Consider the following 72,089-nt stretch of genomic DNA (forward strand, 5'->3'; position numbering starts at 1 on the left):
CCACCACGAATGATAGGAACCGCTTCTATGTGACTTTTACCGATGACTATAGTAGATATGGGTATATCTACTTAATCAAGCAAAAGTCAGAAACATTTGAAAAGTTCAAAGAGTTCAAGAATGAAGTGGAGAATCAATTGGGCAGGAAAATCAAGATGCTTCGATCCGATCGAGGAGGAGAGTACCTAAGTCTTGAATTCCACGAGTATCTCAAGGAGTGTGGAATAGTTTCGCAATTGACGCCTCCTAGGACACCGCAGCTGAATGGTGTGGCAGAAAGGCGTAATCGAACCTTATTGGATATGGTTCGCTCTATGATGAGTCGTGCTTCACTACCTATCTTCTTTTGGGGGTATGCCTTAGAGACTGCCGCCCATATCCTTAACCGAGTCCCTACTAAAAAGGTTGCCAAAACACCTCACGAGATGTGGACAGGGAAAGCTCCCTCGTTGGCACATATCAAGGTTTGGGGTTGCGAGGCTTTCGTAAGACGAGATACTCACGACAAGCTTGAACCTCGAAGTGAGCGATGTGTTTTCATCGGCTACCCGCAGACTTCCTTTGGATATCTCTTCTATAGACCGAAAGATAATGTTATCTTTGTTGCGAGGAGAGGAGTTTTCCGAGAGCGAGAACTCATAAGCCAAGGAGACAGTGGGAGGCAAATCGATCTTGAAGAGATTCAAGAGTCGATAGATGAAGGAACCTCTACCGCTGGCATTCAACCCGAGGAGGAAACTCCGGTTGAACCGATTGACGAATCCTTACCTCTTAGACGTTCCGATAGAGTTAGAGTTCATCCCCAGTTTTATGGTTTTCGTATTACTACCGAAGGGGACACGTATATTAGTGATGGTACACTAGTAAATCTTGATGAACCTAATAGCTATAAGGAAGCCATGGCAGGCCCGGAGTCTGCGAAATGGAAAGAGGCGATGGATAGCGAGATCCAATCCATGTACGATAACCAAGTTTGGAATTTGGTTGATTACGTGCCCGAACGTAAGACCGTAGGGTGCAAATGGATCTTCAAGAAGAAGACTGACGTGGATGGAAACGTACACACATACAAAGTGCGATTGGTTGCGAAGGGCTTTACTCAAACTCCCGGAGTTGACTATGATGAGACCTTCTCACCAGTTGCGAAGATTAAATCTATTAGAGTGATGCTAGCAATTGCCGCATTTCATGATTATGAGATTTGGCAAATGGATGTCAAGACCTCTTTCCTTAACGGAAAGTTGGCTGAGGATGTTTACATGGCTCAGCCAGAGGGGTTTGTGGATCCGAAGCATCCGAATAGAGTGTGTAAGCTTGAGAAGTCAATTTATGGACTTAAGCAAGCGTCTCGCAGATGGAATCTTTGCTTCGATGAGAAAGTCAAAGAGTTTGGATTTGTACGAAGCGAAGACGAATCTTGTGTATATGTCAAAGCCAGTGGGAGTATAGTAAGCTTCCTCGTTCTATATGTCGATGACATATTACTCATAGGAAACGACATCCCGACTCTGCAGGAGGTTAAGTCCTGGCTCGGGAAGTGCTTCGCTATGAAGGACCTCGGAGAGGCTTCTTACATTTTGGGAATAAGGATAGTAAGAGAAAGAAGTAAGAGACTAATTGGACTTAGTCAGAATACTTACTTGGAGAAGGTACTAAAACGTTTTAGTATGGAAAACTCAAAGAAGGGAGAACTACCGATACAAGGAAATGCCAAGTTGAGTAAGACTCAAAGTCCGAGTACCGAAGCTGAGATAGCAGAAATGAGCCGAGTACCATACGCTTCCGCAGTTGGCTCAATCATGTACGCTGTGACTTGTACTCGCCCTGATGTAGCCTTCGCTTTGAGCATGGTTAGCAGATATCAAGGGAACCCTGGCAAAGCACATTGGATTGCGGTGAAGAACATCCTTAAGTACCTTCGGAGGACGAAAGAATGGTTCTTAGTCCTTGGAGGGAGTGATGACTTGAAGGTGCGAGGGTATAGTGACGCCAGCTTTCAAACCGATAGGGACAACTACCGTTCGCAGTCGGGTTGGGTCTTTACCTTAAATGGAGGAGCAGTGACATGGAAAAGTTCCAAGCAAGAAACCGTAGCTGATTCAACGTGCGAATCAGAGTACATCGCAGCGAGCGAAGCGTCGAAGGAGGCAATATGGCTGAAGAACTTCATCGGTGATCTTGGAGTTGTGCCGGCCATAAAGGAGCCCATGGAGATTTTCTGTGATAACGAAGGTGCGGTTGCCTTGACCAAGGAACCAAGGGATCATGGTAGATCTCGACATATCGACAGAAAATATCACTTCATTAGACATCGTGTAGAAGAAGGACAACTCGTAGGGAAGAGGATATCATCAGAAGATAACCCAGCAGATTCGCTTACGAAGGGACTGAGTAGGGTTAAGCACTTACAACATGCTAGGAGTATTGGGCTGAAGGATGATATTAGTATAGATTAGATAGTATTAGAAACGTATAATAGATAAATGTAATTGACATTTGATGATTAAATAAAGAAGTTTTATTTATGAGTAAAGTTACTATCATATGTTAGTTGTTTAACTATTGTTTCACTTTGCATGTTTTGACTTCCAGAATAATTGAGTTTATTAGGAATAATCGAATTATTCAAATGGTCCACAATCGTTCATATGTTGGGAGTAGATATGAATGAAGGTTGTCATGAATTGGTGTGTAGAGTGTCTAAATGGTGTTAGACATAGCAAGGGTTGCTGCAACGTTCATGAGTGCTTATGAACTAGTTTTGAGCATTGGAATAAACCCGCGCTTGCTGGAATCACCTTATGGAATATGATATAAAAGGTGATCGCAAGACGATAATATCATATGGTCTAAAAACCTAGATATATGGTTTATTATTTGTTAATTGATTGTGCATTGATGATGCGAAAATGCATCAGTAACTTGATGTTATAAAACGCATTGTTGTGTATAGTTGTTTAATGAATAAGTAAATGCATATAAGTCGAAGTTTATCTGTAAATTTTATCCTAAGAGGGTAGAAGAGATATCTTGGCCACTCGATGATTTGATTTGACTTATGTGCCGGGCCCGGTCAGAACTGAATTGATGTGTTCGATTAAGTTCTATGTCAAATAAATCGAAGATCGAGAAATCTAAATGCTAGACTAACCATTCCATAGGATTGTCAGCATGATATCTAACAGAGGACTGTACGATCCCTTATCTAAAGGACAAGATTGATTAGATCAGAGTTGACAGCGTCTTTGAGAGCTACGATTGCAAACCGTATTGTACTTGTATAGTTATTAGACTTATCCAAGTGGGAGACTGTTGGAATAGTGTCTAAGGCTATAACTATATTCGGTGGTGCATGGTCCTTTTGGGTTGCCTTCACCATAGCAACTTGAAGGATGATTTTATTAAGAGAGAGTAAATATTATAAGGAATAATATTTAGCTATTTGATTAATATAAGTCATAAGTTAATTGGTATTAATTTGGTGACTTAAAGAGATTAATTAAATAAGAGGGTATAAACTGTCAATTGTTTGATAGTTAGACTTTAGACTATAAATCCATTAGGATGGACTTTGGACGGATTCTAAGAGCTTTAGGATAGCTCAAATCATCCATAGGGTTATCTATGGAATGGATTTGGATAGCCTTAAGAGAAGATTATCCAATTAGGGTTTAGGGTGAAACCCTTAAGGAGTCTAAAGGTATAAATAGGCCCTTGGGATGTGGAATTCGTGTACAACCTTTCAGAACCTAAAGCAAGGAACCTCTGGTCGAATTCCATCCCCTCTCCTCTCTCCTAAATCATCTTGCTTGCTATTGGTGTTTGTAAGCCATTAGAGGAGTGACATTTGTGACTCTAGAAGCTCCAAGACAAACAAGATCAACAAGGGATTCAAAGGTATGATTCTAGATCTGTTTCATCATTGTTATTTAGCCTAATTAGCTATTAGAAGTCTTGGATTCAAAAGCATGTTTATTAGAAAGCCTAGATCCAAGCAATAGGGTTTTGCATGCGCACATAGGAAAGTTCTTATGGCTAAAACCCAACACTACCATGATCCCTCGGTTCCTTGGTCAAGGCAACCGCACCTTCGTTATCAAAGAAAATATCCATGGGCTCCTTTATGGCCGGCACAACTCCAAGATCACCGATGAAGTTCTTCAGCCATATTGCCTCCTTCGACGCTTCGCTCGCTGCGATGTACTCTGATTCGCACGTTGAATCAGCTACGGTTTCTTGCTTGGAACTTTTCCATGTCACTGCTCCTCCATTTAGGGTAAAGACCCAGCCCGACTACGAACGGTAGTTGTCCCTATCGGTCTGAAAGCTTGCGTCACTATACCCTTGCACCTTCAATTCATCAGTCCCTCCAAGGACTAAGAACCATTCTTTCGTCCTCCGAAGGTACTTAAGGATGTTCTTCACCGCAATCCAATGTGCTTTGCCAGGGTCCCCTTGATATCTGCTAACCATGCTCAAAGCGAAGGCTACATCAGGGCGAGTACAAGTCATAGCGTACATGATTGAGCCAACTGCGGAAGCGTATGGTACTCGGCTCATTTCTGCTATCTCAGCTTCGGTACTCGGACTTTGAGTCTTACTCAACTTGGCATTTCCTTGTATCGGTAGTTCTCCCTTCTTTGAGTTTTCCATACTAAAACGTTTTAGTACCTTCTCCAAGTAAGTATTCTGACTAAGTCCAATTAGTCTCTTACTTCTTTCTCTTACTATCCTTATTCCCAAAATGTAAGAAGCCTCTCCGAGGTCCTTCATAGCGAAGCACTTCCCGAGCCAGGACTTAACCTCCTGCAGAGTCGGGATGTCGTTTCCTATGAGTAATATGTCATCGACATATAGAACGAGGAAGCTTACTATACTCCCACTGGCTTTGACATATACACAAGATTCGTCTTCGCTTCGTACAAATCCAAACTCTTTGACTTTCTCATCGAAGCAAAGATTCCATCTGCGAGACGCTTGCTTAAGTCCATAAATTGACTTCTCAAGCTTACACACTCTATTCGGATGCTTCGGATCCACAAACCCCTCTGGCTGAGCCATGTAAACATCCTCAGCCAACTTTCCGTTAAGGAAAGCGGTCTTGACATCCATTTGCCAAATCTCATAATCATGAAATGCGGCAATTGCTAGCATCACTCTAATAGATTTAATCTTCGCAACTGGTGAGAAGGTCTCATCATAGTCAACTCCGGGAGTTTGAGTAAAGCCCTTCGCAACCAATCGCGCTTTATATGTGTGTACGTTCCCATCCACGTCGGTCTTCTTCTTGAAGATCCACTTGCACCCTACGGTCTTACGTTCGGGCACGTAATCAACCAAATTCCAAACTTGGTTATCGTACATGGATTGGATCTCGCTATCCATCGCCTCTTTCCATTTCGCAGACTCCGGGCCTGCCATGGCTTCCTTATAGCTATTAGGTTCATCAAGATTTACTAGTGTACCATCACTAATATACGTGTCCCCTTCGGTAGTGATATGAAAACCATAAAACTGGGGATGAACTCTAACTCTATCGGAACGTCTAAGAGGTAAGGATTCGTCAATTGGTTCAACCGGAGTTTCCTCCTCGGGTTGAATGCCAGCAGTAGAGGTTCCTTCATCTATCGACTCTTGAATCTCTTCAAGTTCGATTTGCCTCCCACTGTCTCCTTGGCTTATGAGTTCTCGCTCTCGGAAAACTCCTCTCCTCGCAACAAAGATAACATTATCTTTCGGTCTATAGAAGAGATATCCAAAGGAAGTTTGCGGGTAGCCGATGAAAATACATCGCTCACTTCGAGGTTCAAGCTTGTCGTGAGTATCTCGTCTTACGAAAGCCTCGCAACCCCAAACCTTGATATGTGCCAACGAGGGAGCTTTCCCTGTCCACATCTCGTGAGGTGTTTTGGCAACCTTCTTAGTAGGGACTCGGTTAAGGATATGGGCGGCAGTCTCTAAGGCATACCCCCAAAAGAAGATAGGTAGTGAAGCACGACTCATCATAGAGTGAACCATATCCAATAAGGTTCGATTACGCCTTTCTGCCACACCATTTAACTGCGGTGTCCTAGGAGGCGTCAATTGCGAAACTATTCCACACTCCTTGAGATAATCGTGGAATTCAAGACTTAGGTACTCTCCTCCTCGATCGGATCGAAGCATCTTGATTTTCCTGCCCAATTGATTCTCCACTTCATTCTTGAACTCTTTGAACTTTTCAAAGGTTTCTGACTTTTGCTTGATTAGATAGATATACCCATATCTACTATAATCATCGGTAAAAGTCACATAGAAGCGGTTCCCATCCTTCGTGGTTGATCTAAAAGGTCCACATACATCGGTATGTATTAGGTCCAATAGTCCCTCACCCCTTTCACAAGTACTCGTGAAGGGTGACTTAGTCATCTTTCCAAGCAAACAAGACTCGCATGTGGCATCTTCCCTAAGGTCGAATGACTCCAACACTCCATCCTTTTGGAGTTGGGCTATGCGTTTCTTGTTGACATGTCCAAGACGACAATGCCACAAGGATGCTTTATCCATACTAGTGGAAGAATCAATATTCAAAACATCATTTCCTAAGTTATCAACAATCATAACAGTTTCATATATTCCATTACATGGTATAGCTTCAAAGTAAAAGACACCATTTAGATAAGCCAAAATAGAACCATTCTCATTATTAAAGGAAAATCTAAATCCTTGTCTATATAAACCATGAAATGAAATGATGTTTCTAGCCATTTCCGGCGAATAGCAACAATTGTTCAAATCTAAAACTAAACTATTCTTAAGCACTAAAGAATACACTCCAATCTTGGTCACAGGCGACGATCTTCTGTTCCCCATGATTAGATTGATCCTTCCTTGCTCCACATCCCTACTTCTTCTTAGTCCCTGCACATTAGAACAAATGTGATATCCACAACCGGTGTCAAGAACCCAAGAAATAGCATGATTAGAATCGTTAGATTTTATTGCATATATACCTGCGAAAGATGGCTTGATCTTTCCTTCCTTGATGGCTTGCAGGTAATCCGGGCAGCTTCTCTTCCAATGTCCTATCTTGTGGCAGTGGTGGCACTCTGCCTCCTTCGGGTTAGAGCAGGGCTTAGAGGGATCAACTTTGGTCCCACTAGAAGAGGAACCATCTCAGGCTTTCACCTTTCGATAGTTATTTGAAGAAGCTTTCCTCTTCTTTCCCTTCCCTTGACCAATAGCCAAGACAGGAGCAGCAGATGGATTGGGAGTTGGTGCAACAGACTTGTCCTTGAAATTGCTCTCAGCAACCCTCAAGAGACCTTGGAGTTTACTTAGAGTGACCTCCTCTTTGTTCATGTGGTAGGTCATCCTAAATTGATTATACATCGGAGGCAAAGAGTGAAGCACCATATCGATCACCAAGTCTTCGCCGAAGTCAACATTTAACTTGCGAAGGCGGTCGACATACCTTTGCATCTTTTGCAAGTGCACGGTAAGAGATTCTCCATGACCCATCTTGGCGGAAATCATGTTAATGAAGATCTCGTAACGCTCTTGTCTCGCGTTTTGGTGGTACCTTTCCAACAAGTCTTGATGCATCTCGTATGGATACATGTCCTCGTAGGACTTTTGGAATTCGGAATTCATGGTGGCGATCATGATGCAATGTACTTTCATTGCATCTCGCTCATGGGTTTCAAAGGCGGTGATTTCGGCAGGAGTAGCAACTTCGGGGTTGATTTTCTCGAGCTTCTCGTCGAGGACATACTCTTTATCCTCATAGCGAGCAATGGTGCGAATGTATCTTATCCATTCGCCAAAGTTCGTTCCATCGAAGGTGACCTTTTGGCAAAGGCTCATCAACGTGAAAGAACTAGCAGCAACGTTGTTTGCGTTTGACATCTATAGAAAGGACAAAGATAGATTAGAACAAGAATCCCTAATTATCACCCAATAAGAAAAATTAGGGCTAGGATCCAACAATAACATTTACATACTAGAAAAGGGATGCCGTAATCTAACATGCAAATAAATTGAAGGTAAGTGAATGACGATTCACTAATTCTCCATCACAAAACTTAAACTATTAGTCCTAAGTGTTTTTGAGAATTCCTAGGTTCGGATGAGATTCATTGAACTATTCAATGGCATGTTTAAATCTCGATATGCCCCTCTTGTTTGTGACTGGGATGCCGAGGATCACAAAGCGGGTGTGAATTACCATGCAAATTCACATGGTGCCTTCATTGTAACGACCACCTATTCGATGTGCCGGTAAACCACACACGCTCCATCGAACTATGATGAACAATGAATCACCCTTTGCCACCTTCGCTTAGAGCCAATTAGTGTGCCGGTAAACCACACACGCTCCACTAACATCTTAGCAAGGTGCAAAGTGTAATTTCATGGGATTGCATCAATTCACTTTTCCTAAAGTAACTAAGATTGGGAAATTTTTAAAAAGAAAGTTTAGTTACTTCGTATTTCTTATTATACTTTTAATGAGAGGATGAGGTTTGCCCTATCCTACCCGTCCGGCTAACGACCCTCCACCAATCAAGCAAGCGGTGGGTGTGAGTGTACACCCATTAAGCGCCATTTTATAAGCCGCAACCTTATACCCACCTTATAGATCGGCTTCGTGAATGAGGCCTAATAGCGGTAAGACTAGCATTTAGTTATACATATATATATTATTCTAGTAATATTATATAAGTATAGGGTTGCATTTTAAACTTTTCAAAATCTAGGGTTTGAAATTTAAGTTGTCTAAATTAAAACTTTTAATCACAAATGTAAATTTCAAAACTTTAGGGTAGGTTTTAAACATTTAAAACATGAAGGATCAAATAACAAATAATTCCAATTAACAATTAATATTCTAATTATCTTTATTTGATTTATCTTGATTTCTTTGAAGATAATTACCAAAATAGTTAATTATTATCATATAAGGAAATTAAATATTTTATTAGATGATAAATATCTTTAATTAGATCAAGATAATAGTCATATTTATCAAAAAATCGGATTTACATTGATCTAATATGATTAAGGTAAGTTTCCATAAGATAATTATGAAAAAATCCCGAATCTGGCCATTCCTGACGCCTGGACTCGCCGAGTGCACAAGGGGACTCGCCGAGTCAGGCCTACTCGACGAGTCTACCTTGGAACTCGACGAGTCAGTGACTCAAAACCCAAAAAATCGAATTTTGCAGGTTTGTTTCAGTTAATTAAGCAACAATTTAAAGAAAACCAATCTAGGCTCTGATACCACTGTTGGGTTTTAGCCATAAGAACTCTCCTATGTGCGCATGCAAAACCCTAATGCTTGGATCTAGGCTTTCTAATAAACATGCTTTTGAATCCAAGACTTCTAATGGGTAATTAGGTTAAATAACAATATTAAAACAGATCTAGAATCATACCTTTGAATCCCTTGTTGATCTTGTTTGTCTTGGAGCTTCTAGAGTCACAATTGTCACTCCTCTAATGGCTTACAAACACCAATAGCAAGCAAGATGATTTAGGAGAGAGGAGAGGGAAGGAATTCGACCAGAGGTTCCTTGCTTAAGGTTGTGTGTCGAACTCCCACATCCATAGGGTCTATTTATACTATCAGACTCCTTAAGGGTTTCACCCTAAACCCTAATTGGATAATCTTCTCTTAAGGCTATCCAAATCCATTCCATAGATAACCCTATGGATGATTTTGAGCTATCCTAAAGCTCTTAGAATCCGTCCAAGGTGTATCCTAATGGATTTATAGTCTAAAGTCTAACTATCAAACAATTGACAGTTTATACCCTCTTATTTAATTAATCTCTTTAAGTCACCAAATTAATACCAATTAATTTATGACTTATATTAATCAAATAGCTAAATATTATTCCTTATAATATTTACTCTCTCTTAACAAATCATCCTTCAAGTTGCTATGGTGAAGGCAACCCAAAAGGACCATGCACCACCGAATATAGTTATAGCCTTAGACACTATTCCAACATCTATGTCTATCATAACCCTAATATATTTAATCTTAGTTACTGGTGAAAGGTCTCATCACAGTCGAACCTTGAAAGTGTGCACCTTTCTGTCACGACCCAAAAAAAATCAGGGGTAAAACTTTCATTTTTAATATAACTAAAACATTGATACAATTTAATTCAAAAAAATCAAATCATAGTCAATCAAATCATTTATAAGAGTTTATCCTAAAATCATTCATTGCGGAAATCATAAGTGTGTGCACCGCAATCAACCCGAGCTCTTCCTTTCCAAAACGATGATACCTGAAAACATAAACAAACCTGTAAGCACGAAGCTTAGTGAGTTTCCCAGAGCATACCATTCACACAAACCACATATCACATATCATGATAGCTATAAAAGCTACACACATATCATATATACTATTAGCTATAAAAGCTACCATATATCACATAAGCCCTGCATACATAAAATCTATAATAGTGTCATGGGCTACCCCTCATGGTCTTTACCTAGGACTGCCATGGGCTCCCCCACATGGTCTTACATCCAATGCCATGAGCTACCCCACATGGTCTTTACCTAGGACTGCTATAGGCTACCCCACATGGTCTTACGTCCAATACCACGGGCTTCCCCCGGGGTCTTCCCTGAAAATACCATATATAACCAAATAGCATATCATGCATCACATAAATATCTACACATAACACGTACATAAACCTGTAAGGATGTCGTGGGCTACCCCAGGGTCTTATACCAGTGTGCCATGGGCTACCCCACATGGTGTTTACCTAGGACTGCCATGGGTTACCCCACATGGTCTTACATCCAATGCCATGGGCTACCCACATGGTCTTACATGCAAGTATCACAACGACAACTAGCATATCACATAATTGCCAGCATACCACCTAGCATAAAGCTAACTATCATATCACACAACATAAGATGGGTCAGCCTTGGTGCCTTAGACCTATTAGTATGGTGAGAAGACTCACCTGCAACTCTCGACTGAAGAAATAAGATCACGCTGCTCCAACCTTCGACACGAACTCTTCCACTGGTCAACACCAAACAACTGAACTCAATAAATACCAATAGTTACCAAAATACCCCTGGAAGTCAACTGGTCAACTCTTGGTCAAAGTCAACCTTCCAAGTCAACCCTACTCGCCGAGTCTGCCTACTGACTTGCCGAGTTCATACACTCAGAGTCCTTCCATTCGCGACTCGACTCGCCGATTCAGCCCCTGACTCGTCGAGTCTACCGATTTCCGAGTCCAATCCTGTCCAACTCACTGAGTCCCCACTCAACTCACTGATCCGAGTCTCAACTTGAAGAGTTTAGGATTTCGGACTTGACTCACCGAGTCCAAGAACAAACTCACCGAGTCCAAGGCATTCTTCAACAGACTCGCCGAGTTGTTCTTCCAACTCGCCGAGTCCACGCATGTGACTCGTCGAGTCACATCAGTTCTTAATCCATTTAGTGGCTTTTCGAGCCATGCAAGGGCTCCAAATCATAGATCCATACTTCCAAAGTCCATTCCCCACGTAAAGTTGCAAACTTTACGTATAACTAAGGAGATCTAGGCTCAAAACACTCTAGGGCTAGGTTTTAAGGCAACCATGCTTCACCTACACCCCCAAGACTGATACTTTATGACTCTCTAGGCTAGAATACACTTAGATCTGAAGTAGCAACTTTAGATATGGGGTCTAACTTGAAACGGTTCAAGAACATGGCATAAGAGTCCCAAATCTCACAATCAAGATTGATTTACATGCAAAAGAGGTAAGGTAACGACTCCTTACCTTGAATTGCTCTGGAAAGGCCCTCAAACTCTGGATCTACTGCAAACCCTTGAATTCCAATGGTCCCTTCCTTCCTTCTTCCTTCAAATCACCCAAAAATGGCAAGAAACCTGAATGAGCAATAATGGGGCTTAGGGTTTCGGTTTTTGGATGAGAGGGGCTATATGGAACCCTAATGGAGAGAATAAGATGCTTAAATAGTGCCCAAAGTCCCGTATTTAGGGTTTCCCTCTTCAGACCGGACTCGCCGAGTCCATGAGGCCGACTCGCCGAGTTGGTCACTTACCCCATCCCCGGATCCCGCTCCGACTCGTCAAGTTCCTCCTCGGACTCGACGAGTTGACCCTTTGACTTAGGGTTTTCTTTCCTTTCTTCGTCTTTCTGATTCTGGGTGTTACACTTTCCATCCATGTCGGTCTTCTTCTTGAAGATCCATTTGCACCCAACTGTCTTACGACCTGATACATTGTCAACCAAATTCCAAACTTGGTTGTCATACATGGACTTGATCTCGCTGTCCATTGCCTCTTTCCACTTGGCAGACCTAGGGTCCGCCATGGCTTTCTTGTAGTTAAAAGGTTCATAAAAAATTATCAGTGTACTATCACTAATAAATGTATCACCATGCATCAACACGTCATCTCTAGGTCTAGTATCGAAGCCAAGTGTAGCTAATGTAGTTGCTGAAACTGCTTGGCTTAGAAATCTCTTTTTTGATCTTTCTTGCCCCCTGACTCACTCCATGATTGTGTTTTTTGATAATGTGAGTGCCATGTACTTAACTTCTAACCCAACTCAGCACCAAAGAACCCAACATATAGAAATAGATTTACATTTTGTTAGGGAACACATTATCATTGGTCAAGTTCGTGTATTGCATGTTCCTTCAAGTCAAACTGAGAGAGGGGGGGGGGGGGTTAATGTATTTATTTGTTTTATATTATAGTGTAGGTACTATACTCTTTGTATAACATAGGGCCCTTTATGTGATTTCTCTATACTCTATATTATTTATACCCGTGAATACAATGCAAATCCTAAGGGGAATATTTCAACACACATTTTAAATTATACGCTTTTTAAGGTATGTTCATTATTTCATGTTGTTTGTTTTAACACGTTGATATTCCTTTGAGATAACATGTGATAAGGAACTTCTTACTTATCAGTTAGAAGCTATTTTTTGATACATGCTATGTCATGCATGCGAAAGATAAGACAGTTTTTTGATAGAATAATGATTAGAGTAAATTACACAAATGGTCCTTATGGTTTGGGGTAATTAGAATGTTTGGTCCCTAACTTATTTTGTTAACTCGAAAGGTCTCTACAGTCTGTTTTTGTTGCGCGTTTGGTACCTGTCTTACCTAAAAAGACTATTTTACCATTGAATTTTTTAATTTATTTAAATAAGGTAAGATAGGTAGGACAAGGTAAACCGGTAAGGTGAGCTGGAAGTGAGGTTGAGGGTCTGTTTAATTAAATAAATTGAAAAAATCAATGGCAAAATAGTCTTTTTAGGTAAAACAGGGACTAAGCACGCAACAAAAACAAACAGTAGGGATCTTTCAAGTAAAAAAATAAATTAGGGACCAAACGTACAAATTACTCAATACCATAGGGACCATTCATGTAATTTACTCTAAAGATTATTGTTAGAATGTGTGATACTTTTTCATTATTTTTGAAAAGATATTAAAACACGAGATAATCTAGATTGATATAATAGTTTGGTAGTTGCTTATCTTATTTCTACTACAATACTTTTACATATGCAATGTTCATCTCATTGGTTGACATTTTTATGGTAATAGATAACTGGACTTCCAAATTTTAGTGTTACTATGTTTCTGATTAACACCTCATTTATATATCATCATCGCTAGATGACAACAACAGGATCATGACAAAATGCTATAATTTACACAATATACACCTTAAATTTTATTAAAATTTTGACCGTTAATTATTTCTTCTATTTTGTAATTGATATGTGAGCGTATGCATGCATGTGTTTGATGTTTTCTAGTGCTTTTGCACCCTGTTTTTGCACTTATGGCATTTTGCTCTAACTTTTATTTTTTGTCATCTGATGTCGATGCATTTCACAAAAATGGAACCCGTCTACTATATGCTTGCGAATGCTTTTCTTAAATATTAAATAATATTAGTAAATATTATGGGTATTCACGGTGCAGTTTGGTGCAGTTTAGAGTCACAACCGCAAACTGTACCGCGAAGATGGTAAACTGAGTTACGTGGTGCGGTTTTATGTGTGCAGTTTGTATGGTGTTGATGCGGTTTATAAATTGTTTAACTTACTCCACATCAACTTAAGTTAAATCATAATAATGGTCAATGACCACATTTTAAAATATACAAGGTAATTAACTGTTTATTCTCTTTCTATAGGTAAAAGATGACGAATTATTTGTAACTAGTGAAGCCCCCCGTGCCAATAGCGCGGGTTTGAATTCATCAACTCGTTGCATGGTGCATAACGTGTACAATTAGCTTGAAGAACATCTTCGTCAATCTGCAAATAACAAACCACTTTATTCTTTTCTACCTTTACTCTTTTACCCATAGTAGCAAATGTAACAAATAAAAGAACAATGATCATATTGGTAATGGAATGTTTATTATAAACATGAAACTAATACTGTTTATTATGAACATGTCATTAAAATTATATAAAAGAATCGATATACATGATCAAACATTTCGTTACAAATTTCTTGGAGGGAGTCATGAACACTACAGAATTTATTGATTTCATGACGAATTTTATTGTATATCCGAGTATGGTCATACTCTATAGCATAGTTGAGAAGGGTGTCATACACGTATTCCTTTTCTAGTCGGTTAACAACCTATAGGTAAAATAAGTTACATATAAATGAAAATATATATACAAATTGTGTATTACTATTACTGGTAAAAAAATTTGAAGTAAAATGCTATGACAGTAAATTGATATTAATGGTAAAAAAAGTAGATTACTTATATAGTGCAAATTGTACTCATTATAGCCATTTTCATTTAAATACAAAGCAATCTTTATTGCTATATTTGATAACAATTTTTTATACTGCAAGATCCAAATAAGACACTTGTAAAAGTACAATGCCAAAATATCAAAATACAATGCATATTACATAGAGAAATAAAAATAAGATGCTATTACCTGGTTCCAACTACATGAAATTATGCATATCATGGTCGAACACCTTTGAAAATGTGTTGGTCAACATCTTCTAAAATAAAAATAAAAATATGTTAGAAAGCACAAAGATAAAAACGAATAAATTGAGAATATATGGATGAAATTCTATGAACTTTTTGAGAAAGAAAGGCATCTTTTAATTGTTTTTGTTTTTTTGCTAATAAGTCGATTAAATAGTAAAATCTATAAAGCCAAATGTAGCTACTTTTGTATAAGAACACATAAAAGTGAGATGCGCTTAACCGATTCTTGAACTTAATCCTTTTAGAAAAAAATGACTTTTGGGTTGTGAGAACAACTGAAAATAATGATGTTTTCATACATTATGCCATTTAAAAAAGTTGCACTCAACTATCTCTACCGATACTATATTACGATCTTGGGATGTACATATTTGGTGGAATACTGTAGGAAGAAATCCACAGTACAACTTAGACGATAAATTCAATTAACAAAGTAAATGACCAAAATGCCCTTTTGAATAACCGAAACTTACATGTGGTCTAAATCTTACGTTTTGTGATCTATTTATGGTATGGTGCCAATGTAAATGTTCCCATTTCAAGAGACCAAACACCACTCCATCGTTGTATCCTTAGAGACAAATATCAATGAATCTGGTGTTGCATACCCCAAACAAAATCTACATATGATAATACAAATTATAGAGGATGCACATATGTGCATCCTCTATATGGTGTAAATATGCAAAAATATTATAAAACTTTTATATGGTGTAAATATGCAAAAATATAATTCTTAATTAGCTATTAAAACAGAACTATTGTAAAATTTGCTTACACACACCTGATGATCATGTAGCAAAAGTTTCATACGCATAGCATGTATAATAACAATGGTAATTACATAAATGCAAAGCTTGTACAATTGTGTCATAAAATAATAATGATATAATTTGACTGATGTGTGGTTGTTTTGTAAATTTTTAAGAAAGACTCGCCATATGATGATGGTTTCCATGTGGGCCGGTAGCAGTTTTATGCCTAAATGCATTTGGATTGCGTTCCAAAGTAATTCAACAACATCTACTACCCCTTGCATCCTCATTTTCAACATTGTTATGACAATTTACGCAGTTGCAATCATGACAATATATTCCGGATGAAAAACATTCACAATATATCCAACGAAATGACATGTAACATAAAATTGGAATTAGAAATATTACCTATGAACAATGGAAAATTATCATATAATAATGTTTTTTCCTATGGAAAGAAGTGTGTGAATAGATATACTGTACTCACAACTTGAAGCATCATGAGTGAAGCTTAGTATGATTAGTGGTTTCCAACCATTATAGCATAGTAACAATTCAATTAACAGGATTCTAAACATGAAAGAGTACATACGTTGCCCTTTGTGATCAATAAAAAAAACGTCCAAATTAGGAACACCAACACCAAAGCTTACCCTCAAATCGAACCGAGGGGAGAACCGAGCTGTATGTTTATTAACAAATTTTATAAAAAAATATCATAGTTTTACATGCTATACCTTACACACTACTACATAATTCTTTCTTTGGTAACACCGGGAGGCAAATCATTCTTGAAATCCCAATATCTGTGAAATCAAAATTGAAGGTAAAAAAGAAATTTGTTGCATAGATTCACAATAAATTGATACCAAATCATATTTACTTTCTATTTTGATAAATTTTGACATATATGAATTGCAATAATGAAACTGATAGTTTTTTGTTACTTTTTCTTTGGCTTGTATGTGGGCAAAAAGGCATCCATATTGGCTTCATTGTTGGCATAGGTCCTTAACAATAATCACACACAACACACACTAGTCATGTATGTATCTGAAAGTAAACTTGTTGGGAGAAAGCTTCTCAATTCAATAAAAAATAGAGATATAGAATAAAGGAAATAAGACACCTTTTTATACTAAACATGCACATGCATATCTCGTGATTTCCTATAAACTTGGTCAAACTTGACCTTTTCTGTTGTGCACATTCTAAAACATGGGTATAATCCCTTTATTTCAGTATGAATCAATCAAACACTCCTAGATCATTAACTGTATGCTTATTAACAAATTTTATAAAAAAAAATATCATAGTTTTGCATGCTATACCTTACACACCACTACATAATTCTTTCTTTGGTAACACCGGGAGGCAAATCATTCTTGAAATCCCAATATCTGTGAAATCAAAATTGAAGGTAAAAAAGAAATTTGTTGCATAGATTCACAATAAATTGATACCAAATCATATTTACTTTCTATTTTGATAAATTTTGACATATATGAATTGCAATAATGAAACTGATAGTTTTTTGTTACTTTTTCTTTGGCTTGTATGTGGGCGAAAAGGCATCCATATTGGCTTCATTGTTGGCATAGGTCCTTAACAATAATCACACACAACACACACTAGTCATGTATGTATTTGAAAGTAAACTTGCTGGGAGAAAGCTTCTCAATTCAATAAAAAATAGAGATATAGAATAAAGGAAATAAGACACCTTTTTATACTAAACATGCACATGCATATCTCATGATTTCCTATAAACTTGGTCAAACTTGACCTTTTCTGTTGTGCACATTCTAAAACATGGGTATAATCCCTTTATTTCAGTATGACTCAATCAAACACTCCTAGATCATTAACTGCATGTTTATTAACAAATTTTATAAAAAAATATCATAGTTTTACATGCTATACCTTACACACCACTACATAATTCTTTCTTTGGTAACACCGGGAGGCAAATCATTCTTGAAATCCCAATATCTGTGAAATCAAAATTGAAGGTAAAAAAGAAATTTGTTGCATAGATTCACAATAAATTGATACCAAATCATATTTACTTTCTATTTTGATAAATTTTGACATATATGAATTGCAATAATGAAACTGATAGTTTTTTGTTACTTTTTCTTTGGCTTGTATGTGGGCGAAAAGGCATCCATATTGGCTTCATTGTTGGCATAGGTCCTTAACAATAATCACACACAACACACACTAGTCATGTATGTATCTGAAAGTAAACTTGCTGGGAGAAAGCTTCTCAATTCAATAAAAAATAGAGATATAGAATAAAGGAAATAAGACACCTTTTTATACTAAACATGCACATGCATATCTCATGATTTCCTATAAACTTGGTCAAACTTGACCTTTTCTGTTGTGCACATTCTAAAACATGGGTATAATCCCTTTATTTCAGTATGACTCAATCAAACACTCCTAGATCATTAACTAGATCCGACCCATGACCCGTTGAACCAACCGATTAACCCAACACATTCAAAATTATAATCATCTTTCTTCCAAAGAAAGTCCTATGTTTTACTAACACTAGTCTTTGAATCCTTCCTAATGACTTCTTATTCCTAATAATTCCATCAATAAGATCGAAACTTAGACTAAAAAGAAAAAGACATCGTAAAAATCGAAACATGTAATTATAGAAACGAACCTTGTTTTTAAGTGGTATATGAAAACTAATTCTTGTTGTCGTAAACTGGGATTGTTGTACCGGATGTTCTTCAAGGAAACAACACCAAAACTGCAAAGAAATGGCCGATTGCACAGTCACAAAGTAGAATGGGATGTATAGATGAAACTCGTTTGGGGATTTGATATGAGCATGATGAAGCTTTCTTCGATTCCCCCCTTTGGAGCAATGAAGAAATCATAGGTGTAATCGACTTTCTACATTGAAAAGTGTTATTATTTCCAGATAAAAGGAAAATATGGAGCAAAATAGGCACAATCTCCACAGTTGCATGTGGGGTTTCACACGGTTCTTGGAAATGGTAAGAATAGTTTGAGACGAAAGAAAAACCAAGAGGAGACAATGATATGCGATAGGCAGAGGCAAGAGGCCATGGGACGGCTGACAGTCGCAACAACTAACAAAACCCTAAGCGAAGGTAACACAGAAAAAACCACAAAATAGCAAGATTAAAGACATTAAACCTAGAAGAGAAAGCGTTGAGATGAACGAAAGGAGAAACTCAACACCAGAGCACAACAAAGTGATGGGTTTTAAGCACTACATCATTCCTATGGTGTACATGCAAACATTAATAGCATTTGGATCTAGTTTGTCTAATGAACATGCAATTGAATATCCAAAGCTATAAACCCTTGATCTAGCATACAATTAATCATATTAACATAAAATAGGGTTTAGATCTAACCTTTGATTGTTATATAGCAATAACAATCTAATCCTTCTTGTAATTAGCTTCAGAAAGATTAGTGCCTCAAATGTTGCACCTCTAATGGAGTCACAAACACTACTAGCAATTAGATGAAGAAGAAAGAGAATGAGAACTCCAAAAATGTCCAGAAACCCTCTTGAAAAGGTTAGCCACGTTTTTGGGTCTCAAGGGTTCTTTAAATAGGTAGGCAATTAGCGTTATCTAACAAGGAAACCCTAATTTGACTGCTTAAGCCCTAAGTAGCCCATGTACTCCCTCTTTAGAAGCCTTGGACGAATTCTTATAGGCTTCCCCATAGAATTCGTCCACTCCACCTTCTATGGAGTCCATTAGCCCATCTATGTAACTATCTTATAATTACATAATCAGTCCCCTAAGTTTAATTAATCTCTTTTAGCCACAAAATTAATTCTTAATTAATTCTTGACTAATATTAATTAAACATTATGATTTCTCTTTTAATATATTATTCTTATAATATATTAATAAGTCATAATTAATCCTTTCTCTCCTCAATTCATCCTACAAGTTGCTATGGTGAAAGCAACCCAAAAGGACCATGCTCATAATCGAGTCAAGTACATACCAAAATAGTTATGTACTTAGACACTAATCCAACAGTCTCCCACTTGGATAAGTCTAATAACTATTTTGCATAACTTCAGAACCTGATCAGCAATCATAGCTTTCAAAATCCACTGTCAACTCTAATCTTATCAGATAGCGTGTCCTTTAGAAAAGGGATCATATATTCCTCCATTCTCAAGATATCGTATAAAAACGAGACATGTATCTAAATCATTCTCTCCATCTATGTATTGTTTCCCGACATCTGATTTATGACGACTGACAACAGATTACAATTAAACACATCAACTTAGTCCCGACTTGGCCAAGCGCTTAGGGTGTCATCACAAAATCATCAAGGTGCCCACAGATATCGCTTTTATCCCGCTTTAGGTAAAGGAATGGATAAAATTCGACTCAAATGCTTGCTTGCACCTACTAATCGAATCACACACAACAATAAGTTTTATAACACCAAGTTACTGGTGCATTTACTTATCATCAATGTGCAACCGACCAGCAAATAACAACTCACACGTCTTAGTTTCAAGAATATACAATGTTATCGTCTCACTAATCACCCGTGATAAATCCATGAAGTGATTCAAGTGAGCGTGGGTTTAATCCAATACTTAAATCTTATCAAAGCACTCATGAACTCTGCAGCAAACTTGTGTTATGTCTAAACACTTTAGACAATCTACAGACAGATTCATGACAGTCTTCCTTCATACCTACTTCCAACGTATGACCGACTGTGGAGGTTCGAATAACCCAATTATTCTGGAAGTCAAAACATGCAAAGTGAAACACAACGATAATACTCAATCCTATATGGCCCCAAACTCTTGAGTATAAATAAAACATCTTTTATTTAGTCACCATATTGATTACTCATTATTCAATGTTTAATGTTTTGGAAAATCAACTTTATTACTCGAATTATAACCACAACTGTCCCATGCTCCAAGCATGCACACTTTGGTTTCCTATGGTCCATAATTTGTGAAATAGATCAATTGAAAAACTTTTCCAATGAAACTCATGCCACAATCCCCAATCCTTATCATTAGTGTAAGAATACCAAATTCTTGCCACTTTTAGAACATGTCAGATTCTAACATTTTATGCAATGATCCTTTCGTGAAGTCACAACATAAAAGTCACAAAAACTCGGCCAATCAAATCACAAGGTACTCTATCAGAAATTGTTACAAACAAATCTGTAGATGTGATGTCTCTCACTCAAAGTACATTCCTTTAACATCCTTTTTGCATAAAATTTTCTAATCTAGACATAAATTCTTAATTTCCAACTCCCAATTATGGAAACATTTTCATATTTGCCATATGACTACTCATTCTAAATAGAATCTTATCTATTCATAATAATGTCGATATGGTCCATCCAATACTCTACTTCCAACTACTCACAAACGACCAATCCTCAGCGAACTTTGGATCGTCCTTTGATAGTTGTTTATTTATTTTAGTCAAAACTGGTTCTAGTCCCTTTTCCCTCTTAATGCCCTAGGCATTTGGAAAATTTTAGAATGGTCAAATATTATAGCATATGCAATTGATCCTATACCGGAAGCGTATGAGACACGTTGCCTAATGTCTCACATAAAGGCATGATACTTTATCAGTCTTCTGCCATAATATTTTGTTAGCCATGTTGTCACAATTCTAACTATGAAGAGGGACACCGTAATCATAATCGAATTTGAGAACGTGCTATGTGTCCTTGACTAAATTTTATTACATTTCTTGATCTAAGCTTTTAGATTTTGAAACAAAGTATAATATTCACTCCGTTAATTATAGTAAAACAACTTTTCAACCCCTGCAACTTTGCAAAGTGAATCTTTGTTTTCTATAATTAATAATGCTAACTTGCAATACTTAAAATAATAATCATGCTTCCAATAACACAATGATTATTTCCATACAAGCATAACACTTATGCTCCCACTTGTGACAACCCGAAATCTATTCCGTCAGTTTTAATCTCTTCCGTTAAAAAAAAGCTTCGTTTTATTTAAATATCCGTTAACCTTTTGGAAGAGGTTAATTATATTGAGACTATTATAATGACTTGGTAAGGGTTGAAACAAATTAGAAACACCCACAAAATGCCCTTAAAAATGTTTAGTTACAACCAAGTAAAAATTTGATCGTTTAATCGGGTGCGACCAAAAAGCCCCGTTCAACGGTAGTATTGGGTAGAATACCACTGAGCTCCAACTCCAACCCATATATATAAGGGGGAATGGACTTCATTCCACCCTTTCCACTCTCTCTCTATACTCTCTCTCTCATAAAAGCTCGTTTCCGACTCAAATCCGCGAGTTTCCGCCTCCAAAACGTAAGATCTTCTACCCTAACTTGTTTTAGACATTGTTTAGTGTTGTTTTAACCCAAAAATCACCCAACAAAGCCAATTAGAAGGATTTCACGGCCTAAGAACCTCCTTAGGCCGTAAACACCTTAAATGGTGCCAAAATGCCCAAAACTCCCTCCCTTAGGCTTGGAAACTAATTTAGGATTAAGCCTAGAAGTGTTTGAACCTCAAATCAACAAGTTTAGGGGCTTGAAAGAGGGTTTACGGACCAAGAGCATTCTTAGGCCGTAAACTCCTCAAAATATGCAAATCAAGCCTCAAAATCACTTCCAAATCACATTTAGGCTTAAGATATGGCTTATGGGCTTGATATTTTGGGTTTGGAACAATTAAACACATAGATTTGAGGGGTGAAATGGAGTTTACGGCCCAAGCACATGCCTAGGCCATAAACGCCTCCAAACCATGTCAAATGGTAGTTTTAATCCCCCCAAATGGCCTTATATTTCATTATAAATTACTAGGATTGAAACTAGTGCCTTAAACTTCCATAAAGTCAATGGGTAGGAGTTCACGGCCGTGAACTCCCATAGGGATGATTCATGGGCCGTAAAATCCCATTTGGTCCCTTTAAAAGCCTTGAATCCACTCATACATTTTAGATTTGGACCTAGCAAAATTTCCACGATCAATATAAGGCCTTTAAACATCATAGAACCCCTCACCATGAGTTTACGATCGTAAACTCATGGGGAGTTGTCCCAGGGCTGTAAAGACTATATGGAGAGTTTACTCTTGGAGAGTAAACTCCATTCCTAAGCCATTCACACCCTTAAATGTTACCCGGGACACCCCAAACACTTAACCAAAGCGTTTTCCGCTCCTTAGAGTGTGTATACTTGTTTAATTAGTATTAAATGTACTAATTGTATGTGAACATATGTTATCATATGTTAAATAGGTCACTAAGTGTGTCCAAGTCTTTACTTGACACCGAGCACCCAACCGGCACCTTCGTCGGATCCACTTACACCAGGTGAGTTCATACCCCTGAATGAACCTTTTAAATGTTTTTACATGTTTTATAGGGGGGAATACAAGTTAAACATGCCAGTTATCATATCAATCATGTGTGATTGATAACCCGCATGCACAAGGATTTATCACACTGTTAACTGTTTTACCGAGAATGACACTGTAAATGGTTTTCTAAAAACGTAGTTACTTGTTCAGCTTTTACTTATAATGTTTAATCCAAGTTTCATTTAAACTTGTTTATGAAAGGTTTTCAAAGGATTTTTAAAGATTTTCAAACTCATTTTACAAAGGAATACCAAGTCGTGATTTTCGTAATGTATAAAGGTTTTCCAAAGTTTTCGTCTATGTTTTTATACTTCTACGTGGTTAAGATACTACTGCTTCACTTTTGTTTAGTTAATACCTCTCCTTCGTGATACACTTATACTTGAGAACGCCTCCACTTCGTGATACACTTATACTTGAGAACGCATCCACTTCGTGATACACTTATACTTGAGAACGCCTCCACTTCGTGATACACTTATACTTGAGAATGTCTCCACTTCGTGATACGCTTATACTTGATAACACTTCCACATAGTTAGATGTATGCCTGTGCTTGTATAGATGCATGTAACTAATGGTTGAAGGACTTAGGAAGGCTTGTTTGCCCTATTTCCTTTTCTTCATTGAGATGTGGTCTGGTGGGATCGAATGTCCGTCCGAAGGTCGTTCGACCAATAATTATATATTATGTATACAAGCATGGTCATATGGGTTTACATTAGTCAGTTCGGTTATGAGTCTATCACTAGTTCAGTATTTTTACATTAGATCTCACTATACGAGATACATCCTCAGTACACGGCCTTCTCCGTTGTCGAGTTGGTAACCAGAGTCTCTTGTAGGGAGAGCGGACATTGTGTGTATAGATCTATACGGGATTAACACCCCCGCACCTTGACTGCTAGCTACAGTCTACGGCCTACCAAGCCACGGGACGACAAATGTCATAATTATATCGATGCTTGCAGGGCGTCAAGATTCTCTAGTGTTGATCAGTATGGTTACGAGTATCTCGGGGTTACCTTATAATTCATAGCTTTAAGGTAACGGGTTTTATACATAGTATTTCACTGTATACACTGTGTTCACTGTATTGGACCTTACTAGCTGTACCTTTCATTTGATATTGTCTAGGGTGCATCTCTAGTTTAGACCTTACTAGTTGTATCTTTCATTTGATACAGTCTGGGGTCTGTGTCTCCTTTTGTTAGACTGAGCCAGGCATACCGTTCATTCGATACCCTCCTGGAGTCTATGATTCCTTTTGCCTTAGTCAGTAGTCTTCACTGCTGAGGCATATGTTATTTCCCTGATTTCTCTTGCTTTCTTTAATAATCAAATTTTGTATTTTGATAATGATAGCAATTAAGGGAAAACTACTTTTTACCACATAACTCCGTCCAGTCTTGGTAGAAGACTGCTTTTATTAAAGAAAATATAGGATTTTCTGGAAAAGACACTAATTTAATGGATACTCTAAAAAACTACCACTTTTATTAAAGTTATTTGAATAAAATGGCACAAAATACTTATGAACTCACCAACATTTGTAAAAATGCTGATACTCGCTTTTCAAATAACTTGTATTCTCAGGTCAGCATTAGACAGGTACATCCCCGAAGCTTTTGATGAAGACAGTTTAGTACCAAGCTGCACCTATATTATTACTTGTATTATTTTGATGTATTGTAATGTAAACCATGTAAAACTATTACATTAATGCAATGTTTGTTGTACTTTGATTACTATAATGCATGTGTTGTGATACTTGACATGACGTCATCCACCCTAGAACGTTTCCGACATTCCGGTTTTGGGGTGTGACACCACTAGCTTTGATATGTATTCAGAAAACACTTGAACTTCTAGAAAAGAATACTTATTGAATTCCAAAGTCCATACTTCTAATACTAGATGCTTTGATAAACCTTCATCTAAGCCTTTTAACCTCATACACATTTCCTTAGATAGCTTGAATGTGTGTCTTAATCAATTCAGAACTTATAGAAACAAGCCCCAAATGTTTAGATTAATTGCCAGATCTCACAATTCGAACTATGAAAAGGGATGCCGTAATTATAATCGACTTTTGAGAATACAATTTTCAAAATGCTATGTCCTTAAAATCTCTCTTAGTGAAAGTATTTCCTCACAATCATTTTCATGAAGGAGATAAATCTTATGACACATAGATTTTAAAGTGTATGTGTTTGATGTGCACAAAAGTACTCACTAATTTTAATATTTATAACCTAACAACCTTAACTAACTATGCACTTATAGGCAGTGTACCTAGTCAGATTATAGTATAGCTTGGGTTAGTCGGGTGTCGATCACAGGGAACGGTGTTCTAATTTAATATATTTACTATTAAATTAACCTAATTTATTAACAAGTTTAAAAGGGGTTTTATCTGGTTTTACAAGATCAGATGAACTTAAATCAAATTCAATAAATAAAAACACACTCTTGTTTAGTTTGAATCCACTTCTCCTTATGGCTAGCTAATGATTACGAATTATTAAGTTGGTTTTAGTTATATTAGTAATTTAGTTCTAACTTACCAATAATTAACTAATTCATGTCAAACCATGTATGTTCACACATAATTAAACACAGAACTAGTTATGAATGTAAATATGCTATGTAAGATTTGTAATATAAACGCAATTATAGTCACAATACACGCTCTCTAACATAGCTAAGCTCTATTTATTCTAATTACTAACTAAGATTGGTCAATCCTAGCTCTAACAATTCAATGTTCACTAAATCATTAGGTAGACAAGTTCATGCAGTTTAATGGTCACTAAGCTACACAGAACATGCAATCAAGCAATTAGAGAAACAAACAATAGCATGCTAGGTTATACAAATAAAACACAAACAATTTTTACCAACTAAAATTAATCCATAAACATTCAACTATTCATAAGTTTAAAGCTTCATTTAGCTAAACAAGAGTAGCTAGATTCAGTTGCTCATCATAGCAACTAAACCAACACAGCTAAAAATAATGAAAGACATGTTCTTAATTAACTAGAATATAGACCTCTATTCTTTTTGGTGTTGAAAGCCTCTTCAAGAACCTTTCTTCTGCTCTGAATCGCCTTCTGGAACTCCTTTCTTTCTGCCCAAAAAGTTCTCTTTCGTAATAATCAGGAGCACTTAAATAATCTTCAAAAACCCGCGCCACGTCGTGGCCAGCTGTGCCACGTCGTGGGCTTCAAGTAATCCGTATCCTCCAAGGAAATCCTCCGTGTCGTGATGTCTATCTTCTAGAAACCTCATGCCACATCGTGGGCTTCATCGCCACGTCGTGAATTAAGTATTTTTCGTGATTTTATTCTTTTCTTGTCTTTCAAGTCTCCCATGTTCCACATATTGTCACTTTTGGTCCCTCTCTTCGAAAATCCTTTATATTGACTGAAAATAACAATTTAAAGTCATAAGTATCATTATTCTAAACATATTATCAATTTATTAATAAAAATGTACTTAAATATTGCCTAAAAATAGGTATAAATATGGCAATATCAAAATACCCCACACTTAGGCTTTGCTTGCCCTCAAGCAAATTTAAACTTAATTCTTAATTACTAACACCACACAGAACAATCCAACTCTCGCTCAGCCATTATGCCAAGACCTCAACGCATGCATTTGTGTCTAAAATTTTCCTAAAGTACCCCCCATACTTTAAATACTCACAATCTTCATAAACACTCGCCCACTTTTTCCGAACAATGCTCATTTTATGCAACCCTCCGAATCCATCCGCAGAAAACCTCCTTACCCTCAAGGTATTTTTAGTTGAGCAACCTAAGCATACATAATCTAGAATTACAATTTATGATACCACTATGGATCTCTTTTGGAATTCTTCACTTCTTTGACATTTGATATTTCTTTGAATTCACCACCTTATTTGATTTGATTTCTAGTATCTTCAACTTTTGAATTTCTTGGAATTTTGATCTTTTGAACTTCATACTTTAACTTTGATGCTCCAAAAATTCTTCAAACTTTTTTTCATAATTCTCTCTCTCTCTCTCTCTCTCTTTATTTTATATATATATATATATATATATATATATATATATATATATATTATGTACCTCTCTTTTTTTTCACTCAAAACCTACATGCTTAAGCAGAGGCGCTCAACCTCAACCTTTCTTGGTTAATGATAATAATTTTCCTTGATACATTTCAGGTTTAGGCTGCTAAACATATTGCATCCCTCAAACCAAGCGGGGTTATGCTTTTGTTCCATGATTTCACTAAAATAAGGGAGGCCACAAATGCATTATAACGTGTATTGGCTCAACTAAACATTTGAATTTTCATCGGATCATCCCACATAACACTAGCAATTAACTCAAATTATTATTACTAGATTCCAATTATTAAAAATTTCAATTTTTCAAAATTTCCAATTTTTACTATCAAATTCTATGATTATATAGCAATTTACTTTTTCTACCCCTACCCCCACACTTATTTCATAAAATGCCCTCATTGTATGCATCAAAATTAAAGAAAAGGGAGAAAAAGGAACAGACTCCCCTGGGATAGTGGCGTGAGCATCTCTAAAAGTGTGGAAAACGTGCATCTTTAATATGGACTTCCAAAAATAGAAACTTGGTGTAGAACTGGGTGAATATGTAAATAACAACGAACATGACTCGAAACTTCAATTCTTCAAAGTGAGTGTTTGTAAGTAAAAATATGGGCAATGATAAACTGGGACACGTCGTGGCAGGTAACTGGCCACGTCGTGGCAGGTAACTGGCCACGTCGTGATATGGGATGAAAACGCGAACACCAAACTGATTAATTTCTACAAATTGCATGAGCGCGACGATGTGGCGTAAGGATTCCACGTCGTGGAAACTGGATATCAGCAGAAAACGCCTTATTTGTTTCATTTACTCTAGCAACTTGACCAATGGCTAAATGGTTTAAGACGCTTGTATGCAAATATATTTCCCAACTGTAACCTCTCTCCTACTAATATACCCCACACTTATCTTGAATTGTGGGTTCCAACTTACGACTCTAAGCTTCCTTGACACGACTCGAAAGTTAACCTTATATGCTCCTTAGAATTCCAATGATAATCTGAAAAATGGGACAACCCAAAAGAAAGAGTAACATCATAGTTAAATAATGTTGTACATTACACACCAAATTCAAACATAAAAAAAACTAAAAACTAAAAACTAGCCAAAAACAAAACAAAAGAAAATAAAATCAATCATCATCTTGATCTTGCGCTCCACTCCGCCCTGCCCCATCATTCTGCGAACGCCATAGCTCCTCCCATGTCGGAAAATAAGGATATTGTGGTGGCATAGAAGGTGGTCGGGTCACACCCAAATGCGAATAAATACCCTCGGTAAGATGGGTATGATAAATGGCATGCCCCCGGAAATTATCCAAATAAGTTCCTACCCGACTTTGAAAAGGGTCGGTGGGCACTCCCTGCACATACTGCGAAGTAGCACGCTCTCTCTTGACTTCACCTCTAGCTCGCACATTCCAACACCGCGGTCTGGCTGGTGGTTGCTGCCCTGGCTATGCCTCCTCTTGCTCGTCATCTATCGGCGGTATAACAAAACGACCCCCGATATTCACCACCGCTCGCATAACTCCCAAGACTTGAATGGTCAAATTTGTGTCCGGGAATCGAGTAAGATTCCTCACAAAGTCATGGGTCAAAATATGATATGACCTAGCAAGGCGAGTAACCAAATGCCCCCCCCTGTAATCGGGCTCCCATGCCTAGAATTGGCCGCTTTCTTCCTCATAAACCTCGCCAACATATACGGTAAATCACAGCAAACTCCCGGAGTAATAAGAGTCCATAAATAAAACAGATTCTGAATGGGGACTTTATCACCATGATGCTTGTGATTTATTGAAAAAGTGATAAGGCGGTGTAAAAATCGAAAAACAGGATTCCGAATTTGTGACTCACTCGAGTCACGAGTGTTGTACTCATAGCTAGAAATGCCCCGCCAGAACTACACATCCATAATGCTGGGAGCAAAATCTCGAACGCATCCAAGAAAGAACGGTATGAAAAACGGAGATTGCGTCTCCACTTCGGTATAAAGGCCCATACGCCAAGCGAATTCCCGAAGACTACACTCTCTATAAACACCACCCAAACGAAACACAAGTGCCCAGTTGTAGGTGAAATCAAGGGTGCGTTCCTCAAAGCATACGATAGAGAAAAACTCTACCGATAATTCCCGGTACACGGGTTCTTGAATGGCAAATAAATTCCTCCACCCATGACAAGTGAAAGAAAATTGATCTCCAACATATGTCTTTGACTAATAACGTTCCAACTCAGCTACCATTCCCACTCCACCAAGCCATCCTGAATCGATAATTGGGGCTATTGCAAACTCCCTATTGTAGAGCCATCTAAGCCGATTCTCGTAAGTAGTTAACAACGGTCGGGGAATGTTTTGAGGAAACTGGTATAAGGGATGTATACTTGCTACATCTATCGGGTTTTCCTCCTGTGGAACAGCTCGTCGTGGTCCCATTTCTTCATACAAAATCAAACCAAAACAGCAAACATCCAAAACATTAAAACAATTTAAGCTGTCTGCCAGAAGTCACGACGTGGCCAGGCTACGCCACGTCGTGGACCGTAGCTGCACCCAGTTTGTGGATCCGTCATTTTTTGTGCCGTTTCTACCAAAATTAATGCTTGGGGTTTGTTCCTATGGACATTTAAGGGACATTCAATCTAAAATCAACCACTAGATTCAACCAATTTCGTGAATCACTTAAGCCCTAGCCATGAAAATTTAAAATTGGAAGAACTAACTACAAATAATGAGTAGAACACATACCAAGTAGATTAATTGACAAGATCTTGCAAGGAAATTGGAAGTAGCTTAAGAAATTGGCTGTGGGGTTTTGTTGTTCCCGTTCGTGCAGTAGTATCAAATGGGGAATGAGGATGTTGGTCAAAGGGTTTTAAGGAAATGGTCCCCCCTGACTTTTTAAAGGCCACGTTATGGCTTGCTATGCCCACGTCGTGGACTTTAAAACTATAATCTAATCCCGTGTTTTCATTTTGACCCACGACGTGGCTGGCTATGCCCACGTCGTGGAAACTGCCTGATTGCAAAATGTTATAAAATCTCACTATTTAACTAACTACTTTGCATCTCATTCATTAACTAACGTTCCCCACAGCTAATTCTTTACTAATTATCAGTTATTAGATGATGATTTGATGTCTTTCCTAATTAAAAAGAAAAAATTTTAAAGGAAAAGAAAATGCAAACAAAATCAGGTTGCCTCCCGAGAAGTGCTTCTTTTTCTTGGAGTCGTGAGCCGGACTCCGTGCCTTCTACGTTGAATCTTCTGAAGAATCCACCATTAAGATCTTTTGTTCCTTGAACCGCCGCTTGTAAGCTTGAACTTGCCTTTTATATGCCTTCTTTGAATTCTCCTTTTTAGCTTTTCCCTCTTCTCAAGCTTGCGTTTTGTGCCCTTAGTTTGCTCCTTGCACTCCGTAGCATCCTCCTCTTCTTTCACCACCGACTTTGTTACTCTTGAAGTGACCTCTTCTTCATCACTTGTCATTTCCTCATCCTCTTTGCTCACCCAAGAAGGCAGACTCTTGTAAGCTATGACTTCAATCAAGTATGGAACAGATGCCCTCGGTTTTGTCCTTTTGACTTGATGAACTGCCTTTATCTCTTCTCCATAAGCTTTTCCAGTTCTTCTAGTTCATTCTCTTCATTAATTGTGAACACCTCTTCTTTATCTTCTTGAAAGTCATCTTTTATCCCAAAAACTTCTTGTTCATCTCCAACCCTCAAAGTGAGCTTAGACTCGCGGATATCAACAAGAGCTCCAACAGTGTTAAGCAATCGACGCCCAAGGATTATTGGAACATCCAGATCTTCTTTCATGTCCAAGACTACAAAGTCTATTGGCAAAACAAATTTCCCAATTTTCACCAAAATATCCTCCACGATGCCACGGGGTTGTGTCACCGAACGATTCGCCATGTGAATCTTCATTTTTGTAGCCTTCATCTTCTGAATCTCCAATTTTTGATAAAATGGAAAAGGAATCAAATTAATGCTAGCCCCAGAATTGGCTAAAGCATTAACCTTCATTTTATTCCCAAACTCACATGGAAGAGTGAGGCGTCCAAGATCCCCCATATTTTCTGGTGTTTCTCCGAACACAGCTTTTGAAGTTTGTTCACTTAGAATCATTGTAGACTGCTTCTTTAATTGCCTTCGAGTGTCTATCAAATCTTGCAGTAATTTCTGGTTCTCGGGAGCTTTGGATAAGGAGTCGACAAAGGGAGTATTAATTGGGATCCCCTTTACATGCTTTACAAAATCTAAATGCTCCTTTTCCAGTAGACTAAGTGCAGCTCGGGTGGGAAATGGCAAAGGTGGCTGATAAGCTGGAACGGGCTCAAAGGATTTTTTATCAGAATTGCGCCACGTCGTGGCCATTGGAGTGCCACGTTGTGGCGAAGCTGGTTCAACAACTTCTTCACTTTCGAACTTTAACTTCTTTGGTTTTGGATCAGGCTGCTGTGGTTCTTCTTCCAATGCCTCCAGGAACTCAGAGATTGCTTCTTCTTCAATATCGATGGCCATTACGTGAGATTGGGTCTTTACTTCGGGATTCTTCGGGGATAATTGTTCATGAACTAGAGTGACTAGTTTACCAAATTGTACTTCAAGGTTATGGATGGAGGCTTGCTGATTCTTTATCGAAGTTTTTTGTTCCATAATGACAGAATCAGTGGCATCGTGTCTCTTTTCCGAAGCTTCCATAAACTTCATCAAAATGGTCTCTAGGTCGGGCTTCTTCTCGGCTGGTGGCTGCTCCTTTTGATAAAAGCCTCGACCTGTATGCCTATACTTCTCTTCTTTTTGCTTCTTATACTCTTCATATGGCAACCACTCCTTCTTCGCTTTCCTCCAGTCCTCATCATACTCATCCCCTCTAGAGTAGCACACTTGAGCTTTCCTGTTCCCAAACTCATCTACATTGCAGTCCTTGGTTAAGTGTGGACCACTACATCTCTCGCAACCCACTCTTATGGCATGTATTGACTGGTCCATTTGTGTTATCCTTCGATCCATATTATTCAGCATGGCCATTATAGCTGCTATTTCTTCAGTTTGGGCCCCTCCACTGCCTTTGATTCCATCTTGCCTAGGGTTGTGGCATTCGCAAGAGTGCTTCGCGAATTCTTGAATCAACTCCTTGACCTCCCTTGGATTTTTCTTTGTTAATGGTCCTTGAGAGTCAAGGAGTTGTCTCGTCATAACGTTAACCCCATCATAGAAAATTGAGATCTCTTGTTGCACATTTAGATCATGCTGAGGGCAATTTCTGAGCAAGCCCTTGTACCGCCCGCATGCTTCGTATAATGACTCCCCCGTCTGTTGCTCAAAGTTGGCTATTGCCTTCTTGAGTTTGGCTATCTTGGATGGCGGGCAAAATTGGTCTAGGAATCGCTCATGCATTTGAGCCCATGTGGTGATTGTACCCGGTGGAAGTGATTTTAACCACTCCTTAGAAGCTCCTTTGAAAGTGACGGGAAGCATCCTAAGCAAGACTATGTTTCTGTTGACATTTGGTACATTGAAGTAATCCGCAATGTCGTTGAGTTCATCTAGATGCTTAAAAGCATCCTCATGATCTTTCCCAAAAAATGGGATATCCCTCAGTGCAATCAATATGTGTCCCTTCAACTCAAATGTGGCAGTGGCAGGTATTACGGGTTGGACTAAACTGGGACCCACATCTTCTCGGATCTGCTTCTTGTTGATGGGTTTTAGTCATAAGACATCCTATGTGCTCATACAAACCCTAATGCTTGGATCTAGGTTTCTCTATTGTACATGCTTTGAATCCAAGACTATAAACCCTAATTCTAGCATACATATAATCATATTAACATGAGAATAAATTTATAGTGTTACCTTGATTGTTATGTAGCAATAACAATCCCAAATCTCCTTGTATTAACTTTGGAAGGCTTAGAGTCACAAGTGTCACTCCTCTAATGGCTCACAAACACCATAAGCAAGAGGATGAAGAGGAGAGAGGTTGGAGGCTGCCAAAAACGTGTGTAAACCCTTACAATAAGCTTAGCCACGTTTTTTAGCCTTAAGGGGTCTTTATATAGTTAGGCTATTAGGGTTATCTAACAAGGAAACCCTAATTTGGATGCTTAATCCCTAAGCAACCCATAGACTCCTTTTATTAAGCCCATGGACGATTTCCTTATGGGTTTCCCATTAGAATTCGTCCATCCCTTAATACAAGGCAATCCATGGCCCAAATTGCAACTATCCTATAATTACAATTCCAGTCCCTTAAGTTTAATTAATCTCTTTTAGTCACAAAACTAATTACCAATTAATTATTGACTAATATTAATTAAACAATATGATTTCTCCTTTAATATATTATTCTCATAGTACATTAATAAATCATATTTAATCCTTACTCTCCATAAATCATCCTATCAAGTTGCTTTGGTGAAGGCAACCCAAAAGGACCATGCACCATCGGGTCAAGTACATACCAAAATAGTTATGGACTTAGACACTAATCCAACAGTCTCCCACTTGGATAAGTCTAACAACTATTCTGCGTATGACTTCAGATCCCGATCTGCAATCGTAGCTTTCCAAAGCCGCTGTCAACTCTGATCCTATCAGATACGCGTGTCCTTAGATAAGGGATCATATATTCCTCCACTCTAGATATCGTATGAGATATGATTTCAAATCATTCTCTTTGTACTATATCTCGATTTCCGATTTATGACGACAGACTAATTGAACAAATCAAATTAGCCCTAGCCCGGCCGAGCATTTACGTATGTCATCACTAAACCATCGAGGGGCCCAAAGATATCGCTTTTATCCTACCTTGGATAAAAGGAACGGATAAAATTTGATACAATGCTTGCTTGCACTCACTAACCAAATCACACACAACAATATGTTTTATAACACCAAGTTACTAGTGCGTTTACATATTATCAATGTGCAACCGATTAGCAAGATACAACTCACACATCTTGGTTTCAAGAATATAAGATGTTATCGTCTCACTAATCACTCGAGATAGTGATCCAAGTGAGCTTGGGTTTAATCCAATGCTCAAATCATATTCATAAGCACTCATGAACGTTGCAGCAAACATTTGCTTATGTCTAATACTTTTCTAGACAATCCACACACCAATTCATGACAGTCTTCATTCATATCTACTTCCAACATATGAACAACTGTGGCCCGTTTGAATAATTCGATTATTCTTAATAAACTCAATTATTCTGGAAGTCAAAACATGCAAGGTGAAACACAAGAATAATACTAATCCCATATGGCCTCAAACCTTTGAGTATAAACAAAACACGTTTTATTTATCACCATATCGATTACTCATTATTTGTCGTTTCGGGTAATCAACTTTATACTTGAATTATTACACTTGTCCCATGCTCCTAGCATGCACACAATATTTACCTATGGTTCTTACTTTTGTGAGATAGACAAATTGAACACATTTCCAATCATTCTCATTTTACAACTCCAAATCCATTTTCTTAAGTGTAAGAATATCAAATTCTTGTTACTTATAGAATATACTAGATTCTAACACTTTATGCAACGATCCTTTTTGTAATTTCACTACACCAAAGTCTCAAAGACTATTGCCAATGATATTACAAAGTCCTCTAACGTAGATTGTTACAAGACAATTCTTTGGATATGATGTCTCTCACTCAAAGTACATTCCTTTGAACATCCTTTTGCATAAAGGTTTCTAATCTAGTCATAGATTTTCAATATTTACTTCCCAATATGGACACGCTTCCATATTTTCCATATGACAACTAACTTCTTAATAGAATCTTATCTATTCGTAATGATGTCGATATTGTCCATCCAATATGGAAACATTTCCATAATTTCCAATACTATACTTCCAACTACTCACAAGCAACCAATTCTCGTCGAACTTCGAATCGTCCTTTGATAGTTGTTTAATTATTTTAGTCAAAACCAATTCTAGTCCCTTTTCCCTCTAAATGCGCTAGACATTTGGAAAATTTTAGAATGGTCAAATATTAAATCATTTGCAATCGATCCTATACCCGAAGCGTATGGGACACGACGCACAATGTTTTATTTTCTATGTTCTCAAAATTTGAATTGTGAAGAGGAATGCCGTAATCATAATCGAAATTTTAAGAACACACTATGTACCTTTGACTAAATTTATTAACATTCCACAACCTAATCCTTTAGATTTGAAATGAAGCATAATATTCTCTCCCTTAATTATAGCAAAACAACTATACAACCCTTACAACTTTGCAAAGTATAACTCTTGTTTTCTATAATTAATATTACCATCTATGCAATACGTGCCTTAATAATCATACAATCATAACATTTATGCTCCCACTATCATGATGATTATTATAAAACATAACACTTATGCTCCCACTAGCTTCGACATGTATTCATAAACATCTTAACTTCCAGAAAGACAATACCTATTGAATTTCTTAAGTCCATGTTTTTAATACTTAGTGCTTTGATAATCTTTTATCAAGGCTTCTTGAACTTATACACCTTTGCCTTAGATAGTTCATATGTGTGTCTTAGCAATTAATACTAATTGCCAAACCTCACAATTCAAATTATGGAAAGGGATGCCGTAACCATGATCGAATTCGAGAATGTAATTTTACAATCACTATCTTTTAAAATCTTTCTTAGTGAAAGCATTTTCTCACAATCATTTTCATGAAGGAGGAAATCTTATGACACTTAGATTTAAACGGTGTATGTGTTCCTATCCATGTGAATTTGCTAAAAAACAAAGTTTACGACAAATTCAAACTCATATGGATCGAACTTTCTTAATCTTGATTTCTTGCCTTATGGTAGCACAACTTCCCACCATGTTTTCCAAGTAGTTAAGCAGCTTACCTTTTCCTATCAATGTACTTTCCATTGATCAAGGTCCTTGCCTTTTATGCATTCAAATGAGAACTCATAGGACTCACATGCATAATTAACTCGATTGGATTGGCACAGAAACAAAATAATGTCTTCACGATAGGTTGTAAACCTCAATTCGTGTGCTAGTGATAATCGATAAGGTTTATTTGATTTGTTCTTGAAACTTTTCAAGACTATTAAGACTCCCACTGACTCCTTGACATATACGATTCTCTTATCAAAACATTTCTTGACAAACAAATATTCAAGAGTTAGTGTAGCTTTTATCAAAACAAAACACTTCATAATTTTGGTCTTAGTTGGTCTTTGTCTTATCCAAGACATCACAACTTTCCACAATTGATGAATGTTATAAACCTTCTTAATACTATTCACTCAATGTCACAATCTTGACTTTAAGACTTGTTTTGGAACGAAGTATGATTGTCTTCTTGATTTGACCATTTCATCAATCTTTGATTCCTCTTCTTGGACATACAATTGTACCAAGACTCACTTAGAGGATCAATTAAGATATGGTTCCTATCATAAAGCATAAAAGCTACTCTCCCTTCTTCTTAGAATGGAGAAACTCTTATCTTTCTGCCTACTTGATTCTTCTTATTCATTTTGCTATTGATCTAAACCCTTTAATCAATTCAAAATTACACTTAATCTTGTAAATGTAATCATATTTACTAAGCCTTTAGTAAATCATGACGAATATCTTTGTTACTCTTATGGTGAACTTGATCAACACACAACTTTGTGTACTCGATCTCCTAGTCCTTCATTTGACACTTTGTCAATGAATTAGTCTAATTTCCAAATACGAAATTTCTCATTCAGCGTGCATCCACGTTGCATGATTCCAAGTTTCTGTCCAATTGAAACTTGGGCGATGAGAAACTCTCCCTATTTGGTAAATTCTTGACATTTCCATAAATAACATAACTAAGAATCATATCCATTCGTTGTAGAAATATTCAAACATCAATTTTTCATAACGATTTCATTGCAAGGAAATAAACAAATAAATAAGTGAGTCAAAATTTATTTTATTTATAAAAACAGCGGAAAAACATTTGTCCTTACAATGCAAAATCTATTGAAAACTATGTAAAAGAAAATTTCTAACAACTCTATCATAACTATCTAAGCTCAAAATCCAATCTTCAAGTCCATGAGATCGAGATCCATCTCTTGTGATTAGATTCATCTTGCTCTCTTATCAAGCTTCCTTTCTTTTCACCGATCCTTCAAAACATTCAAATGCAATCTTATCACATCATGTATTAAGAATCAATGAACAGGAACTTAATGGAGTTAGATAGTGGATTCTTACCTAAAGCGTAGTCATACTTTTGACTCTCCCATCTCTTAGATCTCTTAGGTAAATAGGGCAACTTCATCTCCAATGCCCCTTCTCTTGGCAATAAAAGCAAATTGACTCTTTTGGAACAACACATGGAACTACTTCAGACATCGCCTTTCTCTTATGATCAAACTTTTCGATCATTGCATGTCTTTCATTGCCATTGTCTATATCCATAGAGGTCTTGAAGGCAGATTCACCAATCAACTTTGCTTTTCTATTGCGCCAAACCATTTCTGATTCAGCAGCAGTAACCATATAGGTGAGATCTATAAGGGTCACGTCGTGGTTTATCATATAGTACTCTCTTGCGAACTCACTATATGAGTTTAGGAAGTGACTGAAGAATCCAATCAACAGCCATTGCTTCACCGACAACGGATCCCATCATTCTTAACCTATCAATGTGTGACTTCATCCCTAAGACGTGTGCACACACCGACTTGCCCTCTTTATGTTTACTTGCCAAAAGGGCTTGAGTGATATTCAACCTTTCAATTTTACAATCTTGTAGGTTAGGGAGAATAATTAGAGGAGGAGAAGGAAGTGAAGCATGATTTCTTGTTCCTCGATCGAATCGTGGAATATCATCTTCATGTGGAATGCTTGTTCCACGGGATTTGAGAAGACCATAGTTGTCGAACTTTGACTTCGGGAGAAAAACGAATTCAAGTTAGTTGATTGATTGAGTCCTTGGTAAATCACCCAAATGAAATTCCAAGGCTAGGACCCAACACAATATCCTACAACTCGGGAGAGGGATGCCGTAACCCAAATTGTAGAACATTTGAAGGTAAGTGAATGACGATTCACTAATTTCCACCATGAAAAACGAAAAAGAAATTTAAGTTTTAAACCTATGAAAACTCCTAGATCCTTTGAGATTCATTGAACATTTCAATGGCATGTTTAAATCTCGATATGCCCCTCTTGTTTGTGACTGGGATGCCGAGGATCACAAAGCGGGTGTGAATAACCATGCAAACTACATGGTGCCCTCACATGTTACAATCACCTATTCGATGTGCCGGTAAACCACACACGCTCCACCGAACTATGACAAACATTGAATCACCCTTTGCAACCTTTGCTTAGAACCATTTAGTGTGCCGGTAAACCACACACGCTCCACTAACGTCTTCGCAAGGGCACAAAGTGTAATTTCATGGAATTGCATCAATTCACTTTTGCCTAAGTAACTAAGATTGGGAATTTGAAAAACATTTAGTTACTTTGTATTTCATTATACTTATAATGGAAGGTTTCGTCCTATCCTACCCGTTCGGCTAACGACCCTCCACTAGTCAAGAGTGCGGTGGGTAAGAGTGGATACCCATTCAATCGCCATTTTATAGGCAAATTATTTAAACACCCCTTATAGACCAGCTTCGTGAATGAGGCCTACTAACGGTAAGACTGACTTTTACTCATACATATATATAATGTTAGACCTTTAATGTTATATATATAGTATAGGGTGTATTTCACACTTTTAAAATACTATATGGTTAACTTTAACAATTACACTTTTAATTCAATTAGATGGTTAACCTAAACTTTTATGGATTTATTAAACCTCTTTTAATTATACTCCTTAATTAATTAATAAAACCATAAGGGTGTGATTTGAACTTTTCAAAACATTACTAGGGTTTTAGAATTTAACATTTCTAATTAAACCTTTAATCAACTTTTAAATTCCAAAACTTGAGGGCAAGTTTTGAAACCTTTTTCAAAACATTAGGGTTTTAACTATTTAAATTTCAAAACAACAAAACTTTTAGGTTCAAATTTAAACTATAAAATGTAAATAGTAAAATATGAAACTTTTCATAACAACAAGGATCAAATAACAAATAATCTAAATTAACATTTAATCACATAATTATCTATATTTGATTTATTTAATGATTTCTTGCAAAACAATTTATCAATTTACTCAAAATAATTAATCAATTATCTTATAAGGAAACAATTATCTTGTTAATTGATAATTATCTTTAATTAGATCAAGAATATAGTCATATATATCATAAAATCAGATTTATATTGATCTAACATGATAAGGTAACTATCTAAATGCAAAAACAGCAAGAAATCCCGAGATAAGCATTATCTGACGCTCGAACTCGCCGAGTACTACACTGTACTCGCCGAGTTCCTCAGCCATAAAGCCCAAAAAACGATTTTCTAGTTATACAATGCATCAATACAATTGAAACCAAGCTAGTCTCTGATACCACTGATGGGTTTGAGTCATAAGACATCCTATGTGCTCATACAAACCCTAATGCTTGGATCTAGGTTTCTCTATTGTACATGCTTTGAATCGAACACTATAAACCCTAATTCTAGCATACATATAATCATATTAACATGAGAATAAGTTTATAGTGTTACCTTGATTGTTATGTAGCAATAACAATCCCAAATCTCCTTGTATTAACTTTGGAAGGCTTAGAGTCACAAGTGTCACTCCTCTAATGGCTCACAAACACCATAAGCAAGAGGATGAAGAGGAGAGAGGTTGGAGGCTGCCAAAAACGTGTGTAAACCCTTACAATAAGCTTAGCCACGTTTTTGAGCCTTAAGGGGTCTTTATATAGTTGGGCTATCACGGTTATCTAACAAGGAAACCCTAATTTGGATGCTTAAGCCCTAAGCAACCCATAGACTCCTTTTATTAAGCCCATGGACGATTTCCTTATGGGTTTCCCATTAGAATTCGTCCATCCCTTAATACAAGGCAATCCATGGCCCAAATTGCAACTATCCTATAATTACAATTCCAGTCCCTTAAGTTTAATTAATCTCTTTTAGTCACAAAACTAATTACCAATTAATTATTGACTAATACTAATTAAACAATATGATTTCTCCTTTAATATATTATTCTCATAGTACATTAATAAATCATATTTAATCCTTACTCTCCATAAATCATCCTATCAAGTTGCTTTGGTGAAGGCAACCCAAAAGGACCATGCACCATCGGGTCAAGTACATACCAAAATAGTTATGGACTTAGACACTAATCCAACACTTGTAAGCTCCCATGGACATCTCTTCAATTGCTGCCATCTCGTTCCTTGGCTAGTTCTCGGGTTCGCTCGTGTGTTCTTCAAATTCCAGCTCGGTATCGCTTTCGGACTCAGTTTGGACGGGCGTATGATCCAAATGCTCAAGATTGCTCTTGTGCCTCGCGGATGAACTTGAATCTCCTGTCTTCTTTCCCGACTTCCTAGAAAAGGCTGACTTCAATTCTTGTAAGGGAGTCTTTTTCTTGTGAAGTGTAGACTCGGGATCTTCAAGTGGTGGCACCAAGTGTGTGTTTGAGCTTCTAGTCATGAACTCCTGCAACTCGCTAAACTAAAAATGTAAAACTGAACTAAAATAAGAAAAACTAACTACAAACTAAAATTTTAATTTTTTTTTAACGTTCCTCGTCGTGGCCAATATATGGCCACGTCGTGGACTCTGTGATTAACAGAAAATTTTTTATTTTGCTGAAAAATTAACTTTTTGTGGTTTTTACTCCACAAGAAGGATCGATTAATTTAATGCAAATAAATAAGCTAAAAACTAAGCCGTTCCCCGGTAATGGCGCCAAAAACTTGATGTGCACAAAAATACTCACTAATTTTAATATTTATAACCTAACAAACTTAACTAACTATGTATTTATAGGCAGTGTACCTAGTCAGATTACAGTATAGCTTGGGTAAGTTGGGTGTCGATCACAGGGAACGGTGTTCTAATTTAATATATTTACTATTAAATTAACCTAATTTATTAACAAGTTTAAAAGGAGTTTTATCTGGTTTTACAAGATCAGATGAACTTAAATCAAATTCAATAAATAAAAACACACTCTTGTTTAGTTTGAATCCACTTCTCCTTATGGCTAGCTAATGATTACGGATTATTAAGTTGGTTTTTAGTTATATTAGTAATTTAGTTCTAACTTACCAATAATTAACTAATTCATGTCAAACCATGTATGTTCACACATAATTAAACACAGAACTAGTTATGAATGTAAATATGCTATGTAAGATTTTTAATATAAACGCAATTATAGTCACAATACACGCTCTCTAACACAGCTAAGCTCTATTTATTCTAATCACTAACTAAGATTGGTCAATCCTAGCTCTAACAATTCAATATTCACTAAATCATTAGGTAAACAAGTTCATGCAATTTAATGGTCACTAAGCTACACAGAACATGCAATCAAGCAATTAGAGAAACAAACAATAGCATGCTAGGTTATACAAATCGAACACAAGCAATTTTTACCAACTAAAATTAATCCATAAACATTAAACTATTCATGAGTTTAAAGCTTCATCTAGCTAAACAAGAGTAACTAGATTCAGCTGCTCATCATAGCAACTAAACCAACACAACTAAAAATAATGAAAGACATGTTCTTAATTAACTAGAATATAGACCTCTATTCTTTTTGGTGTTGAAGCCTCTTCCAGAACCTTTCTTCTACTCTGAATCGCCTTCTGGAACTCCTTTCTTTCTTCCCAAAAAGTTCTCTTTCGTAATAATCAGGAGCACTTAAATAATCTTCAAAAAACCCGCGCCACATCGTGGCCAGCTGTGCCACATCGTGGGCTTCAAGTAATCCGTATCCTCCAAGGAAATCTTGCGTGTCGTGATGTCTATCTTCTGGAAACCCCATGCCACGTCGTGGGCTTCATCGCCACGCCGTGAATTAAGTATTTATCGTGATTTTATTCTTTTCTTGTCTTTCAAGTCTCCCATGTTCCACTTATTGTCACTTTTGGTCCCTCTCTTCAAAAATCCTTTATATTGACTGAAAATAACAATTTAAAGTCATAAGCAGTGTTGTAAAACTCACCGAGTTAGCCGATTACTCCTCCGAGTACTCGCTACTCCCCCCCTTGCCGAGGCGAGTTACATAATCCTGAGTACTCCCCGATCGGCCCCTTACGAACTGAGTAGTGTTGTGAAATTCGGTCAACTCGGTGATTAATATGTATAATATACTTAATGATTTATTATTTGACACACACACATGTGATTATTATTACATATATATCTTAAATTTTCAGTAATTATTCACGAAGTGAGACCATTATGTGTTTTTCATTTTTTATGTATTCACTTGTATCCAATTTTGTTATATATTTAATCAACTTATGATTTTATCTTATGATTTTAACATATATAATTTCCCTAAAAATATTTCTACACAAATTTCCAAATCCGAGTACTCCCCGAGTACTCCCGAGTACTCGCTACTCGGTAGTCGGCCGAACAGGTACCGAGTAACGAGTTCTACAACCTTGGTCATAAGGAAATATCAGTGTTCCTATCCATGTGAATCTGCCATAACCATTATCGTAAGACAAGGTTTGCGACAAATACAAACTTATATGGACTGAACTTGTTTAATTTTGATTTCTTGCCTCATGGTAGCACGAATGCCCACTATGTCTTCCAAGTTGTTCAACAACTCACCCCTACATATCAATGTACTTTCCATTGATCAAGGTGCTTTGCCTTTATGCATTCAAATGAGAGCTCATAGAACTCACATGCACAATTAACCAAACTGGAATGGCACAGAAACAAGATTATGTCAACACGATAGGTTGTAAACCTCAAGTCGTCTGCTAGTGATGATCGATAAGGTTTATTCTTGACTTGTTCTTGAAATGTTTTCAAGATCATTAAAACTCCCACTGACCTCTTGACATATATGATTCTCTTGTGAGGAAATCTTCCTAGACAAAACAAATATTCAAGAGTTAGTGTAGTTCTTATCAAGACAAAAACACTTCACATAATTGGTCCTGGTTGGTCTTTGTCTTATCCAAGACATCACAACTTACCAATTTCAAATGTGCAAGAATAAGAAAACTTTTCCAAATTCCACATTTGTTGAGTGTTATAAACCTACTAAAGACGTGTCACTCAATGTCAAAATCTTGGAGTACGACTCTAAGACTTCATATTGGAACGAAGTATGATTGACTTCTTGATTTAACCATTTTCACAATTCTTGATTCCTCTTCTTAGCCATACAAATGCACGAAGACTCACTTATAGGATCAATTGAGATATGGTTATTAATCATTAAGACTTATCATAAAACACAATAAAAGGTACTCTCCCTTCTTCTTAGAATGGATAAACTTTTATCTTTCTGCCTATTTGATTCTTCTTATTTGTTCTGCCATTTATTGAAACATTTTCAATCAACTCAGAATTACGCTTAATATTATAAGTATAATCATATTACTAAACTTTAGAAAATGATAACGAATACTTTATCTCTCTTTGTGGTGGACTTAACCAGCGCACAACCAAGTGTACCTGATCCCTAGCCCTTCACTTGACTCTTTGTCAAGAAATTAGTCTAATTTCCAAATATGAAAGTTTTTCATTCCTCACACAATGCAGGTTGAATGATTCCAAGTTTCTGTCCAATTGAAACTTAGGGGATGAGAAACTCTCCATATTTGGTAAATTCTCGACATTTCCACAAATAATATAATTAAGAATCAAATCCATTATTACTAATAGTAGAAACATTCAAAAATCAAATTTTCATACATGCCATTGCAAGGAAAAATAAATAAGACAAAATCAAAATTTATTTTATTGCGGAAAAACTTTGTCCTTACAATGCAATTCAACTGAAAAACTATGTTATTACATATTTCTTAGCAATCTACCCTAACTCTAAAGTAGCAACTTAAAAATCCGATCCTCGAATCCATGCAATTGAAATCCATTTCTTCAGGAAGCGACTTAAGAACCCAGTCTACACCCAGCTCCTTGGAGATGACAACACCCCACATACCCAACCTGTCAATGTGTGACTTCATCTCTAAGACGTATGCACACATAGACTTTCCATCTTCGTGCTTACTTGCCAATAGGGCTTGAGTGAGCTTGAACTTTTCAAGCCTTCGATTATGTGGGTTAGAGAGAACAATAGGAGGAGGTGGAGGAAGTGAAGCATGACCTCGGGTACCTCAACCGTATCGTGGAATGTCATCTTCATTTGGAAAGCTTGTTCCATGGAATTTGGGAAGACTATTGTATATCTGAAAAAATGGGAGAATTCAAGATAGTTGATTAGAATCCTTGATGTAACACCCAAATGAAACATCATGGCTAGGATCCAACACAATACACTACAACCCAGAAGAGGGATGCCATAATCTAGTTGCATAATATTTGAAGGTAGATGAATGACGATTCACCAGTTTCCACCATGAAAAGCAAAAATGAGGTTTAAGTTTTAAATGAATTGAAACTCCAAGATCTTTTGAGATTCATTGAACTTTTCAATGGCATGTTTAATCTTGATTATGCCCTTCAAGTTTGCGAATGGGATGTCGAGGATCGCAAATAAGGTGTGAATAACCATACGAATCTACATGGTGCACTCAACTCTACTATCACTTAATCAATGTGCTGGTTAGCCACACACACTCCCTTGATCTATGATAAACATCGAGCCACCCTTCGCTACCAATATCATCCCCAAATTAGTGTGTCGGTTAACCACACATGCTCCACTAACGTTTGACAAGGGTACGAAGTGTAATTCCATGGACTAGCATACAGTTTCACATTTTGCCTAAAGTAACTATGATTTGGGAATTTGTAAAAGCATTTAATTACTTTGTACTTCATTATATCTATAATGGAAGGTTTATGTCCTATCCTACCCATTCGGCTAACGACCCTCCACTAGTCAAGAGTGCGGTGGGTAAGAGTGGATACCCATTCATTCGCCATTTTATAGGCAATTTCCTTAAATACACTTTATAGACCAGCTTCGTGAATGAGGCCTAGTAACGGTAAGACTGAGTGTTTACTTATACATACATAATATTAGACTTTTAATGTCATATATATATATATATATATATATATATATATATATATATATATATATATATATATATATATATATATATATATATATGGTATAGGGTGTATTTTAAACTTTTAAAATACTAGGTGGTCTAATTTAATTTATTATACTTTTAATTAATTAAAAGTATAATTAATTCATTATAGTGGGACCAAGGTTGATCCTGCTAAGCCCAACCCAAACCCAAAGGAGGCAGAGTGCCATCATTGCCACAAAATAGGGCATTGGAAGAGAAGCTGCCCGGAATATCTGCAAGCCATCAAGGATGGAAAGATCAAGCCATCTTTCACAGGTATTTACACAATTAAATCTAATGATTCATCTCATGATATTTCTTGGGTTCTTGATACAGGGTGTGGTTACCACATTTGTTCTGATTTGCAGGGACTAGGAAGAAATAGGGATGTGGAGCTTGGAAGAATAAATCTAATCATGGGGAATAGAAGATCGTCGCCTGTTACCAAGATTGGAGTGTATTCTTTAGTGCTTAGTAATGGATTGAATTTAGATTAAAATAATTGTTGCTACTCGCCAGATATGTCAAGAAACATCATTTCTTTTCATGATTTATTTAGACAAGGATTTAGATATTCATTTAATAATGAGAATGGTTCAATTTATGCTTATCTAAAGGGTGTTTTATATTTTGAAGCAATGTCTTGTAATGGAATTTATGAAACTGTTATGGTTGTAGATAACATAGGAAATGATGTGTTGTGTATGGATTCTTCCAATAGTATGGATAAAGCATCCTTGTGGCAATGTCGTCTTGGACATGTCAACAAGAAGCGCATAGCCAAACTCCAAAAGGACGGAGTGTTGGAGTCATTCGACCTTAGGGAAGATGACACGTTCGAATCTTGTTTGCTTGGAAAGATGACCAAGTCACCCTTCACTGGCACTTGTGAGAGGGGTGAAGTTTATTGGATCTCATACACACCGACGCGTGTGGGCCATTTAGATCCACCACAAAGGATGGGAACCGCTTCTATGTGACTTTCATCGATGATTATAGTAGATATGGGTATATTTACTTAATCAAGCACAAGTCAGAAACGTTTGAAAAGTTCAAAGAGTTCAAGAATGAAGTGGAGAATCAATTGGGCAGGAAAATCAAGATGCTTCGATCCGATCGAGGAGGAGAGTACCTAAGTCTTGAATTCCACGACTATCTCAAGGAATGCGGAATAGTTTCGCATTTGATGCCACCTAGGACGCCACAATTGAATGGTGTGGCAGAAAGGCTTAATCGAACCCTGTTAGACATGGTTCGTTCTATGATGAATCGTGCTTCACTACCTATCTCATTCTGGAGGGATGCCTTAGAGACTGCCGCCCATATCCTTAACCAAGTCCCTACAAAGAAGGTTGCCAAAACACCTCACGAGATGTGGACAGGGAAAGCTCCCTCGTTGGCACATATAAAGGTTTGGGTCTGTGAAGTTTTCATAAGACGAGAAACTCACGACAAGCTCGAACCTCGTAGTGAGCGATGTATTTTCATCGGCTACCCGCATAAATCCTTTGGATATCTCTTCTATAGACCGAGTGACAATTTTGTCTTCGTTGCGAGGAGAGGGGTTTTCCAAGAGCAAGAACTCATAAGCCAAGGAGACAATGGGAGGCAAATCGATCGTGAAGAGATTCAAGAGTCGAGCGATGAAGGAACCTCTAACGCTGGCGCTCAACCCGAGGAGGAAACTCCAGTTGAACCGATTGACGAATCCTTACCTCTTAGACGTTCCGAAAAACTTAGAGTTCAACCCCAGTTTTATGGTTTTCATATTACTACCGAAGGGGACACGTATATTAGTGATGGTACACTAATAAATCTAGATGAACCTAATAGCTATAAGGAAGCCATGGCAGGCCCAGAGTCTGTAAAATGGAAAGAGGCGATGGACAGTGAGATTCAGTCCATGTATGACAAACAAGTTTGGAATTTGGTTGACAATGTGCCCGGACGTAAGACGGTTGGGTGCAAATGGATCTTCAAGAAGAAGGGCTTTACTCAAACTCCCAATGTTGACTATGATGAGACCTTCTCACTAGATGCTCAGATAAAATCTATTAGGGTGATGCTAGCCATTGATGCATTTCATGATGATAAGATATGGCAAATGGATGTCAAGACCGCTTTCCTGAATGGGAAGTTGGCTGAGGATGTTTACATGGCTCAGCCAGAGGCTTTTTTCGATCCGAAGCATCCCAATAGAGTGTGCAAGCTTGAAAAGTCCATTTATGGACTTAAGCAAGCATCTCGTAGATGGAATCTTTGCTTCGATGAGAAAGTCAAAGAGTTTGGATTTATACGAAGTGAAGATGAATCATGTGTATATGTCAAGGCTAGTGGGAGTATAGTTAACTTCCTCGTTTTGTATGTCAATGACATACTGCTCATAGGAAACGACGTCTCGACTTTGCAGGAGGTTAAAACCTAGATCGGGAAGTGCTTCGCTATGAAGGACCTCGGAGAGGATTCCTATATTTTGGGAATAAGGATAGTGAAAGAACGAAGTAATAGACTAATAGGACTTAGTCAGAATACTTACTTGGATAAAGTACTAAAACGTTTTAGTATGGAAAACTCAAAGAAGGGAGAACTACCGATATAGAGTAATGCCAAATTGAGTAAGACTCAAAGTCCGAGTACATAATCCGAGATAGCTGAGATGAGTTGAGTACCCTACGCTTACGCAGTTGGCTCAATCATGTACGCTATGACTTGTACTCGCCCTGATGTGGCCTTTGCTTTGAGAATGGTCAGTAGATATTAAGGGAACCCTGGCAGGGCTCATTGGATTGCGGTCAAGAATATACTTAAGTACCTTCGGAGGACCAAGGAATGTTTCTTAGTCCTCGGAGGGAGTGATGACTTAAAAGTGCGAGGGTATAGTGACGCAAGCTTCCAGATCGACAGGGACAACTACCGTTCGCAGTCGGGTTGGGTCTTTACCCTTAATGGAGGAGCAGTAACTTGGAAAAGTTCCAAATAGGAAACCGTAGCTGATTCAACGTGCGAATCAGAGTACATTGTGGCAAGCGAAGCGTCAAAGGAGGCGATGTGGTAGAAGAACTTCATTAGTGATCTTGGAGTTGTGCCTACCATAAAGGAACCTATGGAAATTTTCTGTGATAATGAAGGAGCGGTTGCCTTGACCAAGGAACCGAGGGATCATGGTAGATCTCGACATATCGATAAAAAATATCACTTTATTAGACATCGAGTAGAAGAAGGACACCTCGTAGTAAAGAGGGTATCGTCAGAGGATAACCTAGCAGATCCGCTTACGAAGGGACTGAGCAGGGTTAAGCATTTGCAGCACGCTAGGAGCATTGGGCTGAAAGACGATATTAGTTTAGATTAGATAGTTTTGAAAACATTTAATAGATAAATGTAATTGATATTTGATGATTAAATAAAGGAGTATTATTTATAAGTAAAGCTACTATCTTATGTTAATTGTTTAACTATTGTTTCACTTTGCATGTTTTGACTTCCTGAATAATTGAGTTATTAAGAATAATTAAATTATTCGAATGGTCCACAATCGTTCATATGTTGGAAGTAGGTATGAATGAAGATTGTCATGAATTGGTGTGTAGATTGTCTAAAAGGTATTAGACATAGCAAAGGTTTGCTGCAACGTTCAAGATCCGATTTATGCGATGATATGGATCTCTGACATCGAGGGATGTTTCTATACCTGTTCTTTCCAAGAGCATTTGAGGGTGCAGTTCGCGCTGAACCAGTTTCGCTTGGGAACGAAGGACTGGTGGAAATTTGCGACAGCCAGCTTTACTGCTGCAAAGCATACTGCAGTGACTTGGGAGAGATTTGTGATAATGTTCCGTGATGAGTATGTTCCCCAGGTGGAGAGGGAACGGTTGGCCCATGAGTTTCTGTCTCTCAAATAGAAGACGGAGTCGGTGACTGTGATTACTCGGATGTTTCATGAGAGGGCGTTATTCTGCCCTAAGCATGTGTAGACTGAGCAGGCACGTATGAGCCGTTATTTGAGCATTCTGAGGAGGGATATTCGAGAGTTCATATCGAACTCATTTTATCGGACATTTGTGGAGCTTCAGGAAAATGCCAGGAGGAGGGAGATCGAGTTGGAGACCCAGGCTAGGGACGATGTAGAGTCTCAGGGGAGAGACCGACGGCCGGTGCAGTCACAGCCGGCAGCCAAGTGGGATAAGCCCGACGATTCGAGATTAGGAGGTCAGAAGGGCCGCACTTATGGCAAGTGAGGCAAGATTCATGAGGGATCTTGCAGGGCGGGGATTTGCTACAAGTGTGGAAAGGAGGGGTATATGGCGAAGGATTACCCCAAGGGATTTGGAATCTGCTTTCACTGCAATCAGATCAGCCATCAGAAGGTCGAGTGCCCTCAGCTTGTTTAGGGATCAACTCAGGGTTCCTCTCCTGCTGCTTTGCGTACTGATGATGTTCGACCAGTGAAGATCGAGGCTCCAAAGGCTTGTGGGAGAGCATTTCAGCTGACAGCGGAGGAGGTCCGCACATCACCTAATGTCGTGGCTGGTATGTATTTCTTTATTGTTTTCTTTTATGAGATTTATTTTGCTTATTCTATGCTATGTCTAGGTACATTTCTTGTGAATTTTGTACCTGATTTAGTGTTATTTGATTCGGGTGCGAGTCGATCCTTCGTGTCTTTATCTTTTAGTCGTCACATCAGTATCCGATGTGAGGAGTTGAGTCGACCTTTAAGGGTTTCTATAGCCGATGAGCATGCATTTTTTGCTACAGATGTGTTTCGAGGATGTGTGCTGGAGATTTTTGGTGTCGATTTTCCAATTGACCTGGTACCGATTGCAATGGGTGATGTCTGCGTCATTGTGGGAATGGATTGGTTGAGCCGTTTTGGAGCAGTGATCAACTACGAGCATCAGTTGGTGACTATACGAGACCCTAGTGGGGGAGTGCTTACCGTGTATGGCGAGGGTACCAGATCCGGGTCAGCCTTCTGCTCTGCTGCCAAGGCAAGGCAGAGTTTACAGTGGGGATGTATGGGTTTCTTGGCGTAGGTGATGGATACACAAATTGTGTCAGAGAAGCCGAGTTCTATTTCTGAGGTTCTGATAGTGTTCGAATTTCCTGATGTTTTTCCCGAGGAGTTACCGGGTGTGCCTCCTGAGAGACAAGTGGAGTTCGGATTGATTTTGTTCCGAGAGCGGCACCAATCGCCAAGGCACCTTATCGCCTTGCACCGCCAGAGATGCAGGAGTTATCCTCACAACGTCAAGAGCTGTTGGGGAAGGGATTTATTTGACCGAGTAGCTTGCAGTGGGGAGCGTCGATCCTTTTTGTCAGGAAAAAGGTAGGTTCACACCGGATGTGCATTGATTACTGGCAATTGAACAAGCTAACGGTCAAGAACAGTTATCCACTTCCGAGGATCGACGATTTGTTCGATCAATTGCAGGGGGCATCTTGGTTTTCCAAGATTGATTTGAGATCTGGATATCACCAGATGAGAGTGCGAGAGGAGGATATTCAGAAGACGGCCTTTAGGACTCGTTATGGGCATTACGAGTTTGTGGTGATGCCTTTTGGGCTCACCAACGCACCAGCACTATTCATGGATCTCATGAACCGGGTGTGCAAGCCTATGTTGGTCTGGTTGGTGATCGTGTTCATCGACAATATCTTGGTGTATTCGAGGTCCAGGGAGCAACATGAGGAGCATCTGCATGGGGTTCTTGGGGTATTGAGGTTGGAAAGCCTGTGTGCCAAATTCTCCAAGTATGATTTCTGGTTACGAAAAGTCCAGTTCCTAAAGATGTATTTGGACCTAAAGAGAGACTATTAGTGACCCTGCATGGGTTGTAGAAAGGTGTTTGATCTATCGTCGGGTTAAGGCGGAGCACTAGTGACCGTATGGTCCATTGCAGCCTCTGGAGATTCCCAGTGGAAGTGGGAACAAATTTCTATGGACTTTATCACCAAGTTACCGAGAACTGCGCATGGGGTTGACGCAATTTGGGTAATTGTGGACCGGTTGACGAAGAGTGCTCACTTATTTGCTATTAGTGAGAGTACTTCTACGGAGAGATTGGCTGAGATTTATTTGAGGGAGGTGGTGGCTCGGCATAAAGTGCTGACCTCGATAGTGTCAGACCGAGACGTGCACTTTACTTCCAAGTTCTGGAAGAAATTTCATGAGGAGTTGGGTACACGGTTGCACTTCAGAACCGCATACCATCCACAAATAGACGGGTAGAGTAAGCGGATGATTCAGACGCTTGAGGACATGTTGCGAGCGTGTGTGATGGACTTCGGAGGAAGTTGGGACACTTATTTGCCCTTGGCTGAGTTTTCTTAACACAATAGTCATCATTCGAGTATTGGTATGCCTCCTTTTGAGCATCTTTATGGGAGGAGGTGTCGGACTCCCATTTGTTGGGCAGAGGTAGGGCAACGAGTGATGGGTGGCACTGATATAGTGTTGAAGACGACTGAGCAGATTCAGTAGGTCAGATAGAGATTACTGATGGCCCAGAGTCGCCAGAAGAGTTATGCGGACATGCGATGATCCAACCTGGAGTTCCAGGTCGAAGATCTTGTACTCTTGAAGGTATCCCCATGAAAAGGGGTGATTCGATTCCGGAAACGGGGCAAGTCGGGGCCCCGGTACATCGGTCCTTTCAGAGCGACCGCCAGAGTGGGTAGGGTAGCATACCGGTTGGAGCTACCTACAGAGTTGAGTCAGATTCATAACACCTTCCACGTGTCCCAGTTAAGGAAGTGTGTAGCCGATGAGATGGTAGTGGTACCCTTAGGGGACACTCAGGTGGATATGAGCCTAAATTACATCGAGAGGCCGATCGTGATTTTAGATCGGAAGGTGAAGGTTCTGAGGAGCAAAGAGGTGCCCCTGGTTCGGGTGCAGTGGCAACATCGTAGACGGTCCGAGCCGACTTGGGAGCTAGAGTTAGAAATGCGAGAGCAATATCCCGAATTATTTTCAGAGCATGCTTCAAGGGCGAAGTCTGATCCTAATGGGGGAGAATTGTAACATCCCAGGTTCAGGTATACCTCGTAACCCTTGGTCTTTTGAGTAATTGGCCATTTTAGTCCCTTTATGAGAAAAGGTGGTAAATGAGTACGTTGGGCGTACGCGAGTGTACGCTCAACGAACTTATATGCGTGCATTTGATGCGGAAGCCAACTAGTACGTTGGGCGTACTAGGCTCAGAGTGAAAACCCTAATTTAGGGTGAGACCCCTATTTAAAGGATCTGATGGCCTCATTCCTGGCCACCAATCTTAGCCACCAACCCTCCTTAACCCTAGTTTTCGTTCTTAGAGCTTGTGAGTGCATTTGAGAGCCTTGGGAGCATTCTTGAGTTTGTTTGGAGTGAAGAAGGAGTCTTAAAGAAGAAGAGGTGTGATTTCAGGCCTTGGATCTGGGCTTATCTTAATGTGGGACTTCATTTTAAGGTATAAAGCTCAGAGCTTTCTTACTCTTTTGGTTTTTGCATCTTAGTAGAGTATTCTAGGGTTATGTCCCAAAAGTTGGAGACTTTATGTGATATTGTACTCCAGAGACCACGATCCACCCCCTTTTAGTATATTCAGTGGTGTAGTGTCATAAAAATCCTATCCTGGATGTTGGGATCAAGCCATGCATGAGATATGTGCTTTTTGTCATAAGAGGGTGAGTGCTTTGTGTGTTTGGGACCTTTCCAGCCATGCAAAGGCTTAAAGTACCTAACTTTATGGGTTAAGAGCTATTAGAGAGTTTAGATCTGAGATATGAGCCAACGTCTTAACTGTTTAAGACCAAACAAGTGAGAATGATGAAACTAGAGCGTACGCCGGGTGTAATTCCAGTACGCGCAACGTAGGGGTCGCGCGTCCCCGATTTCTGCATGGCAGCCCAGTACGCCCAGTGTAAGGAGCTGGTACGCACGACGTACTCCCTATCGTTCACTTTTGTTGACTTTTAGGGTTTGGGTCAAATTATGGACATTTAGGGCCATGGAGGGGGTAAAATGGTCTTTTGCTCTTCTGTGAGTTAGTGTAGCCTCTTGAGAGTCGTGATTAATTAGGGATAATTGTTATGTATGTTAGGCGGAGGCTAGACCGGTGATTTGAGTTCGAATTTTGCTGACTTCTTGCAAGGTGAGTCTTCTCACTATACTTGCCTTGAGTGGTACCTTGTGTGATTGAACTGCTTATTGTGATTATCTATGTATTTGATATTCTACATTATGTCTTTGTGATTTATGTTGAGTATTGTTATTATGAGCTTACTGAGTTGGGACCGGAGGGTCTCACTGAGACGCATTGAATTGAGGGTCTTATCGAGTTATAGCCTAGAGTGGCTAATGAGTTATATGTGGTATTTTGGGGAACTCACTAAGCCTTGTGTTTACCGTGTTATGTGTTATGTGTTTCAGGTAATTCCGATGATCACAGGAAGGCCCCGACTTGATTGTACACGCACTCACACTGGAGATATGTCTTGGAGGATCCTGGTTTATGTGATAAACAACTTTTGATAAATAAATTGTATTAATGTTGATACTTGAGATTTTCGGGAAATGTGACATGTGATTTTTATGTTTAAAATATGAAAAATCTGGTTTGAAAATTTCAGTGTTACAATTCATTTGTGCTTAGAGGTATATTATAATTATTTGTACAATTTTTTTTCATTTATGATTACAGTTATATTTGATTTTTTACTTAAATATTATGTTTTATTCATGTATGATTAATAATTTGTTTTTGTATCCTACCGTTGGTATATTCATGTATGATTAATAGTTTTTTTTTTGTATATTTATGTGTGATTAATAGTTTGATTTTTGTTATTAGTAGTACGAATTAGATTCTAGAAAATTTTTGATATTTTGATTTTGAAAGAAAATTTGATAATTATTATTTTTTCATCTTATATTAATGAAGAAGAAAAAAATCATTTAATTATGTTTTAAGTGTTCAATGAGAATCCAAAGAAAATAAATTTGTTTTCAATATCTTTAATATTTGATTGATAAAAATAAAACAATTTTTTTTTTTTTTTAAAATTATGATGTTTAATGATAATTTTATAATATTATCGTTAACTAAAAAATAGAATCTTTATTTTTTTAATTGCTATCTATAATTTTAGAAATCAGAGGTTAAATTAAAATCCGTTAATTACATATTATAATCTCTCCATATATATATATATATATATATATATATATATATATATATATATATATATATATATATATATATATATATATATATATATATATATATATATATATATATATATATATATATATATATATATATATATATTAAAGGTTATCCATACTTTTAACTCATTTTTATGGAAACTAATTAAATTCGTCATTAATGTCAACAATAATATTCTTTCAGAATAAATTCATATCTAGAAGAATGAGAGTGTATCGCAGCAGAATGATCGTTCTTCATATTTCATACAACTTTATTGTGTTTTAAGTGATTGAGTCTTGAAACAAAGTACGAACTCATATATAAAAACGTAGATGCAAATTTATTCTGAAAGAATGTTATTGTTGGCATTAACGATAGATTTAATTAGTTTCCATAAATAGAAAATTATAATTATGGATATCATTTAATATACATATAATTATGGAAATCATTTAATATCTATAATTATTTAATTTATTAAATTTCTATTGGTGCATTCTAGCACACAATAAATATAAAAAAAACAAAATAACCTAGCCATATATATATATATATATATATATATATATATATATATATATATATATATATATATATATATATATATATATATATATATATATATATATATATATATATATATATATATATATATATAGGGTTAGGTTCATTTGAGACCACTTATATTTTGTGAGACCGTGAGACGCATTTTTTGATTTTTTTTTTTTAATTTTTTTTTTATTTTTTTTAGTTAATTCATATTCCGAAAATAATATTTAAAAAAAGAATTTTTTGATTTTTCCATTTATTTTGCATTTTAAAATTATTTTTAGAATATGTACAGTGTAATATTCTATTTAGAATATTTCACGTATTTTTCAAAAAAAATAGAATTTATTTTATTTTTTTTTTTTATTTTTTTTATTTTTTTTAGTTAATTCAAGTTCCGAAAATAATATTTAAAAAAAGAATTTTTAGATTTTTCCATTTATTTTGCATTTTAAAATTATTTTTAGAATATGTCAGTGTAATATTCTATTTAGAATATTTCACGTATTTTTTCAAAAAAAAAAACGGAATTTTTTTTATTTTTTTTAATTTTTTTAATATTTTTTTTAGTTAATTCAAGTTCCGAAAATAATATTTAAAAAAAGAATTTTTGGATTTTTCTATTTATTTTACGTTTTAAAATTATTTTTAGATTTGGTCTCACGGTCTAACAAAATTAGAATGGTCTCAAATGAACCTACATCTATATATATATATATATATATATATATATATATATATATATATATATATATATATATATATATATATATATATATATATATATATATATATATATATATAAAGTAATTAACCATTTAAAATACAACCACAAAAATTTATATATTATGAATTATTATTCTTTCCAATTTCCAAATGCTTTCTAATCTGTTTGCGCACTTGTGTCCATCTCTCCTTTTTCTTTTCTTTTGTTTTTTTTCTTTGTCCAACTTCTGTCTTTTTAGTTCTTGTTTTCATCGAAACAATAAAATGGAAGCACTTGGAAGATCATTCTTCAACTTTTTTGTAGGACATGAAGGAAAACGCTTACTCGATCTAATAAGTGATTTTATTGTTATAGGTAAGCATTAGATAAAACAGGATACAAAATCTTAAACGATTGGTATATCAAGTATGTTATTTATTTATTAATTTTGAACACACGCAAAACATTAGCATAAACAAAAAGGACTTAACCCAACCCCTCAAGTGGACATACACAAAATGTTTGAAATGAAAGACATACCAAATAGACCAATCAATCTAAACTTAGTTATATTTTTAATCCAATTGAAAGTGAAAATGCTAATGTCATCAACAAGAACATAATAAGCCGCTTCACTTTCCGAAACACCACAATATTACGGGCTTTCTATATCTTCCAAAGAGTCAAATAAACAAGGAAAAGTTACATATTTTTTAATATGTTGTCGTCTGTGTTCATTTTCAACAACTTAGCCAGCTCCAAACTAAAGAAAGGTTGTTGTGGTAAGATTAAAGACCAGTCATTTAACCACCACCACAACTCCGAGACATAACACATGAGAAAAAAACATGAACGACTTCTTTCTTTGTAGAATGGCAGAACGACACAAGCATGAAGAAACCGCTACACCTCTTTTACTTTGATTATTGAAAATGGAAATCCTATTATTAGAGGTTGACAAACAAAACAGATGATTTTAATTGGAATATAGTTAACCCAAGTAAAATGATTAATGTTATTGGCACAATCAGAATCCGAAAGCTTTCAAACTTGCATCACAGTAAACTCGCCCCTACCATAATTTTGCCATACCAACTTGTCTGAAACATGAAAATTCACTATAACATTTGTTGAGGCTAATAGTTGATTTTCTTCCTGACCCCTTATCGGTTGTCTCGCCCATTCCCATCTCAATTGGTTATCTATACCAAAGGTGCTGTTTGTTTTTTTTATAAAAACCTCTTCAAACCACTTATTGCTGCGCGGCGCAGCACACGCGCAGCACTTTCCTTCTCGCAGCAGTTTGTTTTTTGGAAGACTTCAAACTACAAAACCTCTGCGCGTGTGCTGCGCAGCACTTGACTTGCCTCTTCTGACATCTTCAACTTTTATTTTTTCTAAGTGTTGTTTTAAAAAATTTTGTATAACATTTTAATTTTTTTTTTTTTTTTTAAACTTTGATTTTCTTAAATTTTTATTTACGGATGTGATACAATTTATTTTTATAATTTCCACGATTGGTATTTTAACTTGATTTTTTTAATTTTTTTTTACCATTTTATTAATAATATTTTCAATTTCAGTTACATCTTTTTTAACGTGTGTAATTTTTTACGAACTTTGTAGACAACGTTTGCAATACTTTCTTAATTTTTTTTATTATTTTCTTTTTTTAATGTTTTTTAAAATTAGTTTTTTTTTCTAGAATAAAACTATTAGCTTCGTTTACATTTTTTTAAGTTTTTTTTTTTTAAGTTTTATATTTTTGTTTTTTACATGTTCTTGTTGTTATTATTTCAATGTTTTAAGACTAGAATTATTAAATTTTAGTGTTGAAAACTATTTTCAGTTTATAAAATTAGTTTATTTAAATTTTAGTTTACTGCAGATGTTAAAAAACAAACATACTTCTTATTATAGGCTGCAGCCGTTTGTTCCACCTCTTCTGCTACAGAGGATTGCAGAGGTGGTCTGCAGACTTCATGAATTTTCGCTTCGAAAAAACAAACAGCACCTAAATTGTACTTTTTTGCTAATCAAGCAATCTTTATTAGATTCCATAACATAGATATTAGGAAATCTCTCGTTCAAAGGGATATCACCACACCAAATATCTGTAACATCGTGATTTTTCATCTCGTTTTTATTTAAATCATCATTTAACATATTATAGCAACAAAAATCTTAATTAGTTATTTATAAAATATCATCAACATTACTTACTTCAAAACGTTCAAAACTAATCCATCAAAATGTAATTTGTAAAAGTGTTTCCAAAAAAAATACCAAAACCAAATGTAACTGAAACATCACGATATGTCAAAACGGTATCATTGTTAAAAGTGACTACCCCAAAACTTACCCTAACCTCACCAAGCCAAAAAATCAAGCTACATGTTTCAATGCAAGGCCCAAAACAAGCAAAGAAACAAGTATTTGCATCGGTTTAGTGAGTCAATCTCAAATACATAGGTATAGGTATGGAAACATGCATATATCATACAATACATTTAATCATAGAAGCACCCATACTACATGTTCCTACCAAACAATCATGCTCCGTTTATTAACATATTATGAATATATTAATTATTGACATTTCACTATAGTTATTATGTATTTTACCATCGCTATAATTACTCCTATGTCCATCGATAACATGGGTCTAAACTCCCCTACATTTTTCCCTTTTAAAAGACCTTGTTCGCTATTAACGTGACTAGGTCGACCCAATGCACATGGTGAGGCACGACTCTCACCCATAACATTGCCCCTGATTCGTTGCGTTCACTACTCGTAACGCTGCATTTACAAGTACGATGTATTGTCGTTCGAGAGTGGTTCGCTTGGTATTTCTACACTTATACCCCTACCCAAATATGATGCCTAATCTGGCGACTACACGTACCAACATCACTTCAGTCCCCATGCAACGTTGTGTACGAGTACCATGTTTCAAAATGGTTATATAGAAAACTACTTGACTATGTTTTGGCTTAAGCTCTTGTCCAACGATATTGTTCTGTCGCAATATCCGAATAGGATACACATCTAAGTTTAGGTTTCTACCCATTTTTACCTTCACAGTGTATCCCTATTTTTAACAGTCTTTACTTCACTTACATGGGACATACACACACCTCACAATTCATATTACGTATTCATGCTTGTTATTAGTTTAATAATTCAAGTCATAATACACCACAATTCATACTACCAAAGCATGGCATAAAAATCTCCACATAACATCATACAAAAACATGTAACAAATTCAACTTTTGATGATATACTTTCTAACATGCATTTTCTAACCATACCTAATATATCATAACATATTTATATCATGCACTACTCTTCATTATCACAACAATTCCATTCCTCACTTCTATCATGGATTTTAACCACTCAAAACATGCATAGACCCACATATTATGACATCTAACATATTAATCACCCTAGTTATATATTTCACATAAAATAAAATGAATTGTTGCTCATATTTTACACATAATTAGATTATATCATCACACATAAAATCTTAGACCAAAGACTTGTAATAATACATTTAAATCCCCAAAACTCATGTATTAAAACAACCATAAAGAAAGACTCGCCTCTAGTCCAATGAAGTGAGTTACGAAAACAACAACCAAAAAGAACCCTACAATTGATTGGAAAGGTCCAGATCAGAAATGACACCAAATGACAAAATAGAAGTGGACCTATTTGTCAGGCGCACCGCGCTTGGGCTGAGCGTGCCACACTTTTACGTCATACAGTTTCCGATATTAACGACCTTTGTTGTTCCAAATTGGTTGTGGGGTATTTTGGGTGAACTCACTAAGCTTTGACTTATAGTTTTTGATTCAAATGTTTTTCAGGTACTTATTGGATGGTGAATGCGGGACTGTACACACACATCAACGGTTTTATGATTCGAGATTCCACATTGTTTTCCTTTTAACTATGATTTTGAATTATGGTTTATGAACAAATGTGTTAACTTTAATGTAAACTTTATAAAAATGGGAGTTTAGCGACCTTTGTTGTATCAAATCGATTTCTGGCCAACCAAATGACAATTTCGACCAAAAGGGACTCACTTAAGATGTCTACGTCGACCTAAGGCTTGGTGGTAATCATTTGGATGTCCAAAACATGTTAAAACCCTTTATTGAGTGCGTGAACATTGACACCACCACAACAATCCGACATGAATTACAAGATTGGTAGAAAACAAATATGATTGAGTAGATTATACATCTGGAAATGTGATAAATTTATAGGAGAAGAAGAAATGAAGAAATCTTGATCTCTACAAGGAATTATCTCCACTTGAAAGCACCAAAATCACTAACTTCTTGGATCTTCACAAAATCTTCAAGTATTGAAACCACACTTAAGAACTCACTTCAAAGGCACTTTGAGGCTACTAATTAAAGTTTGGTGGTTGCTAATGATATGATTCCGGGATTTTAGGGTTTATCCTCTTTAAATACTTGATAACTTTCATTTTAGGCCATTCAAAGTTGAGGAAATGATCGTATGACCCATGTGTATGATCAAGTATCATTTTCTTGAACTTTAGCCCCCAAAAATTAACTTTAACCAAGCTAAAAAGAGTAAATTAACAAGGAAACATACCAGAACTAATCACCCTTAGGGTAGTGTTTGAGAGAGAGAGAGAGAGAAAGAGAGAGAAATAGAGAGAGAGAGAGAGAGAAAGAGTACGTTGTGGTTTAAACCAAAGCCCACCACGTCACCCTTAGGGTAGCGTTCATGTCGATAATGCGCATAACACCGTCGATAACGGCTCCATCGTGGTTCAAACCAAAACCCACCATGTCACCCTTAAGGTAGCGTTCATGTTGATAATGCGCATAACACCGTTGATAACAGCACCACTCCGGATAGCCTTATGCAAAGTCAATTTATTACATAATTAATCTTAAGATCGCCTTTGACATTTTTTTACCTTATATTTTAATATATTTGCCTATACCATACAAAAAGACATACTTATTTCCAAAATATAACATATCTCAAAATGATTGTCGATAAAAAGATCTAAAAATTTCTTTAAAGCAAATTGTCACATTTAAAAGGGAAAATGACTCTTGAGGGTAATTAACTTTTGCGTTTGTACTCATTTGGTCCCTTTCCCTTTTTTGTATTCAATATACCATCGAACTTGTTGTTTGTCTTCATCATAACCCTTTTGACATGCTTTTAACCTGTGATAGCCAGTCAAAGGGTTATGGTGAACACAAACAACAAGTTCGATGGTATATTGAGTACAAAAAAAGGAAAGAGACCAAATGAGAACAAACTCAACAGTTGATTACCCTCCTGAGTCATTTTCCTTTTACTCATTTACAACAAATCTCACGTCATCTCCTTCTGATATTAACGACTTTATGAGATTCGTTCTCGCTTATCTTCAAAACATAACCCACGAAATAACATTATTCATACATGTACAACTTTGTAATGCACTTGAATATTTATTAGGGGAATCTTGACTAATCAGGCGCATTTCATGACTACATTTAAATTTCCAATCATATGATTTATCGTATCATGGATTCTAGACAAGTCTACAAACGAGTGGAATCACAAGTGCTGTGATTTTTAAGTTTACTTAGCTTTAAGATCGAATTCATGGGATGGGATACAACATCAATATATACAATATCATGTTGCTTTTGCAGACACATCATCATAATATACCTTGAGGTAAACGTTTATGCTGATAAATATACCTCTTATACACAATCATATCCTTTTGAAGAGAGGTGTTGACAGCTAACCACAGTAAGCATAACATAGACCATGTTTTAACGAAGTTACCCATCTGAAATGCTCTTCATATACGTTATAGCCAAAGAAGGTTGCAGTCTTTGATAATTTTGCAACTTTAATTTCATTTAACTTTTCTGGGAAAATGATTCAGGAGGGTAACCAACTGTTGAGTTTGTTCTTATTTAGTCTCTTTCCTTTTTTTGTACTCAATATACCATCGAACTTGTTGTTTATGTTCACCATAACCTTTGACCGGCTATCACAAGTCAAAAGCCGGTCAAAAGGGTTATGGTGAACAAGTTCAATGGTATATTGAATACAAAATAATAATAATAATAATAATAATAATAATAATAAAATAATAAATAAATAAATACAAACGTAAACTTTAATTACCTTCAACAATCATTTTCCCCATTTAAAATGTTCATTATTCGTTATGAGGCAAAATCATTAGTTGCAAAAAAAAATAAAAAATAAATAAACAGAATCTATCATAAGAAAAGCATGAAAAAAGAGACAAGGAGATCGTGGAAGTGGGGTGGGTTGTAAGTGTAACACCGTGCATGAGGAACGTGTGTTTAAAAGTGATAATGTAATATTGTAATGTCATATTCTATACTTATTATGGAGGGGTAAGTCACATGTTTTCAAAACAACTATGGTCATTTTTTAGATTTAAATCTTAAGATTTTGTTTATACGTTTTTATCTTACTAGCAATAAAAAGTCTACAGCCCATAAGTTTTTAAAATAGTAATATAAGAGTACTTAGATGTTGAAAATTGAAAAGGACATGAAAAACATATTTTATATTTAAATTTGTTAATTTCATGAGATGGATAATATGTTTATACGTGTAGATAAGTTTATTTATTAAACTTTTAGTTTCTAAATGAGTTAAATTACATCCAAGAAAAAAAAAATATTTGACAAAATTAGTTATGGTTGAAAAATGAAAATAATAAGTTTTTATTTGTATAGAGATGTTTGATAAGATAACTACAAACTTTTAAAAATATGTAAAATAACATAAAATATAAAAACTAAAACACTAAATCTAATTCAAGTAACTTTGTATTAATTTTTTTTTATTTAAAGTAAGAGAAAATGACAAAAAGCTAATTTTTTTTAATATTTTCCACAAAATAGCTAAAAGTTAAAAAGTTTCAATTTTAACAAACAAAATCGAAGATGAGGGCTAGACGCCTAGGATTTCATTAACTTGATTGTGTAAAATAATATAAACTTTTGAAAATATGTAGAACTAAAAGATCTAAATCTAATTAAAGTAACTTTGAATTAAAAGCTTTTTGTTTATAATAAGAGAAAAAGACAAAAGTAACTATTTTTCCTAATCATTTTCCACATAATAGTTAAAAATTAAGAGCTTTTCAATTTTAACCAACTAAGTCACAAGTAAGGGCTATGTGCATGTGATTTCTTTATCTTCATTGTTATTTCGTTGTGTTGACTGCTATTTCAATTTTGATATAAAAATGATCATTTTTTAGATAGAAAATCGTAGATGGTATATTAGCATTCTGTGATTTCCCCTCTCTCTCTCATCTGTAATTTTCATGATTTTTTTTTTTTTTTTTTTTTTTTTTATGTAGGTTGATATTTAGACTAAGAATTGGTACAAAGTTAAATTCGAATACACTTTAAACATAATAAGCATGTAAGCATCAAGAATAGTGTTGTCTATACCTGTAAAGTTATAATGATCAACCATCAGCCAATATAATACAAAAATTCATGAAATCATACATGATGATATGATAGAGGAAATTGTAAATGGCCATATGTACGATTCTTGAAAAATAGCCAATTTTTTATACATGGATTAAAATCACAATCAAAATGATATAATCACAGTCGTCTAACCCTCTGACCCTTACCTATGATTTCTTGTTCAAACTTAAAAATTCTTAATTTTTTACTATTTTATGAAAAGTAGTTGTTTTTTGTCTTTTCCTCGTAAAATAAAAGCTTGAATCTTATATTTTATAAGATTTTGCTTTTTAATTTTAGTTTTAAAAACCTAAAAAATAGAAAAAAAAAAAAATCAAAGCTTATTGCTAAACTTGTAAGTTGTAACGCATCCGCTTTACCTCATAACTTTTCAAATGGAGGTTTCTTTAGGCAAATTTGTAAGAACTTTAACCTATCAAAATATACGAAACTTATCCGATTTGAAAAAAAAAAAAAAAAAAAAAAAAAAAAAAAAAAAAAAACAGATTTAAACTGGATCAGAGGTTGATGATGACGATTGAGCCGGATCACTTTTACCAAGCGAACCGCTTTTCGCAATAAAAACCGGCATCCGTGTGACAGTGAAGTTCCAGAGATCCGACCTGCCACATAGCCGATCCGGGTTCCACCGCTTTACTCCGCCGTGAACTCCTCCACCACCTCTCAATCCTCTTCTTGAACTTCCTTCCATCGGAAAATCAACGCCGCATCCACAACTTTTCGCTCTTTTCAGTGTCACAATCTGCTTTCGAACCTCCTCCGGGAATCTCAATGTGTATCGCTCGCAATTCTCTCCCAGTGGAACCAATGAATGACCGGTGGAGTGCGAACGCGGAAACTTCGGAGCCACTCGTTCATCATCTACGTGAATTAGATGATCTCGAGATCCGATTTCGGTTCTAGATTCATCGATTTGGGAGTGAGCCAACTCGTGATTAAATTCCGAGTCACCTTCGAGGTTTGCTTTAGTGAGGTCAGCTCGGCAAACTGGACACGTCGTATGAGAAGCTAACCAAGCGTCGATACAATCAGGATGAAAGACGTGATGACATTTCGGTAAGAATCGGAGCCTTTCGTCGTCTGCAAACTCCATTATACACACAGCACATTCTAAAGCTCCCTTTCCGATTTTCAGCACTTTCACATCGGAGTAAAGGAACACCGGAAACGACTCAACAATCGATCTATCAAGACCGCAGGGGAATTTCAATCGCGTGCGGTGATTGTTAGCGATCGCAACAGGCCGGCGAGATTCGGCAGAGTCATGTAAGCATTTACGGAGGTACAACGAAAAAAACGCGATTAAGAACATGCCGAAGATGAGTACTGCTAGTATTATCTTCACAGGCGAACTAACGGTTCCACCGATCTCGTAAGGGTACGCCGAAGAAGAAGAACCTTTAAAAGACTGAGCTGCGGCGAGTGGTAACATCGCTACTGGTATGATAAATAATCGATGGCAAATGTTACATGACTCCATAGTGTGTAAATTGATAGAACTAAGGTGAAGTGAAGAAGTGGGTATTAGTAATGTATCGGCGTAGGTTGTCGTGAAGGGGAAGGAAGTGGATAAATATACGTTTAAGGGGCAAGGGGGAGGAATATGATGGTGACAGGTGGCTGACGGCAGCCGATAACTGGAGGCGGAGGAGGAGTGTAAGTGTTGGTGGAGTATGGGATTGAGATATGTCTAAATGTAGCACAAACGGGTATCGATGGGATTGTTAAATGGCATGAGTTTAGGTGAGGTTTTGGATGAAAACAGTGGGCGGATCAATGATTGTTCATTCCAGAAAGCAAAAAATCTCCAGGTTAGTTCGGTATTCATTGCCACATGCTTTTCATTTGCTGTTTCAGCTTTTTAATCGATATACTCGTGAACGAACACCTTTCACTACAATTTCATTTCTTTTTGTTTTCTTTCACAAGTAACCATATATAAAAACCATAAATATTTATTTGGATTAATCAAGCAATCAATTGAAACGGATTAATATAAAAATAATTATGTTAAACTGATTAACTTTTAGGAATGTAGGAGCCACAATTCTTCAATATGTAATTGTAGTTGAAATATTATAAAAACTAGTGGCTACATAATAATAATAACAATATTATTATTATGCATGTAATACATATGCATGATATAACACAACCCAGATATGGCAAACCTGCCTCCAATTTTCCTTCACCTTTTTGGGATTTGTTTTTTACAAAAAGTGAGACACATTTGAATCTCAACCTCATATTCCTGCAAATCCTTTTCACTTGCCAACCTCATCTTGTATACACCCCTTACTTCTCAAAGGAGATAGGCTATTTCTTCGGTACTCTTTATTGTCACGTGTCTTTTTTCAATTCGCCCACATTGATAATGCGAGTACTTTGTTGTCTTACTCATTGTTGATTTTGGTATCTGATTTGTGTCGCTAAAAGATTTTCGAAATTTTGAACTACTTTTTATCTATTTGGGATTAAATAGGAGAAATCGACACATTACTTATACAATGTAAACTACAAAAACATTTTCAAAATCATCAAAATAAAACTAAGTGATCGTCATCGGGAAAAAGAAGCATTTAAATGTAGGTTGTACAAAATATCATCAAATCATCAAGATTAAATCAACAACTTTTAGGATGCAATGTATATGCTTCTAAATCCCAACTCAAGTCATATAAAGTCAAATTACCTCACACATCATTAAGGATGTTGAATGGTGTGTGCAAAAGTAGCACTTAACACTCTACATAAACATAACATACACATGGACTCCAAATGTTAGTAATATGTGCTCATCACACATAAATAACATGAGAGGTAGCTAGCCGCACATGTAAGTGAGCCATGTCTAGAATGTTGTCACACATCATCGTCACATCCTCATTGGGTACTTTAGTCACGGTTGATTACACAAGTCATTAAGTCATTCTAATTGAATGCTCATGCTATGATCGGAAGATTGATTTTAAAACACTAATATTATCCCCATTTCTGAAAAAAGTTATAAAGTTCATTTCATGAATGCAACATGTTTTATACATAGTATTTCAAATAAATGACTCACATCATAAGATAAATTACTAAAAAAAATAAATCAAACTATAGTATATTAAGGAACATATGTTCTTGGTAATGAACTCACCTTGATATGGAATCAACATAATTAATACATGTCAAAATCCTTTAAAGCATCTTTCTGATACCCTTTTTTCATCCCTATAGTGTCATAATATCACCTAAGAGTCATTGCGACATGCTTTTCATTTGGTGTTTCGGCTTTTTAATTGATATACTCGTGAACACATTTCATCACAATTTCATTTCAGTTTTTTAATCGATATGCTCGTGAACACCTTTCACCACAACAATAAAACCACAATTTCTTTTATTTGGATTAATAAAGAATGAATTGATGAACTTTTAAGAATGTAGGAGACACGATTGTTAAATATGAAATTGTCAAAAGATTACAAATAACTAGTAGATAGATTGTTTTTACTGTTATTTTTATGTTGCATGTGAAATACATATGCAAATATAACACAACCTAAATATGGAAAACCTACCTCTAATTTTCCTCAACATTTTTCTAATAGGTTTCATACAAAAGTGACACATTTGAACCACAACCTCAACCTCAACCTTAAATTCCTGTATATCCTTTTCACTTGTCAACCTCATCTTTTACACACCCCTTTCTTTCAAAAGAGATCTTCAATACTCGTTATTGTCACGTCTTTTTTTTTTTCAATTCATTCACATTGATAATGCAAGTATTTTTTTTGTCTTACTCAATGTCGATGATATCTTATTTGCAAATCTAAAAGATTTTGAATATTTTGAACCACTTTTCATCAAATTTGAATTATGAGTGAGTAGGGACAACAAACATTTGGCCGTTGTCCAACCCATGGTATTGGTATGGTCAACGAGCACACTGTGTCATTGGTTTGTCTTAAAAACCCCAATTGTTTTGCTTAATGGATAAAAGGAATCGAGTCAAATAAGTTTTTATGAATTTTGTTGCTCCCTTCAAATGCTTCATATGTAATTTAATTCAAAGTCTCGATTTAGTACATTATCTTCAAATATTAGACGTCTACAAACATAACATATTAGAGACCTAAAGGCATTCCACTATTTTACTTTATGTTATTTAGAATTTGTTAAGTTGGATATTAGTTAACACTCAGGTTCTTAACAATTAAAATTCTTTGAAGTGTCAAAGCATATATAACAAAATAATCAAGAGATAGAGGTAAAGTAAACAACCCTACATGCAATTTGAATTCTGAATACAACATCTTCTAAATGTATGAAGTTATATTGGTCTTTAGCCTTCAACTAAAGTGTTTAATCTTGATAAATGTCAAAATATCTAGGTTGAGCTTGGGAACCAAGTAAGCTTTATTGAGGTTCAACATTAGTTAAATACAAGGAATCGACATATGTGTCATGCAACATAAACCCCAAATAGTTTTTTAAAATTATCAAAAGAAAAGTAAATAATCATCACCTAGGGAAAGAAACATTTAAATATAGGCATTATAAAACATCATCAAATCATCAAGATTTAATCAAACAACTTTTAGGATGCAATGTATATGCTTCCAAATTCCAACACAAGTCATATCAAGTAGGGATGTAAATCAGTTGGAAATCGACCCAGACCGAACGAGTATCGAAAGAATCAAAAACTGATTAAGGGGTGAATGGGGAATCGGAAACTAGACTGAATACTACTAATCGGTTCCGGTTCCAGTTTGGTTCTACTATGAAGTATGCTATCTAAAAAGGTGTTCGACATCGAAACCAACCTAAGTTCTACTGGAATTGACCGGAACTGGGCTCGAACCGAAAGAACCGAAACCAAAAATGATGAATTAGGGGAACTGGACCGAATACTACTAATCGGTTGCAACAAGTTACGGTTTCATATTGATTTTTCGGTTATCAAGTCTAAATTACTTTACACTTCATTAAATATGTTAAATAGACTGTGTAAAGGTTACACATAACACTCTATATACACATGGATACCAAATGTTAGTAACGTGTGCCCATCATACATAAACCACATGAGAGGTAGCTAGCCTCATGTGCAAGTAAGTCATTCCTAGAATGTTGTCACCTCATCATAACATCCCTATAGGAAACTAAGTCACGAGTCATAGTTGGTGACACAAGTCATCAAGTCATCCTAAGTGAATACACATGCTTATGTTGATCACCAAATTATTGATTTTTTTAAAGAGAAAATTTAATAAGGAAATTATTGATATTTTTTGTAAAGGTCATTTCACGAATTCAACATGTTTTACATATAGTATTTCAAATAAAATACTTATATAAATTATAAGATAAATTACTAAAAGACATCAAAGTATAGTATATTAATGGGCATATGTTCTTGGCAATGAACTTACCTTGGTGTGGAATCAACATATGTAATACATCTCAAAGTCCTTTAAAACATCTTTCATTGAAATCCATTTTTTTTTCATCCCTAAACTGTCATTTTATCACCTAAGAGTCGATACAAATAAGTATAAGACTTAGGGGTTATTTGATAGTTGCTGACTGAGTCAGATCTGACTGAGTAAGAGTCCTGACTGGATCTGGAGTGATAACTGAATCTACATATGACTACAACCAGGCTATTTGATTATGCGTCTAACTGGATGGACTGAATGATAAGAATAACCATTTTACCCTTCTTATTTTCTTGCAACATATTATTTGATAACATTAAGTATTTTCATAGTTCTAGTTTTTCAATTTCTCATTTAGTTTTTACAAATCAACATAGCAAATTACTTTCCTTTATTATGTCATGTAAAAACAAATTTGTATCGACTAGAAGGGCTGTTTGGAAGGTTTTTTCAAATATAAAATGAATCAAGATTTGAAGAGTAATGTCTTGATTCCATAGATGTCGATATATTTTATTAATAGTCATAACCATAAAGAATATGAGATCGACACCAAACAGGAAAATATATACATATCATAAACAGTCATGACAACAAAGGATAACATTTACAAAGAGATTAAAGATTACAACACACACAACCAAGAGAAAGCATATGTACTCCATGAAAGATTTACTATGCTCAAGAATCATATTAAAGTAATATTGCTAATTAGCATATGATACAAATAGGTGACATTAACAACAACCTGATATAATTGATTATTTATTAGAAATTGGTTTAAATAAATATTCAATAAACTCTTATAATTAAATTGGAAATTATTTATTTCTAGGAAAAAAGAGTTTTCATTAGCAAGTAACATTATATATAATCTATATGGTATGAATTAATAAGTCATGCACAACATTTTGAACTACATGAATTCTTTTTGTCTTTTACCAAGAAGTTAAAGTTTATATTTTATAAACTTGGTTCATAAAATATAAAAGCTTTGTCTTCTTTTTTCCTTATTAGTTTCAAAAATAAGAGTTAAAAGGAAGAGTATGGTTTTTTTTTATTATCTTTATGAAAAGCATGGCTAGATTTAGAATCATGAGGGATATGTTTGTCTAAAGTGATAAAGTACTATATGGTTAAATACTTATCGACTTTGTTCTTACTTTAAATACTAGCATCAAAGGCTTTCATTTTGGTTCTTTTTGGTGATACGAAACCATAACATGCACGTAGTGTGTGATACTCTCTCCATTTTGTTCATCTATTTGAAGATTACTTGCTTTCTATGCTCTTATTGTGTTCTTATTTTGATAAGAACAAAAAACTTAAGAGTCTTAAGAGTTTTATACAAAAAAAACTAGCATTCTATATCAAGTTGAGTCATTATCGGTGTCTCTTAAGTCCATCATTCTTCATCAACTTCCAAGCCTTCCAAGAGGATCCAAAGAACTACAAAGGTTATGATTTCTCTATCTTCTTCTTTGGTTGGTGTTTAATCTTTCTACAACTTGCAGGATGATCATTGGTGGGTTTAACTTGTTTATGTTATTCAAAATTTATAAGCCTTCTGTTGCCTAAATTTTATATTTTTGAAACTAATTTTGTATAAAAACCCAACAATTGGCATCAAGAGTCGCCTTGCAAGTTTGGTTAGATTTTTTGATTTTTGAAAATCATAGGTTTTGGAGAATATGGATAACTTGGTTTTGTATAAAAACAAGTTCATAATATTTTCTATGACAATTTTATAATTGTTATTTTTATGTGACAAAAGTTTCATGCATATTTTGTTATTTAAAGTTATCTTAGAAAAATAAAGTCTGTTTAATGTTTATCTCGATATGCACGATGTGCATAAACTAGCTAAAGACCATTGTGTTTGTTGTGTTGTTGTGTTCGTTTTTTTATTATAAAAATGGTTGTAATAATTTATTAATTCATATGGTATGTAATAAATTAAATATATTACTTTTATTGTTTTATTTTTGTAAGTAATAGATTAGTTTTTAGAATTTGTTTATTTGTACAAAATGTGACAATAAATGAATTTGGAATCATTTTTTGAAGACCAAAATGCAATTTTCGAGATTAAGAAGCATGCTGAAAGTTAGTGATAAATTTTGAAAAGTGTCACTAATGCTTTCTTAAGGCCTATTGGACTTTTAGCGATAGTTGTTGAAATATTGTTTTCAAGAAGCTTTTCCAATCTTTTGCAAGCAATTGATGTTTTCTCAACTGAGGGCATCTACAACAACATTACAAAAAGCTTTTCCAATCCCTTTGGGAATGGTCTTGGTATTTTTTGTGTTGACTCACAGAAAATGTCATTAGTTGGTTATGTTTATACACATTTATTTTTATATATGTTGGTGTTGTTAATTTTATGCAATTATTATATTTGATTGATAAATTAGTTTTTCACATGTTAAAATAATTTTTGAAAAAAAATAAACATCACATGGAGTTTGGTTTTCAAAATTTATAAAGTGGATACAAGATGTAACAAGTTATTGTTTTAAAATAAAATCCGGTTTTATAAAAATTTTAATAACGTCAAATTTTGAAATACTCAAATATAATTTTTAAAATGGTGATTTTTTTAACTTATACAAACTCCAAATATATAAGTAGTAAAAGTAAGTTCTGTTAAAGATATAAAATGTTCAAATGTACTCAAACTTAATATTGGTTATTAAAATTGAATTGCGTTAAAATTATATTAAAAATAGTTTTTTTTATAGAGAACCTTTAAAAGTGATTTTTTTTTTTAAATGGTACCATGGTTTATTATATACATGTAATAATCATGATATAATATGTTTTTAATACTAGAATTATAAAACATATAAAAAAAACATTTTACAAACCTCAAATCTATGCAATCTATCTTTGGAGAACATTCACACATCTCTTGTATGCACTAGTAGGATAAATGATACCTAACGGGTTAGTGTTATCTTTTGATGGTCGAGGTGTCTTCGTGATTTCTTTAACCAAGTTATAAGTTGATTATACAAGTTTTCAATTTGGATGATTTAATCGAGAATCTTT

General features: G+C 36.1%; 1 protein-coding gene and 1 non-coding gene across 2 annotated transcripts; one reads left to right on the forward strand and one right to left on the reverse strand.

Annotated features, from left to right (window-relative positions):
• Nucleotides 1-32,615: 32,615 nt before the first annotated feature.
• Nucleotides 32,616-32,722, forward strand: LOC145033151 (small nucleolar RNA R71). The gene has a single exon (XR_013677390.1). It is a non-coding gene; the product is annotated as a small nucleolar RNA R71 (small nucleolar RNA).
• A 30,761-nt stretch (nt 32,723-63,483) lies between these two features.
• LOC145031629 (E3 ubiquitin-protein ligase ATL6-like) lies at nt 63,484-65,501 on the reverse strand. Its single transcript, XM_078980223.1, has one exon. The coding sequence runs from the start codon at nt 65,081-65,083 to the stop codon at nt 64,091-64,093; it is 993 nt and encodes a 330-aa protein (XP_078836349.1). The 5' UTR covers nt 65,084-65,501; the 3' UTR covers nt 63,484-64,090.
• Nucleotides 65,502-72,089: the final 6,588 nt, after the last annotated feature.

Source organism: Lactuca saligna, chromosome 2, assembly GCF_052625555.1.
Source record: "Lactuca saligna cultivar CGN05327 chromosome 2, ASM5262555v1, whole genome shotgun sequence".
Lineage (NCBI taxonomy): Eukaryota > Viridiplantae > Streptophyta > Magnoliopsida > Asterales > Asteraceae > Lactuca > Lactuca saligna.

Bases quoted from the DNA above. Each gene is read 5' to 3' on its own strand.
- LOC145031629 (XM_078980223.1), bottom strand. From the start codon at position 65,083: ATGGAGTCATGTAACATTTGCCATCGATTATTTATCATACCAGTAGCG.